General features: G+C 52.3%; 1 protein-coding gene across 1 annotated transcript; it reads right to left on the reverse strand.

Moving 5' to 3' along the window:
• Positions 1 to 10,046: 10,046 nt before the first annotated feature.
• Positions 10,047 to 55,113, reverse strand: LOC116951388 (disintegrin and metalloproteinase domain-containing protein 17). The gene is given in 20 exon segments (XM_076073838.1): positions 10,047 to 11,247; positions 16,988 to 17,047; positions 18,381 to 18,469; positions 18,901 to 18,979; positions 19,229 to 19,359; positions 21,662 to 21,793; positions 26,898 to 27,001; positions 28,817 to 29,016; positions 29,740 to 29,889; positions 31,512 to 31,600; positions 32,393 to 32,537; positions 33,058 to 33,168; positions 34,599 to 34,688; positions 35,479 to 35,611; positions 36,168 to 36,319; positions 36,322 to 36,396; positions 36,889 to 36,977; positions 37,309 to 37,442; positions 45,969 to 46,101; positions 54,267 to 55,113. Coding segments are annotated over 20 exon segments (2,622 nt in total). The 5' UTR covers positions 54,379 to 55,113; the 3' UTR covers positions 10,047 to 10,833.
• Between the last annotated feature and the right edge of the window lie 1,629 nt (positions 55,114 to 56,742).

Below are 56,742 nucleotides of genomic sequence, written 5' to 3' on the forward strand. Positions count from 1 at the left end.
TGAGGGGGGTCTGACTTTTTGTGACGCCGTGTGACAAGGGGGGGGGGTCATAAATCGTCCAAAATCGCGTGACGTCATTTATGGACGGCCCCTTAAGCTATCATTTGTGGCCAAATCGCTTCTGAAAAAAAGCTAATAGCTCAGAATACGAATCGGAATACTTATTTACGAGGTAAAATTTAAAGTTAGTTTTACTGGTAGGAAACGTAGTGGACTGGAAGCCCAACCGGGATTAATTCTCACAGGGGGCAGGGGATTAATTGTGTATGTCTGTGGATGTCTGTCCACGTGGGAGGGGTGGGGCTGGGTGGAGAGGGGAGGGTAGGGAGGGCCTGGGTGGGGAGGGTGGGGAGGGTGGGGAGGGGAGGGTGGGGAGAGGTTGAGTGGGGAGGGGGTGGGGCTGGGTGGGGAGGGGCTGGTCACCCCGTGGTGCCCTTATATGGACTGGAAGCCCAACCGGGATTAATTCTCACAGGAGGCAGGGGATTAATTGTGTATGTCTGTGGATGTCTGTCCACGTGTATCCGGACACCCGGATAAAATGGGAGGGGTGGGGCTGGGTGGAGAGGGGCTGGGTGGGGAAGGGAGGGTGGGGAGGGGCTGGGGAGGGGAGGGGAGGGTGGGGAGGGGGTGAGTGGGGAGGGTGAGGCTGGGTGGGGAGGGTGGGGCTGGGTGGGGAGTGGGAGGGGTGGGGCTAGGTGGGGAGGGGCTGGTCACCCCGTGGTGCCCTTATAAAACTCAACGTTTAACCTACTCACGCCGGCTTGTGCGGAATACACCACGCGGTGCCGCCGTTGACCCTGGCCATTGACCGAGCAACCCAACGTTCCTACCAGCTCCCTCCGCAGGAGAATGTGTTTATTTATATTAATTTGTGATTTGCTTAACTTCCCCTAAACTTTGCACTGCTATCGTTTTTTTGCGCTGTTTGTTGTAACATCGTGACCCCGTGTCCCTACAGGACATCCGTGCAAAAGAGCTTTACAGATCATCGGATTCCTCCTCCAGTATAAGTAAATATTCAGGTTCTGTCGAAGGCAGGGAGTGAGGGGGGCATAGTGGTGCAGTACAACGGTTGATTTTGCTGCACGACCTCCGCAGAACCAATGCATAGCAGAGCCCATAAGGGGCCGTCCATAAATGACGTCACGCCATTTTTGGACGATTTTTGACCCCCCCCCCCCCTCGTCACACGGCGTCACAGAAAGTCAGACCCCCCCTCTCAAATATGACGTCACAAAGCTCTGCCCCCCCCCCCAAATGAATATAAAACACGCTTCAAATCGCTTTAACTATTGTCATTGTAGTGCGTATTTAATGTGGCGCTGCACTCTGATGTTGTAGGAGAAAACATTTATTAAAAAGTCTATTTAATGAAGTAGAACGTGTTGTCTATATTCATTTAAAGTTGCGCGTTTTGATGTGACGTCACATTTCTCACCCCCCCCCCCGCCGCCTCGTCACACATCGTCACAAATGTCTGACCCCTCCCCCCGCCCCCAGGTGCGTGACGTCATTTATGGACGGCCCCTTAAGCAGCAGCAAACCAGCAGCACCCTGTGCTCACCTTCCTGGGCTGTTCACAACTGCTCGCGTTAAGTGGCCAGCAACGAGCAGCACGACTGCCAAAGTCTTAACATGTGAATCGGTGTGACGCGTGTTGTGAATTTGAGCAGCGAGGTTGTTGTTGTTTGTTGTTGTCGACGTCGATAGATTTGGGAGGGGATTCCAGAGTGGGACGGTGCGAGGGAAGAAGTGAGAGAGACGTGAGGTGACAGGCATTGTGGTGAGTGAGTGCTTAAGTGGGTGAGTGAGTAGTTGAGTGGGTGAGTGAGTAGTTGAGTGGGTGAGTAGTTGAGTGGGTGAGTGAGTAGTTGATTGGGTGAGTGAGTGATTAAGTGGGTGAGTGAGTAGTTGAATGGGTGAGTGAGTAGTTGAGTGGGTGAGTAGTTGAGTGGGTGAGTGAGTAGTTGAATGGGTGAGTAATTGAGTGGGTGAGTGAGTAGTTGAGTGGGTGAGTAGTTGAGTGGGTGAGTGAGTAGTTGAGTGGGTGAGTGAGTAGTTGATTGGGTGAGTGAGTGATTAAGTGGGTGAGTGAGTAGTTGAATGGGTGAGTGAGTAGTTAAGTGGGTGAGTAGTTGAGTGGGTGAGTGAGTAGTTAAGTGGGTGAGTAGTTGAGTGGGTGAGTGAGTAGTTGAGTGGGTGAGTGATTGAGTGGGTGAGTAGTTGAGTGGGTGAGTGAGTAGTTGAGTGGGTGAGTGAGTAGTTGATTGGGTGAGTGAGTGATTAAGTGGGTGAGTAAGTAGTTGAATGGGTGAGTGAGTAGTTAAGTGGGTGAGTAGTTGAGTGGGTGAGTGAGTAGTTGATTGGGTGAGTGATTGAGTGGGTGAGTAGTTGAGTAGTTGAGTGGGTAAGTGAGTAGTTGAGTGGGTGAGTGAGTGGAATGTGAATTAATGGACGGTCAGTGGATGAGTGAGCGGGGTGAGTGAATGCCCAGTGAGCGAGGTGTGAGTGGTTGAGTAGGTGAGTATTTGAGTGAGCGGGGTGTGAGTGGTTGAGTGGGTGAGTGGTTGAGTGAGCGGGGTGTGAGTGGTTGGGTGGTTGAGTGAGAGGTTGACTGGGTGAGTGGTTGAGTAGGTGAGTGGTTGAGTGGGTGAGTGGCGTGTGAGTGAATGGGCGGTGAGTGGTTGAGTGGGTGAGTGATTGAGTGAGCGGGGTGTGAGTGGTTGAGTAGGTGAGTGGTTGAGTGAGCGGGGTGTGAGTGGGTGAGTGGGTGAGTGGCGTCTGAGTGAATGGGGGGTGAGTGGTTGAGTGGGTGAGTGATTGAGTGAGCGAGGTGTGAGTAAGTGGTTGAGTGGTTGAGTGAGCGGGGTGTGAGTGGGTGAGTGGTTGAGTGAGCGAGTTGTGAGTGGGTGAGTGAGTGGTTGAGTGAGCGAGGTTGTGAGTGGTTGAGTGGGTGAGTGGATGAGTGAGTAGGGTGTGAGTGGTTGAGTGGCTGAGTGGTTAAGTGAGCGAGGTGTGAGTGGTTAAGTGAGCGAGGTGTGAGTGGTTGAGTGAGCGAGGTGTGAGTGGTTGAGTGAGTGGGGTGTGAGTGGTTGAGTGGCTGAGTGGTTAAGTGAGCGAGGTGTGAGTGGGTGAGTGAGTAGGGTGTGAGTGGTTGAGTGGGTGAGTGGTTGAGTGAGCAAGGTTGTGAGTGGTTGAGTGGGTGAGTGAGTAGGGTGTGAGTGGTTGAGTGGCTGAGGGGTTAAGTGAGCGAGGTGAGTGGTTGAGTGAGCGAGGTGTGAGTGGGTGAGTGAGCGAGGTTGTGGGTGGTTGAGTGAGTGGGTGACGTTGTGAGTGGGTGAGTCGGTGAGTGAGCGAGGTTGTGAGTGGGTGAGTGAGCGAGGTTGTGAGTGGTTGAGTGAATGGGGTGTGAGTGGGTGAGTGGTTAAGTGAGGTTGTGAGTGAGTGGTTGAGTGAGATTGTGAGTGCGTGAGTGAGTAGGGTGAGTGGTTGAGTGATTGAGTGAGGTTGTGAGTGCGTGAGTGAGTGAGTAGGGCGAGTGGTTGAGTGGATGAGTGGTTGAGTGAGGTTGTGAGTATTTGAGTGGATGAGTGAGGTTGTGATTGAGTGAATGAGGTTGAGTGCGTGAGTGAGTGGGGTGTGAGCGAGTGGGCTGTGTTGTGACCAACAGTGTGGACGGAAAGCAGGAATGAATGAGTGAAGTTCACGCGAACCAGTAGCCATGGCAGCGGAAAGTCGTCGCAGCAATAGAAGAACGACTGTGCATGGTGGTCGACCCATACAATCACTGCCCAGGTGCCACCCTGCTTGGCCGCTGCACGCAACAGAGAAGCAGTTCCATATAAAGGACCCGGTTCGTGTCACGGTTGGGAATGTGGAAGTCTGCGAGTTGAACTTTAGTCTGGTGTCTTCTTATCGGCCGTTTTGCGTCCCGTGGTATGTTTGTGCAAAGCACCGCGTGTCGGGTCCACTGACCTTGGTTACCCCTTTTGTGTTGAACTTCGCTACAGTCGACGGCCATTGTCCACAGACGAACAATGGCCGTAGATCCACATTGCCAATAGATCCACATTGCCCATAGACCCACATTGCCCATAGACTCACATTGCCCATAGACTCACATTACCCATAGACCAATATTGCCCATAGACCCACATTGCCCATAGACCCACATTACCAACAGACTCACATTGCCCATAGACTCACATTGCCCATAGACTCACATTGCCCATAGACTCACATTGCCCATAGACCCACATTGCCCATAGACCCACATTACCAACAGACTCACATTGCCCATAGACTCACATTGCCCATAGACTCACATTGTTCATAGACCCACATTGCCCATAGACCCACATTGCCCATAGACTAACATTGCCCATAGACTCACATTGCCCATAGACTAACATTGCCCATAGACCAACATTGCCCATAGGCTAACATTGCCCATAGACTAACATTGGCCATAGACTAACATTGCCAAGAGACCCACATTGCCCATAGACTCACATTGCACATAGACTAACATTGCCCATAGACTAACATTGGCCATAAACTCACATTGCCCATAGACCCACATTGCCCATAGACCCACATTGCCCATAGACTCACATTGCCCATAGACTAACATTGCCCATAGACTAACATTGCCCATAGACCCACATTGCCCATAGACTCACATTGCCCATAGACCAACATTGCCCATAGACTCACATTGCCCATAGACTAACATTGCCCATAGACTAACATTGCCCATAGACTACAATTGCCCATAGACTAACACTGCCCATGGACTAACATTGCACACGGCCTAACATTGTACACGGACTAACATTGCACACGGACTAACATTGTACACGGACTAACATTGTACACGGACTAACATTGCACACGGACTAACATTGCACACGGACTAACATTGCACACGGACTAACATTGCACACGGACTAACATCGCACACGGACTAACATTGTACACGGACTAACATTGCACACGGACTAACATTGTACACGGACTAACATTGCACACGGACTAACATTGCACACGGACTAACATTGTACACGGACTAACATTGCACACGGACTAACATTGCACACGGACTAACATTGCACACGGACTAACATTGCACACGGACTAACATTGTACACGGACTAACATTGTACACGGACTAACATTGTACACGGACTAACATTGCACACGGACTAACATTGTACACGGACTAACATTGTACACGGACTAACATTGCACACGGTCTAACATTGTACACGGACTAACATTGTACACGGACTAACATTGTACACGGACTAACATTGTACACGGACTAACATTGTACACGGACTAACACTGTACACGGACTAACACTGTACACGGACTAACATTGTACACGGACTAACATTCTACACGGACTAACATTGTACACGGACTAACATTGTACACGGACTAACATTGTACACAGACTAACATTGTACACGGACTAACATTCTACACGGACTAACATTGCACACGGACTAACATTGTACACGGACTAACATTGTACACAGACTAACATTGTACACAGACTCGCATCGTCTCCAGACTCATTGCTCAGGCGCAGTCCTCCGGGACCGTCCATAAATGACGTCACGCGATTTTTAACCCCGCCCCCCACCCCGTCACATGGCGTCACAAAAAGTCAGACCCCCCCCCCTCAAATATGACGTCATAAAGCTCTGCCCCCCCCCCCAAACCATATTTACATTTTGAAAATAAAACGTGCTTCAAATCGCTTTAAACTTGTCATTGTAGTTGCGTATTTAATGTGGCGCTACACTCTGATGTTGTCGGAGAAAACATTTATCAAAAAGTCTATTTAATTAAGTAGAACGCGTTGTCTATATTCATTTAAAGTTGCGCATTTTGACGTGACGTCACATTTCTCAAACCCCTCCCCCCTCGTCACACATCGTCACAAATGTCTGCCCCCCACCCCCCTCCTCCTCCTCCCCAGGTGCGTGACGTCATTTATGGCCGGCCCCTCGTGTTGTTGTTTTGTTTGCGTGAGACCGTCAGCGGCCGACTCGTCCACGCGGGGGAGTGCCTGGGACACTCTGACCTCTGACACCCACCCGGCGACTGGAGCCCCACAGCATGGAGTAAAGAGTGGATGACTTTATTGTCAGGAATGAGGAGGAGAGGGGGGTGGTGGTACAGTAGTAGTAGCTTTTATAAAGAGGGAAACGGCAGAATGCACTTTTTGGTCCAAAGATAATGTAACATAGCATCATCATCATCATTCAGCATCGCCGAGAACTCAACACTTAAAAAAACAACTCTCTCTCTCTCTCCAGAACTCATCACTCAAACACTCTCTCTCTCTCTCCAGACTCATTCTCTCCAGAAATTATCACTCAAACACTCTCCAGAACTCCTAACTAAAACACTCTCTCCAGACTCACTCTCTCTAGACTTACTCTCTCCAGACTTACTCTCTCCAGACTCACTCTCTCCAGAAATCATCACTCAAACACTCTCCAGAACTCCTAACTCAAACACTCTCTCTCCAGACTCACTCTCTCCAGAAATCATCACTCAAATACTCTCCAGAACTCATCACTCAAACACTCTCTCTGTCCAGACTCACACACACCAGAACTCATCACTCAAACACTCTCCAGACTCACTCACACCAGAACTCATCACTCAAACACTCTGCAGAACTCATCACTCAAACACTCTCTCCAGACTCACTCGCACCAGAACTCATCACTCAAACACTCTCCAGAACTCATCACTCAAACACTCTCTCTCTCTGCAGAACTCCTCACTCAAACACTCTCTCCAGACTCACTCGCACCAGAACTCATCACTCAAACACTCTCCAGAACTCATCACTCAAACACTCTCTCTATGCAGAACTCACGACTCAAACACTCTCTCTCTCCAGACTCACACACACCAGAACTCATCACTCAAACACTCTCCAGAACTCATCACTCAAACACTCTCTCTCTGCAGAACTCATCACTCAAACACTCTTTCCAGACTCACTCGCACCAGAACTCATCACTCAAACACTCTCCAGAACTCATCACTCAAACACTCTCCAGAACTCATCACTCAAACACTCTCTCTCTGCAGAACTCATGACTCAAACACTCTCCAGAACTCATCACTCAAACACTCTCTCCAGACTCACTCGCACCAGAATTCATCACTCAAACACTCTCCAGAACTCATGACTCAAACACTCTCTCTCTGCAGAACTCATCACTCAAACACTCTCTCCAGACTCACTCGCACCAGAACTCATCACTCAAACACTCTCCAGAACTCATCACTCAAACACTCTCTCTCTCTCTGCAGAACTCATCACTCAAACACTCTGCAGAACTCATCACTCAAACACTCTCTCTCCAGACTCACTCACACCAGAACTCATCACTCAAACACTCTCAAGAACTCATCACTCAAACACTCTCTCTCTCTGCAGAACTCACGACTCAAACACTCTCTCTCTCCAGACTCACTCGCACCAGAACTCATCACTCAAACACTCTCCAGAACTCATCACTCAAACACTCTCTCTCTCTGCAGAACTCATCACTCAAACACTCTCCAGAACTCATCACTCAAACACTCTCCAGAACTCATCACTCAAACACTCTCTCTCTCTCTGCAGAACTCATCACTCAAACACTCTCCAGAGCTCATCACTCAAACACTCCTTTCAGTAGCTGAGCCCAGGACTCAAAGATCCACTGCAGGAACGCGACCCATGAACCTCACCACAGCGAGTGCTGCGGAGAATGTACTGTAGGTAGTGAGTACTGTAGGTAGTGAGTACTGTAGGTAGTGAGTACTGTAGGTAGTGAGTGAGTACTGTAGGTAGTGAGTACTGTAGGTAGTGAGTGAGTACTGTAGGTAGTTAGTACTGTAGGTAGTGAGTACTGTAGGTAGTTAGTACTGTAGGTAGTGAGTACTGTAGGTAGTGAGTACTGTAGGTAGTTAGTACTGTAGTGAGTGAGTACTGTAGGTAGTGAGTACTGTAGGTAGTGAGTACTGTAGTGAGTGAGTACTGTAGGTAGTGAGTACTGTAGGTAGTGAGTACTGTAGGTAGTGAGTACTGTAGGTAGTTAGCACTGTAGGTAGTGAGTACTGTAGTGAGTGAGTACTGTAGGTAGTGAGTACTGTAGGTAGTGAGTACTGTAGGTAGTGAGTAAGTACTGTAGGTAGTGAGTACTGTAGGTAGTGAGTACTGTAGGTAGTGAGTGAGTACTGTAGGTAGTGAGTACTGTAGGTAGTGAGTACTGTAGGTAGTGAGTGAGTACTGTAGGTAGTGAGTACTGTAGGTAATGAGTACTGTAGTGAGTGAGTACTGTAGGTAGTGAGTACTGTAGGTAGTGAGTGAGTACTGTAGGTAGTGAGTACTGTAGGTAGTGAGTACTGTAGGTAGTGAGTGAGTACTGTAGGTAGTGAGTACTGTAGGTAGTGAGTACTGTAGGTAGTGAGTGAGTACTGTAGGTAGTGAGTACTGTAGTGAGTGAGTACTGTAGGTAGTTAGCACTGTAGGTAGTGAGTACTGTAGGGAGTGAGTGAGTACTGTAGGTAGTGAGTACTGTAGGTAGTGAGTACTGTAGGTAGTGAGTACTGTAGAGAGTGAGTGAGTACTGTAGGTAGTGAGTACTGTAGGTAGTGAGTGAGTACTGTAGAGAGTGAGTGAGTACTGTAGAGAGTGAGTGAGTACTGTAGGTAGTGAGTACTGTAGAGAGTGAGTACTGTAGAGAGTGAGTACTGTAGAGAGTGAGTGAGTACTGTAGAGAGTGAGTGAGTACTGTAGGTAGTGAGTACTGTAGGTAGTGAGTGAGTACTGTAGAGAGTGAGTGAGTACTGTAGAGAGTGAGTGAGTACTGTAGGTAGTGAGTACTGTAGAGAGTGAGTGAGTACTGTAGAGAGTGAGTGAGTACTGTAGGAAGTGAGTACTGTAGGTAGTGAGTACTGTAGAGAGTGAGTACTGTAGGTAGTGAGTGAGTACTGTAGGTAGTGAGTGAGTACTGTAGGTAGTGAGTGAGTACTGTAGGTAGTGAGTACTGTAGGTAGTGAGTACTGTAGGTAGTGAGTACTGTAGGTAGTGAGTGAGTACTGTAGGTAGTGAGTGAGTACTGTAGTGAGTGAGTACTGTAGTGAGTGAGTACTGTAGGTAGTGAGTACTGTAGTGAGTGAGTACTGTAGTGAGTGAGTACTGTAGTGAGTGAGTACTGTAGGTAGTGAGTGAGTACTGTAGGTAGTGAGTACTGTAGGTAGTGAGTGAGTACTGTAGGTAGGTAGTGAGTACTGTAGGTAGTGAGTACTGTAGGTAGTGAGTGAGTACTGTAGTGAGTGAGTACTGTAGGTAGTGAGTACTGTAGGTAGTGAGTGAGTACTGTAGAGAGTGAGTACTGTAGTGAGTGAGTACTGTAGGTAGTGAGCACTGTAGGTAGTGAGTGAGTACTGTAGAGAGTGAGTATTGTAGAGAGTGAGTCAGTACTGTAGTGAGTGAGTACTGTAGCTAGTGAGTGAGTACTGTAGGTAGTGAGTACTGTAGGTAGTGAGTACTGTAGGTAGTGAGTGAGTACTGTAGGTAGTGAGTCAGTACTGTAGAAAGTGAGTACTGTAGAGAGTGAGTGAGTACTGTAGAGAGTGAGTACTGTAGGTAGTGAGTGAGTACTGTAGGTAGTGAGTACTGTAGTGAGTGAGTGAGTACTGTAGGTAGTGAGTACTGTAGAGAGTGAGTGAGTACTGTAGGTAGTGAGTGAGTACTGTAGTGAGTGAGTACTGTAGTGAGTGAGTACTGTAGCTAGTGAGTGAGTACTGTAGAGAGTGAGTGAGTACTGTAGGTAGTGAGTACTGTAGGTAGTGAGTACTGTAGGTAGTGAGTGAGTACTGTAGAGAGTGAGTACTGTAGGTAGTGAGTACTGTAGGTAGTGAGTGAGTACTGTAGAGAGTGAGTACTGTAGGTAGTGAGTACTGTAGGTAGTGAGTACTGTAGTGAGTGAGTACTGTAGTGAGTTAGTACTGTAGAGAGTGAGTCAGTACGGTAGGTAGTGAGTGAGTACTGTAGGTAGTGAGTGAGTACTGTAGAGAGTGAGTACTGTAGAGAGTGAGTGAGTACTGTAGGTAGTGAGTGAGTGAGTACTGTAGGTAGTGAGTGAGTGAGTACTGTAGGTAGTGAGTGAGTGAGTACTGTAGTGAGTGAGTACTGTAGGTAGTGAGTGAGTACTGTAGTGAGTACTGTAGAGAGTGAGTACTGTAGGTAGTGAGTGAGTACTGTAGAGAGTGAGTACTGTAGTGAGTGAGTACTGTAGAGAGTGAGTGAGTACTGTAGGTAGTGAGTACTGTAGAGAGTGAGTGAGTACTGTAGGTAGTGAGTACTGTAGGTAGTGAGTACTGTAGGTAGTGAGTACTGTAGAGAGTGAGTACTGTAGGTAGTGAGTGAGTACTGTAGTGAGTGAGTACTGTAGAGAGTGAGTACTGTAGTGAGTGAGTACTGTAGAGAGTGAGTACTGTAGTGAGTGAGTACTGTAGAGAGTGAGTACTGTAGGTAGTGAGTACTGTAGTGAGTGAGTACTGCTGGTAGTGAGTGAGTACTGTAGGTAGTGAGTACTGTAGGTAGAGAGTGAGTACTGTAGGTAGTGAGTACTGTAGGTAGAGAGTGAGTACTGTAGGTAGTGAGTACTGTAGTGAGTACTGTAGTGAGTACTGTAGGTAGTGAGTGAGTACTGTAGTGAGTGAGTCAGTACTGCTGGTAGTGAGTGAGTACTGCTGGTAGTGAGTCAGGGAGTTTACCAGCAGGGCGCTCGTCACCCCCCCCACTCAGCACTTAGTCTCCCGGTCGCTGCTATCACACCTGCCCACCATGGCCCCCCCGTGGGACCCCCGGTGGGCCCCCCCGTGGGACCCCCGGTGGGCCCCCCCGCGGGACCCCCCGCGGGGATCCCCACCGTCCGTGAGGTCCTCGTACGAGCGGGCGCGGGTCCCCTCCGTCTGAGACCCCTGAGACCCTTCCGCCCCGGGATCCTCGGGGATCGTCTGCATCTCCGCGGGCGACAGCTGCAGAGGGGGCCGTGCCTGCGGGGGCGGCCCCCCGTAGCCGTGGGGGTGGTGGGGGGCGCCGCCCCCCCCGTAGCCGTAGTAGGGGGCCCCCGGCGCGCGGCTCTGCGGGGTCTGGATGCAGTTTCGCCGGACGACGCGGAAAGGGGCCGAGTCGCTGCTGTTCAGCTCCGCGGTCTGGAGGTCGCCAAAGACAAAGGTCACGAAAGACAAAGGTCGCCAAAGACAAAGGTCGCGAAAGACAAAGGTCACGACAAAGGTCACGAAAGACAAAGGTCGCCAAAGACAAAGGTCACGAAAGACAAAGGTCACGAAAGACAAAGGTCACGAAAGACAAAGGTCGCGAAAGACAAAGGTCGCGAAAGACAAAGGTCACGACAAAGGTCACGAAAGACAAAGCTCGCCAAAGACAAAGGTCACGAAAGACAAAGGTCACGAAAGACAAAGGTCGCGAAAGACAAAGGTCGCGAAAGACAAAGGTCGCGAAAGACAAAGGTCGCGAAAGACAAAGGTCACGACAAAGGTCACGAAAGACAAAGGTCACAAAAGACAAAGGTCGCGAAAGACAAAGGTCGCCAAAGACAAAGGTCGCCAAAGACAAAGGTCGCCAAGGACAAAGGTCACGAAAGACAAAGGTCGCGAAAGACAAAGGTCGCCAAAGACAAAGGTCACAAAAAACAAAGGTCACGAAAGACAAAGGTCACGAAAGACAAAGGTCGCGAAAGACAAAGGTCGCCAAAGACAAAGGTCACGAAAGACAAAGGTCGCGAAAGACAAAGGTCGCCAAAGACAAAGGTCACGAAAGACAAAGGTCGCGAAAGACAAAGGTCGCCAAAGACAAAGGTCGCCAAAGACAAAGGTCGCGAAAGACAAAGGTCACGAAAGACAAAGGTCGCGAAAGACAAAGGTCACGAAAGACAAAGGTCACGAAAGACAAAGGTCGCCAAAGACAAAGGTCACGAAAGACAAAGGTCACGAAAGACAAAGGTCACGAAAGACAAAGGTCGCCAAAGACAAAGGTCACGAAAGACAAAGGTCGCCAAAGACAAAGGTCGCGAAAGACAAAGGTCACGAAAGACAAAGGTCACGAAAGACAAAGGTCGCCAAAGACAAAGGTCACGAAAGACAAAGGTCACGAAAGACAAAGGTCGCGAAAGACAAAGGTCACGAAAGACAAAGGTCGCGAAAGACAAAGGTCACGAAAGACAAAGGTCGCGAAAGACAAAGGTCACGAAAGACAAAGGTCGCGAAAGACAAAGGTCACGAAAGACAAAGGTCGCGAAAGACAAAGGTCACGAAAGACAAAGGTCGCGAAAGACAAAGGTCGCGAAAGACAAAGGTCACCACCGCCCTCACTCCGTGTACCCCGAACGAGTCTGTCGGGGCAAGTGCCGTTGACGAGCAGAGCTCTATGACGGCCAGAACGGCACACGAGAGGGGGTGGGTGGCCGGCAGCACGCCCGGCCGCCTTTGTCTCCCCACCCCCCCCCCCCCCCACGATGTTTTTACACACCGCACAGAGGTACTCATTTGAGGCTGAGTCGACCTAGGGGGAGGCTCAGGACCGGTTAAGATAATCGTCACCGGTGTTGGCCGTGAGCGGGAATCAAACTCGGGTGTCGGGGGCCGTATTAACCACTGCACTGCCGCCCCACCCCTTGATCACGGGGACACGCACGCACACACACACGCACCTATGCACACACACACGCGTACACGCACGCGCGCGCACGCTCGCACGCACGGGCACGTACGGTGGCGAGCTGTAAACTCCCGGCCGTCTGTCTTTATAACTGCTTAACATGTTTAGTTTCCTGTCCTTCCCCAGCACGTCCCGTTGGCATGGTTGCCGACGTACGGTGCGAAAGAAGTTCAACACGGGTGTGCAGGAGGTCGCGGGTTCGATACCGACCCTGATGCCTGTTGCATATTAGGAATTCGCATGTTCACCCTCCCTGTGATCATGAGGATTTTTCTCCAGGTCCTCCGGTATTTCCTCCCTTCACATTCAGAATCGACATCACGCGTTTAGAGAAAGTGGCTGCTGTAAACTTCCACGTGATCAGCCACTTCCTTGAGCTACCAGTTGAGGCCAGGTCACTTGTGCAATAGAGCTATGCAGCTCAGTGGGGCCCTTGCCCAGTAAAAATAAAAAAAAATAGTTCAAAAGTTTGTAGTTTAGAACGTATCGATGTTATAATAATTTCATAACACACGCAGACTATCGGGAACCAATATTACGATTCCCTAATAATAATAATAATAATTCTAAAAAGTGGGTCGTTACTCCCTCCTCCACCCAACGCGGGCCCACAGCCTGACGATGCCTGTATGTGACGACCGGCAAAAACGTCGGACTAACCCGACAACAACATCAACGTCACACCGGTGGTGCTGGTGCCGATGATGCTCAAGCGGTGATTGCACTGGCAACGCAGTCAGCCAAAGGGCCCATTGCCCGCAACGTGTGACCTCTTGCATAAACATAGCGCGTCAACCCACAACGCTTTCGCCTGCACTCCTGCACAGGGAGATGTAACGCTCAGGCCCATACGGCGTACGGCCGTTGCATATGCGGACATTCTTTATGCGTCCCTTGCATTGTGTTTATCCCTAGCGATGGAAGCTGTAGGGTGGACGTTGAGATTTACGTGACAAATAAGGTCCGAATTGGTCTGTAATCGAGTAGGCACTGAAAAGGGGTTAGGGGCCGTCCATAAATGACGTCACGTGATATTTAACCCCCCCCCCCCTCGTCACACGACGTCACAAAAAGTCAGACCTCCCCCCCGTCAAATATGACGTCACAAAACTCTGCCACGCCCCCCCCCCCCCCCACAAAACCATATTTCCATTATGAAAATAAAACACGCTTCAAATCGCTTTCAACTATTGTCATTTGTAGTGCGTATTTAATGTGGCACTGCACTCTGACGTTGTAGGAGTGTTGTTATAACACAATTGTTATAACAATTCTATATTTATTTCAAGTAGCGCATTTTGATGTGACGTCACATTTCTCAAACCCCCCCACCTCGTCACACATCGTCACAAGTGTCTGACCCCACCCCCCCCCTCCCCCCGAGGTACGTGACGTCATTTATGGACGGCCCCTTAACAGGTATCCATACGTTGCTTTCGCCGCAACACACCGGCGTCTCGAGTAATTTGTTTGATCCACGGATCACGAAGAGGGGGGGGAGGGGGGTAGCAGTCCACTCGGAATGTCGACCGCCAACCGAAGTGAGAGCAAAATCTGCCGCAGGAGATTTGCGCATCAAGACGGGGGGAGGGGGGGTGGAACGCGTCTGCGGAGTGACAGCCCGTAGCGGTCTTCCTCGAACTGGGCTCTCCATCGCTAGGAGAGCTGTCGCAGATGCCACGGTGACACCTCTGATTAAGTCGGACCATCATCGGATGCCCCGTGCTTTAAACGCAGCTTCGCATTGCATTTGTGCCATCCGCCAGCGTTTGTGTGTATGTTGAACTTCTTTCGCGCTGTACGTGGCCAAGAAGTGCTAATCAGCGGTGCAGTGTTGAGTCTATGGGCAGAGTGTGTGTATGGTGAACTTCTTTTGCGCCGTACGTAGCCAACCGTGCTAATCGGAGGTGCGGGGGAAGGACAACCACACTAAACGCAGAAAGAAGTTTTAAAGAAATGAGCTTTCAATCTATACTTAAAAGTGCATAGCTCTAGTGGCTTTCTAATATCGGAAGGAAGAGCATTCCAGACGGCATCTGAAAGCGCGCGATGTGATGTTCGATGGCTAGCCAAAAGCCGAATTTTTAACTTGTTTCGCATTGTACGTAGCCAACCGTGCTAATCAGAAGAGAAGTGTTGATGGCTCTCTGCTGGCAGAAGAGGTCAAGGGACAGGCCCGGCAGGTGCCATGGGTTGACTGACTGAGATGACTGGCAGACGCACCACCTGTGCTCCCCACTGGGCCACCTTGCTGAATGTCATCCTGTCATCCGCCAGCGGCTACACTCATTGTTGCGAGCATCGCTCCCGCTCAATTGTGAGCCCACTGAGAGAGACATGGACATTGTGAACCCACTGATGAGAGACATGGACATTGTGAACCCACTGATGAGAGACATGGACATTGTGAACCTACTGATGAGAGAGACATGGACACTGTGAACCTACTGATGAGAGACATGGACATTGTGAACCTACTGAGAGAGACATGGACATTGTGAACCTACTGATGAGAGACATGGACATTGTGAACCCACTGATGAGAGACATGGACATTGTGAACCTACTGAGAGAGACATGGACATTGTGAACCCACTGAGAGAGACATGGACATTGTGAACCTACTGATGAGAGACATGGACATTGTGAACCCACTGATGAGAGACATGGACATTGTGAACCTACTGAGAGAGACATGGACATTGTGAACCCACTGAGAGAGACATGGACATTGTGAACCTACTGAGAGAGACATGGACATTGTGAACCTACTGAGAGAGACATGGACATTGTGAACCCACTGAGAGAGACATGGACATTGTGAACCCACTGATGAGAGACATGGACATTGTGAACCTACTGAGAGAGACATGGACATTGTGAACCTACTGATGAGAGACATGGACATTGTGAACCTACTGAGAGAGACATGGACATTGTGAACCCACTGAGAGAGACATGGACATTGTGAACCCACTGATGAGAGACATGGACATTGTGAACCCACTGATGAGAGACATGGACATTGTGAACCTACTGAGAGAGACATGGACATTGTGAACCCACTGATGAGAGACATGGACATTGTGAACCCACTGATGAGAGACATGGACATTGTGAACCCACTGATGAGAGACATGGACATTGTGAACCCACTGAGAGAGACATGGACATTGTAAACCTACTGATGAGAGACATGGACATTGTGAACCCACTGATGAGAGACATGGACATTGTGAACCCACTGATGAGAGACATGGACATTGTGAACCCACTGATGAGAGACATGGACATTGTGAACCCACTGAGAGAGCCATGGACATTGTGAACCTACTGATGAGAGACATGGACATTGTGAACCTACTGAGAGAGACATGGACATTGTGAACCTACTGAGAGAGACATGGACATTGTGAACCCACTGATGAGAGACATGTACATTGTGAACCCACTGATGAGAAACATGGACATTGTGAACCTACTGATGAGAGACATGGACATTGTGAACCCACTGAGAGAGACATGGACATTGTGAACCCACTGATGAGAGGACATGGACATTGTGAACCCACTGATGAGAGACATGGACATTGTGAACCCACTGAGAGAGACATGGACATTGTAAACCTACTGATGAGAGACATGGACATTGTGAACCCACTGATGAGAGACATGGACATTGTGAACCCACTGATGAGAGACATGGACATTGTGAACCCACTGATGAGAGACATGGACATTGTGAACCCACTGAGAGAGCCATGGACATTGTGAACCTACTGATGAGAGACATGGACATTGTGAACCTACTGAGAGAGACATGGACATTGTGAACCTACTGAGAGAGACATGGACATTGTGAACCCACTGATGAGAGACATGTACATTGTGAACCCACTGATGAGAAACATGGACATTGTGAACCTACTGATGAGAGACATGGACATTGTGAACCCACTGAGAGAGACATGGACATTGTGAACCCACTGATGAGAGGACATGGACATTGTGAACCTACTGATGAGAGACATGGACATTGTGAACCCACTGAGAGAGACATGGACATTGTGAACCCACTGATGAGAGGACATGGACATTGTGAACCCACTGAGAGAGACATGGACATTGTGAACCCACTGATGAGAGGACATGGACATTGTCTGGGCATTTCCATGCTTCTGGCCGACACACGCGGTGATGCTGCGGGTGACTCACGCTCGCCGGCAGGAAGTGCATGACCTTGCTTTCCTCAAACTGGCGGTCGAGTTTCTTGTCCTGGATGGGTGCACACACGCACACACGCACACACGCACGCACACACGCACACAAGCAAGCACAAAAAGATCCCCCGTGTAGCGTTAATAAACTCATAGGCCAAGTGCTGTTACCGAGTAGCGACGATGAAAATGGGCACGGCGCGCGAGGGGGCGGGATGGCCAGCATCACGCCCCACCGCCTTCGTCTCCCCAGTGGCAATGTTTACGCATCGCACCAGGTACCCATTTGAGGCTGAGTCGACCCCGGAGGAGGCCCCAGGACCGGTTTAGATAATCGCAATAATCACTGCAGGAGGAATATGATGAGCTGGACAGTTATTATATTCTTGGTTCTTTCGGTAAAGTCACGTAGATGGAAAACAAAACATCTAAAATTAAAAGCAAAAAACACACGACGTTTCGATCGCAACACAAGCGGTCTTCTCCGGGTGGAGAGAAAAGAAGAAGACCCGCTTGCGTTGCGATCGTAATATAGATTTTACCGAAAGAACCAGGGAGACGAATTCCTGCAGTCACGAAAATTTTACGTGTCAAGTTATTTTTTTTTTACAGATGTCCCCAGTAGGGGCACGGGGTCAGAAAAAATATATAAATGAAACTAAACTATTTTTGATCTTACTACGTAAAGCCCCACTGAGCGATTGGCTTAATTTTTCACATGCGACCTGGCCACAAATGAAAGCTTATTGTGTGTAGATTTATAGCGGCAAAATTAATCGAAATAATCAAAATAACAGACAAAGATCCTCCGTGTAGCCTTAACAGACTGTAAGGGGGCAAGTGCTGTTAGCGAGCAGCACCTGTGAAGGCCGAAACGGCACACCGAGGGGGTGAAGTGGCCAGCGCCACGCCCGGCCGTCTTTGTCTCCCCAGTGGCGGTCTTTACGCATTGCACTAGGTACTCGTTTGAGGCTGAGTCAACCTATGAAAGGTTCAGGACCGGTTCAGACAATCGTCACTGGTGCTGGTCGTGAGCAGGAATCGAACTCGGGTGGCCGGGTTCGGAGCACAACGTGCTAACCTTTGTACTACCCCCTGCCAAAGCAAAGACAAAGGTCCCTCGTATAGCCTTAACAGGCTATTGGGGCAAGTGTTCTTAGCTCCCCAAGCACACGTGCACACGCGCGCACCCACACACACACATTCACATTACCACACATACACATCTGTGAGCATGGGAACACATGCTTGCGTATGAGCGAGTGTGTAAGAGCGAGTGACTGAGGGCGAGCGTGAGAGTCAGGGTGAACGTGAGAGTAAGGGTGAGCGAGGGCGAGCGAGCGAGCGAGCGTGAGCGAGCGTGAGCGAGTGAAAGTGAGTGAGCATCGTACCACGCAGTGCACGAGGATGCTGAGTGGAACCCAGCAGATGAGGGAGAACACGAGCACGGAGCCCACGATGTTGTCCGCCAGGAACTTGCCTACACAACGACAAAGATCCCCCGTGCAGCCTTAACGGACTCTCGGGGGCGAGTGCTTTTAACCGAGGCCCCCTGTGAAAGCCGGCACGGCACACGAGGGGGAGGTGGGTGGCCACACGCGGGCGCAGAAATGAAGACAAAGATTCCCCGTGTAGCCTTAACGGACTACTGGGGCAAGTGCTGTTAGTGAGCAGCGCCTGTGAAGACCGGCACGGCACACGACAAGGCGTGGTACTCATCTGGCGCCGAGTCGACCTAGCGGAGGCCCAGGACTGGTTCAGATAACCGTCACCGGCGTTGGCCTCTAGCGCGAAACGAACTCGGGTCACCGGGGTCGTAGCGCAGTGCGCTAACCGCTGCACCACCGCTCCCCAAACGCGCGCACGCACACAAGCAAGCACGCACGCACTGCCGCACACTGCCGCACTCACGGAAGCTGTTGATGTCGAGTTTGTCGATGAAGACCCAGAACCTCTCGATGGGATCCTGCACGGTCTTCTCACACTTTCCCTGCACCGCAACACCCACAACCAGCACCACCACCACCACCACCGCCACCGCCACGGCCACAGTCTTAGCCACACCACCACAATGTTAACAACACCACCACCGCAGCCGAAGTGTTCTCGACATCGCCAAAAAACGTGTGTCAGCAAAGCCATACACAGTGAGTGTCCGGAGCGGTGTAAACATCCCCCCGGGGGGAGACGGAGGTAGCCGGATATGCGTGCGTGCGTGCGTGTGTGTGTGTGTACGCACGTTGCCATCGCAGAATCCCACGGAGCAGGTCTTGCCCTTGCGTAGACGCTTGCGGCCTCCGTCCTGCTCGTAGAGCACGCACGGCCCGTCCGGAGTGACGCGGCAGCACACGGAGCACGCCAGGTCCACCTCTACGGGAGGCGGGCGCGGGGGGGGGGGGGGGAGAGGACGGGGGTCATGGGACGTGGGGGTAGGAGGGGTCGCGGGGGTAGGAGGGGGTAGAAGGGGTCGCGGGGGTAGGAGGGGGTAGGAGGGGTCACGGGGGTAGGAGGGGTCAAGGGGGTAGGAGGGGGTAGAGGGGACGCAGGCTCATGGGGACCCAGGGGCTGAGTGGACACACCGTGTGACAATTGAGTGGACACACCGTGTGACAATTGAGTGGACACACCGTGTGACAATTGAGTGGACACACCGTGTGACAATTGAGTGGACACACCGTGTGACAATTGAGTGGACACACCGTGTGACAATTGAGTGGACACACCGTGTGACAATTGAGTGGACACACCGTGTGACAATTGAGTGGACACACCGTGTGACAATTGAGTGGACACACCGTGTGACAATTGAGTGGACACACCGTGTGACAATTGAGTGGACACACCGTGTGACAATTGAGTGGACACACCGTGTGACAATTGAGTGGACACACCGTGTGACAATTGAGTGGACACACCGTGTGACAATTGAGTGGACACACCGTGTGACAATTGAGTGGACACACCGTGTGACAATTGAGTGGACACACCGTGTGACAATTGAGTGGACACACCGTGTGACAATTGAGTGGACACACCGTGTGACAATTGAGTGGACACACCGTGTGACAATTGAGTGGACACACCGTGTGACAATTGAGTGGACACACCGTGTGACAATTGAGTGGACACACCGTGTGACAATTGAGTGGACACACCGTGTGACAATTGAGTGGACACACCGTGTGACAATTGAGTGGACACACCGTGTGACAATTGAGTGGACACACCGTGTGACAATTGAGTGGACACACCGTGTGACAATTGAGTGGACACACCGTGTGACAATTGAGTGGACACACCGTGTGACAATTGAGTGGACACACCGTGTGACAATTGAGTGGACACACCGTGTGACAATTGAGTGGACACACCGTGTGACAATTGAGTGGACACACCGTGTGACAATTGAGTGGACACACCGTGTGACAATTGAGTGGACACACCGTGTGACAATTGAGTGGACACACCGTGTGACAATTGAGTGGACACACCGTGTGACAATTGAGTGGACACACCGTGTGACAATTGAGTGGACACACCGTGTGACAATTGAGTGGACACACCGTGTGACAATTGAGTGGACACACCGTGTGACAATTGAGTGGACACACCGTGTGACAATTGTGACACAGATGATACCGACTGCAGGATGTCAGGATTTGCCTTCATCTCACATCAACCTTCCCATTGCCGTCGTCATCGTCATCGTCATCATCATCGTCATCATCATCGTGGCCCCACACTGACAGGCTCGTGCTCTGCTGGAGTGGCAATTGACTGCCAGTAGGGGGCCGATGATGACGCCGACACTGATGATGATGATGTCAATTACATTGTCGACGACGATCGTGATGACGTCATTATTTAGTGACGTCGTCACTAAATGTTGCCATAAAAGATAATTCTCGTGACGTCATCGATGATAATGACAATAACACTGATGATCACAAAGACGGCGATGATGACAATGACCAATGACGGTGATGATGATAGCACTGCTGATGATGCTGATGATAAAACTTTAAAAAACGACATCGCCATCAATGATGATGATAATGGCAGTCATCGATGATGATGGCCAATGATGACGATAGTGAAATTTTCATCGATGATGATGGCCAATGATGACGATAGTGAAATTGTCATCGATGATGATGGCCAATGATGACGATAGTGAAATTGTCATCGATGATGATGGCCAATGATGACGATAGTGAAATTGTCATCGATGATGATGGCCAATGATGACGATAGTGAAATTGTCATCGATGATGATGGCCAATGATGACGATAGTGAAATTGTCATCGATGATGATGGCCAATGATGACGATAGTGAAATTGTCATCGATGATGATGATGGCCAATGATGACGATAGTGAAATCGCCATCGATGATGATGATGGCCAATGATGACGATAGTGAAATCGCCATCGATGATGATGGCCAATGATGACGATAGTGAAATTCTCATCGATGATGATGATGATGACGCTACTGACATTGTAATCTATGATGATAACGACCAATGATGACGCTGCTGACATTGTCATCTATCACGCTGATAATGACAAAATGATGATACCGTCATCGACGATGACTGATTATTACGACGATGACGACGACGACGACGACGATGACACCGCCACCGACGACGCCAGGAGCCTCCCTCACCCTTGCAGGCGCAGGACTGCAGGCCCACGGTCTCGCAGAACGGCTTGCATTGGCCCCCGTCGCACTTGCCCGAGTCCACGCACGTCGAGTTGTCGTCGGCGGGACCCGCCGGGGGGCACTCGCTGCTCACGCCTGCGTACGACACAGAGACGGGGGGGCCATCCGCCCCCTCTCCCGCGTCAGCCACAGCACGCGCTGCGGGGGACTCAAAATATTAGGAGGGGGGGGGGGTTTTGTTGTTGTTGTTGTTGTTGTTTGTTTTTGAGCCACGGCATAATTGGCGAGCCATGGGTCGCCGTGGCTGGTCCCGGTGAGCTATCAGAATCAACGTCTTTGTTTAGACTGGAGTTGGAGCGATCCCAATAACCTACGAAGCTCTTTAATTCTTAGTTCTTTCTTTTATTGTTTTATATATATTTTTTATTATTTTGTTGTTTCCCTTCAACGTGACTTTACCGAAAGAACTAAGAACATGAATTACTGCAGTCACGAAAGCTTTAAATCAAAATTTTACGAAGCTCTTTGTCACAGATGTCGAGTGTCTCCCTGGCCTGGTGTGCCAGGAGGTCGTGGGTTCGACTTTTGGGGAACCGCGGTGGCTAGGAGATGTTATCTCCCTCGCCTGGTGTTGCCAGGAGGTCGTGGGTTCGATCTCGACCCCGACGCCTTCTGCCGTACATTTGGAGCTTGCCTCTCTCACCGTGGTTTGTGTTTTTCCCTCTACACATTTATGAATCTAAATGCGTTTAGATCAATTTGGCTGCCGGTACACTCCCACGTGATAAGCCACTTCATTGAGCTTCTCATTTGTGGGCAGGTCGCTTCTGGAAAAGTGCAGTACGTAGCTCAGAGGGCCTTAGGGGCCGTCCATAAATGACGTCACGCGATTTTGGACGATTTTTGACTCCCCCCCCTTCGTCACACGGCGTCACAAAAAGTCAGACCCCTCCCCCCCTCAAATATGACGTCACAAAGCTCTGCCCCCCCCACTCCAATTTTTTTTATACATGCATCAAATCGCTTTAAACTATTGTCATTGTAGTGCGTGTTTAATGTGGCGCTGCACTCTGATGTTGTAGGAGAAAACGTTTATTTAAAAAGTCTATTTAATTAAGTAGAACGTGTTTGTCTATATTTATTTAAAGTTGCGCGTTTTGATGTGACGTCACATTTCTCAAACATCCCCCCTCTCGTCACACATCGTCACAAATGTCTGACCCCCCCCCCCCACCCCCGAGGTATGTGACGTCATTTATGGACGGCCCCTTGCCTGGTAAAATAAGAAATAGTTGAGTTTACTTTTGGGGCAAGTGGTGTGAGCGATGAGCATCGATTATGTTAATTAGTTTTGTTGAGCCAGCCGGGCAGTGATTGGGCAAAACCTTCGTCCACTTATTCTTAGTTCTTTCGGTAAAGTCACGTTTTTGTTATTGTTTTTTTTATTGTTTTATATATATTTCATTATTTAGTTGCTTCCCTTCAACGTGACTTTACCGAAAGAACTAAAAATATGAATTACTGCAGTCACGAAAGCTTTGAATCAAAATTTTACTTCGTCCACTTGTCACGCAGGCGACTGGAGAGCACTTGCCTGCAGCGTGGTGGGTGTGGTGGGTGTGGTGTGGTGGGTGTGGTGTGGTGTGGTGGGTGTGGTGGGTGTGGTGGGTGTGGTGGGTGTGGTGGGTGTGGTGTGGTGGGTGTGGTGGGTGTGGTGGGTGTGGTGGGTGTGGTGGGTGTGGTGGGTGTGGTGGGTGTGGTGGGTGTGGTGTGGTGGGTGTGGTGGGTGTGGTGGGTGTGGTGTGGTGGGTGTGGTGGGTGTGGTGGGTGTGGTGGGTGTGGTGGGTGTGGTGTGGTGGGTGTGGTGGGTGTGGTGGGTGTGGTGTGGTGGGTGTGGTGGGTGTGGTGTGGTGGGTGTGGTGGGTGTGGTGTGGTGGGTGTGGTGGGTGTGGTGGGTGTGGTGTGGTGGGTGTGGTGGGTGTGGTGGGTGTGGTGGGTGTGGTGGGTGTGGTGGGTGTGGTGTGGTGGGTGTGGTGGGTGTGGTGGGTGTGGTGGGTGTGGTGTGGTGGGTGTGGTGGGTGTGGTGGGTGTGGTGTGGTGGGTGTGGTGGGTGTGGTGGGTGTGGTGGGTGTGGTGTGGTGTGGTGGGTGTGGTGGGTGTGGTGGGTGTGGTGGGTGTGGTGGGTGTGGTGTGGTGGGTGTGGTGGGTGTGGTGGGTGTGGTGTGGTGGGTGTGGTGGGTGTGGTGTGGTGGGTGTGGTGGGTGTGGTGGGTGTGGTGTGGTGGGTGTGGTGGGTGTGGTGGGTGTGGTGGGTGTGGTGGGTGTGGTGGGTGTGGTGTGGTGGGTGTGGTGGGTGTGGTGGGTGTGGTGGGTGTGGTGTGGTGGGTGTGGTGGGTGTGGTGGGTGTGGTGTGGTGGGTGTGGTGGGTGTGGTGGGTGTGGTGGGTGTGGTGGGTGTGGTGGGTGTGGTGTGGTGTGGTGGGTGTGGTGGGTGTGGTGGGTGTGGTGGGTGTGGTGGGTGTGGTGTGGTGGGTGTGGTGGGTGTGGTGTGGTGGGTGTGGTGGGTGTGGTGTGGTGGGTGTGGTGGGTGTGGTGGGTGGTGGTGTGGTGGGTGTGGTGGGTGTAGTGGGGGTGGTGGGTGTGGTGGGTGTGGTGGGTGTGGTGGGTGTGGTGGGTGTGGTGTGGTGGGTGTGGTGGGTGTGGTGGGTGTGGTGTGGTGGGTGTGGTGGGTGTGGTGGGTGTGGTGTGGTGGGTGTGGTGGGTGTGGTGGGTGTGGTGTGGTGGGTGTGGTGGGTGTGGTGTGGTGGGTGTGGTGGGTGTGGTGGGTGTGGTGTGGTGTGGTGGGTGTGGTGGGTGTGGTGGGTGTGGTGGGTGTGGTGTGGTGGGTGTGGTGGGTGTGGTGGGTGTGGTGTGGTGGGTGTGGTGGGTGTGGTGTGGTGGGTGTGGTGGGTGTGGTGTGGTGGGTGTGGTGGGTGTGGTGTGGTGGGTGTGGTGGGTGTGGTGGGTGTGGTGTGGTGGGTGTGGTGGGTGTGGTGGGTGTGGTGGGTGTGGTGGGTGTGGTGCGGTGTGGTGTGGTGGGTGTGGTGGGTGTGGTGTGGTGGGTGTGGTGGGTGTGGTGGGTGTGGTGTGGTGGGTGTGGTGGGTGTGGTGGGTGTGGTGGGTGTGGTGTGGTGGGTGTGGTGGGTGTGGTGGGTGTGGGTGTGGTGGGTGTGGTGGGTGTGGTGGGTGTGGTGGGTGTGGTGGGTGTGGTGTGGTGGGTGTGGTGGGTGTGGTGGGTGTGGTGGGTGTGGTGCGGTGTGGTGGGTGTGGTGGGTGTGGTGGGTGTGGTGGGTGTGGTGGGGTGGGTGTGGTGGGTGTGGTGGGTGTGGTGGGTGTGGTGTGGTGGGTGTGGTGGGTGTGGTGGGTGTGGTGGGTGTGATGGGTGTGGTGGGTGTGGTGGGTGTGGTGTGGTGTGGTGGGTGTGGTGGGTGTGGTGGGTGTGGTGGGTGTGGTGGGTGTGGTGGGTGTGGTGGGTGTGGTGTGGTGGGTGTGGTGGGTGTGGTGTGGTGGGTGTGGTGGGTGTGGTGGGTGTGGTGTGGTGGGTGTGGTGGGTGTGGTGGGTGTGGTGGGTGTGGTGGGTGTGGTGGGTGTGGTGCGGTGTGGTGTGGTGGGTGTGGTGGGTGTGGTGGGTGTGGTGTGGTGGGTGTGGTGGGTGTGGTGGGTGTGGTGGGTGTGGTGTGGTGGGTGTGGTGGGTGTGGTGGGTGTGGTGGGTGTGGTGTGGTGGGTGTGGTGGGTGTGGTGGGTGTGGGTGTGGTGGGTGTGGTGGGTGTGGTGGGTGTGGTGGGTGTGGTGGGTGTGGTGGGTGTGGTGTGGTGGGTGTGGTGGGTGTGGTGGGTGTGGTGCGGTGTGGTGGGTGTGGTGGGTGTGGTGGGTGTGGTGGGTGTGGTGGGTGTGGTGGGTGGGTGTGGTGGGTGTGGTGGGTGTGGTGTGGTGGGTGTGGTGGGTGTGGTGTGGTGGGTGTGGTGGGTGTAGTGGGTGTGGTGGGTGTGGTGGGTGTGGTGGGTGTGGTGGGTGTGGTGGGTGTGGTGCGGTGTGGTGTGGTGGGTGTGGTGGGTGTGGTGGGTGTGGTGTGGTGGGTGTGGGTGTGGTGGGTGTGGTGGGTGTGGTGGGTGTGGTGTGGTGGGTGTGGTGGGTGTGGTGGGTGTGGTGTGGTGGGTGTGGTGGGTGTGGTGGGTGTGGTGGGTGTGGTGGGTGTGATGGGTGTGGTGGGTGTGGTGGGTGTGGGTGTGGTGGGTGTGGTGGGTGTGGTGGGTGTGGTGCGGTGTGGTGTGGTGGGTGTGGTGGGTGTGGTGGGTGTGGTGTGGTGGGTGTGGTGGGTGTGGTGGGTGTGGTGGGTGTGGTGTGGTGGGTGTGGTGGGTGTGGTGGGTGTGGTGTGGTGTGGTGTGGTGGGTGTGGTGGGTGTGGTGTGGTGTGGTGGGTGTGGTGGGTGTGGTGGGTGTGGTGTGGTGGGTGTGGTGGGTGTGGTGGGTGTGGTGGGTGTGGTGGGTGTGGTGGGTGTGGTGTGGTGGGTGTGGTGGGTGTGGTGGGTGTGGTGGGTGTGGTGGGTGTGGTGGGTGTAGTGGGTGTGGTGGGTGTGGTGGGTGTGGTGGGTGTGGTGGGTGTGGTGGGTGTGGTGTGGTGGGTGCGGTGGGTGCGGTGGGTGTGGTGTGGTGGGTGTGGTGGGTGTGGTGGGTGTGGTGGGTGCGGTGGGTGCGGTGGGTGTGGTGGGTGTGGTGGGTGTGGTGGGTGTGGTGGGTGTGGTGGGTGTGGTGTGGTGGGTGTGGTGGGTGTGGTGTGGTGGGTGCGGTGGGTGCGGTGGGTGTGGTGTGGTGGGTGTGGTGGGTGTGGTGGGTGTGGTGGGTGTGGTGCGGTGGGTGGGTGTGGTGGGTGTGGTGGGTGCGGTGGGTGCGGTGGGTGCGGTGGGTGTGGTGTGGTGGGTGTGGTGGGTGTGGTGGGTGTGGTGGGTGTGGTGGGTGTGGTGTGGTGGGTGTGGTGGGTGTGGTGGGTGTGGTGCGGTGGGTGCGGTGGGTGCGGTGGGTGTGGTGGGTGTGGTGCGGTGGGTGTGGTGGATGTGGTGGGTGTGGTGGGTGTGGTGGATGTAGTGGATGCGGTGCAGTGCGGTGCTGTGCGCGTGTGCGGTCGGTACTGTGGCCTGTGGTGAGCGGTGCGGTGCTGTGCTGTGCGGTGCGGTGCTTGCGGTGCGGTGCGGTGCAGTGCGGACCTGTGCAGAAGGAGGCGCTGCGGCAGATGGAGGGGATGGGTTCCTGGCACAGCTTTCCCGCTTGCTCGTACGTGCAGTTCCGGCAGCACGGGGAGTTACGGTCACTGAGCACGGAGGGGGGGGCGTCACGGGTGGGGGTGGGGGGCACATGGAAAACAGCAGCGAATCGTGGGGAGGCATGCGAGGGGGTGGGAGGAAGGGGAGTTTCACACTGGGCACACCAATTACTTAATAGAGCCTCAAGATGTTGTGTTTTTAATATATATACACAACTACCATTAACAAGCGATTGAGAAAGACAGCATTTGTACCGTGGAACAAGCCATGAGCGTGCGAGCCTATGAACGTGCGAGCGAATGGTTGGGAGTGTGCGAGTGAACGAGTGATCATGTTTGCGGACGTACGAATGAGGGAGTGCACGAGTGACTGCGCGAGTGAGTGTGCGAGTGAGCGAGTGTGCGAGTGAGTGCGCGAGTGAGTGTGCGAGTGAGTGAGTGCGCGAGTGAGTGTGCGAGTGAGTGAGTGCGCGAGTGAGTGCGCGAGTGAGTGTGCGAGCGAGTGTGCGAGTGAGTGTGCGAGTGAGTGCGCGAGTGAGTGTGCGAGTGAGTGCGCGAGTGAGTGAGTGTGCGAGTGAGTGAGTTTGCGAGTGAGTGTGCGAGTGAGTGAGTGTGCGAGTGAGTGTGCGAGTGAGTGAGTGTGCGAGTGAGTGTGCGAGTGAGTGAGTGCGCGAGTGAGTGTGTGAGTGAGTGTGCGAGTGAGTGAGTGTGCGAGTGAGTGAGTGAGCGTGCGAGTGAGTGTGCGAGTGAGTGAGTGTGCGAGTGAGTGTGCGAGTGAGTGAGTGTGCGAGTGAGTGTGCGAGTGAGTGAGTGTGCGAGTGAGTGAGTGTGCGAGTGAGTGTGCGAGTGAGTGAGTGCGCGAGTGAGTAAGTGCACGAGTGAGTGTGCGAGTGAGTGAGTGCACGAGTGAGGTGAGTGTGCGAGCGTGTGGGTCAGCGCATGGGTGAGCGAGTTAGTGAGCGCGCCGAGTGTAGATGTGTTAACTACTCACTGTTCGGTAACCTGCATTGCCACTGGGTATCAAAGGGGCAGGGCAGCGTTACCTCTGTGTACATAACGGTTGGGGTCAGACGAGGTGAAGTGGATCGCAGCCACAGTTTGGTAAGAACCAATCAGACAGTTCCACGTGGGAATGTGTGATTGGTTACACCTGGCCACAAACGGGTATAAGAAGGGTGACCACGCAGAGCGTGGGGAGTTCTCTCCCTACACGAAGACCGAAGACCGGGCTAAGGCTCGGCGCATCCAGTGGTCAAGACCCATATTTTTCAGATTTTAAATTTCACACTAAACTTACAATTTAGCAATCTTTGAAATAACGTAATCAACCTGACCTTGCGTTAATTGTGTTTTGACCGACCGTCTGTGTTGCGTTATATGGTTTCCAAATCTTGCTAAAACGTGTTTGATTTTGTGTGCTCCCACGTTTCTCTCTCTCTCTGTGTCCCCTGTTGTATCTGTGTCTGTATATATATCCGCGGTCATGTGTCTCCTCTCTCTCGTCAATTTAGCTCTTCTGTACCCGATGATGATTGCTTGTGTTGCAATCGAAACGTCGTACACTATCATGTTAATTTATTATTTCTACGTGACTTTACCGAACAAAACAAAGAATAACTAAACGAGTACCAGAGTGAGCGAGTGAACGGGCGAGCGAGTGAACGAATGTAGGAGTGCGCGAGTGAGTGCGTGAGTGAGTGAGTGAGCGTGCAGGCGAGCGAGTGTGCGAGTGTGCGGGTTTGTGAACGTACGAGCGGGCGAGCGAGCGCGTGAGGGAGCGCGCGGGGAGAGCGAGCGAGCGAGCGAGCGACCGAGTGCGAGAGTGAGCGGGCGGGCGAGCGAGCGAGCGCGGCGACGCCCCACCTGCACAACTTCCCCGGGCGCAGCTTGCAGGTGTCGGTGCAGCAGGCGTCAATGTGCGCAAAGGCGGGGCCCGCGTCACACTGCTCGCCCTCCTCCACGCGAGAGTTCCCGCACAGCTTCACCGTGCGCGGGAAGAAGCAGCGCGACGCCTTCGCCTCCAGCGTCTTGTGGATGGCGCGCTTGCTGCAGTTGGAGAACATCTGCAGGCGCAGCAGCGGCGGCGGCATCGGCATCAGCAGCAGTAGTAGCAGCAGCAACAGCAGCAGCAGCAGCAGCAGCATCGGCATCAGCAGGAGCAGCAGTATTAGTAGCAGCAGCAACAGCAGCAGCAGCAGCATCATCATCAACAGCAGCAGTAGCAGCAGCAGCAGCATCATCATCACCAGCAGCAGCAGGAGCAATATCAGCAGCAGAAGCAGCATCAGCCGCAACATCATAATCATCATCAGCAGCAGGGCAGCGTTGGAGCAGCAGGCGTGTGTCTGCTGGGTCTGCAGCCCTGGTCAGGTCTGCAGGGCCGTTTCGTTCATCGCGGCTCAATCTAAGCACGCTCGGTTGCTTCGACCACGGCAAGAAGGGGCGGCCTACCGTCGCACGCCGGCAGACTGACCATGATAGAATGGTGGGGGCGGTGCAGGGGGGGGGGGGGGGGGGAGTTCAAGGTGGTGGGATGGGAGATGGGAAACATGGCAATGAAGGTGGTGGTTGTGGTGACAGTGATGATGGTGGCGGTGGCAGTGACGTCAATGGTGGTGACGATGGTGGCGATGGTTTAGCGATGGGCACCTCCGCGTACGGGCTCGTGGAGTTGGCCGATGACGATGGCGGTGATGATGATGACGATGACGGTGGTAACGATGGTGATGACGGTGGCGACGATGATGGGGGTCAAGGCCGGGGTGGGGGGTCAAGGCCAACACCACCTTGTTGTTCTCGTGGTCCCCGCTCACGGCGTAGGGATACATGACGAACTTCCCTCCGGCTTCGTCCGGGGCGGAGCACTCCGCGCTGTCGGGGTCGTGCTCCGCCCCAAAGTTGTGCCCGAACTCGTGGGTGGTCACCAAGTCTGCCTCCTGATAACGACAAACAACAACAAACATTTTTTGATTTAAAGCTTTTCGTGACTGCAGGGATTCGTATTCTTGGTTCTTTCGGTAAAGTCACCACCACGTAGAAGGGGACCAATAAAATAATAAAAATATAAAACAAAAAAATTATCGCGACGTTTTGACTGCAACACAAGCAATCGTCACCAGGTGTGAAAACCACAGCAAGAAAATTTTCTTCTTCATCATCAGGTGTGAAAACCACAGCAAGAAGGGAAGTTCGTTTCTTGCTGTGGTTTTCACACCTGATGATGATTTGCTTGTGTTGCAGTCGAAACGTCGAGAGAATTTTATCGTATAATATTTTTATAATTTTATTGTTTCCCTTCTACGTGGTGACTTTAACCGAAAGAACCAAGAATACAACAACAAATATCTCACACGCACACAGACACACAGCGGGCAGTGTGCTGGGGAGGCAAAGGTGGCCGGGCATGATGCTGGCCACACCACACCCCTTCGTATATCTTGCCAGCTTACGTAGGTGCTCGCCGACAGCATTTGCCCCAAAAGTTTGTTGAGGCTATACGGGGGGGGGGGGGGGGGGGGGGTCTCTGTCGTTGGGTATTAATCCTTTGATCAATGTGGCCACTTTTCAATAGCGTAGCTTACGTAAGACTTGGGCTTTTACAATTGTAAATGTTGTCGATTTACTCTCCAACACACCGGTGGGCTGAAGTAGTAAACTAATTGGCGCGTTGTTTACGTGACAAACCTTACTGCCTGTGTCGGGTGGTGGAGGGTTACGACACATTTATATTCTTGGTTCTTTCGGTAAAGTCACGTAGAAGGGAACCAATAAAATAATAAGAATATAAAACAATATTATTTTATTGTTTCCCTTCTACGTGACTTTACCGAAAGAACCAAGAATATGAATCCCTGCAGTCACGAAGGCTTTAAATCAAAAGACACATTTATACTTACGCGATCGAACCCAAAAACTTTTATTATGAATTTATACATAAGCCTGTTGGGGCAAGTGCTGGTAACGAGTAGCTCCTATGAAGGCCGGCACGGCACACGAGGGGAGCTGGGGGGTAGCCAGCACCCAAGCCCAGCTGCCTTTGTCTCCCGAGTGGCGATGTTTTACAATCCACCCAGTTTACTCATTTAAGGATGAGTCGGCCTAGCGGAGGGCTCAGGATCGGTGCAGGTATTGGTCATTGGGTGCTGGCCGTGAGCGGGAATCGAATATCGGGTCACCGGGTTCACCGCGCAGCGCACTAACCGCTGAGCCACGAGGCACCCCCACACAAAATCACAGACATAGATCCCCCGTACAGCCTTAACAGACTGAAGGTCGGAACGGCACACGAGGGGGTGGGGTGGCCAGGCACCACGCCCGACCGCCTTTATCGCCTCAGTGGCGATGTCTTTCCAGACCACACCAGCTGCTCATTTGAGGCTGATTCGACCTAGGGGAGGCCCAGGACCGGTTTAAATATTCGCCACTCCGAATTTGTCGTGAGCGGGAAATAGAGCTCTGGTCGCCGGTTTCGTAGCGCAGTGGCGCTACCCATTGTGCCATCCTCACACACACACACGCACACACACACACGCACGCCCGCACACGTGTGTGTGCACACCTTGGTGAGGATGGTCTTCCCATAGTTCATGGTGCTGGTGAGCCCGGTGTTCAGGAAGATGTATTTTTTGGCTTGTTCGTTAAAGTAGCCTACACAAACAAACGCACGCAACATACACGTCACAACACCACGCACATCGTCACAACACACGCATGCTGTTGGGGCAACTGCCGTGAGCGAGCAGCACCTATGAAGGCCGGCACGGCACACGAGGGGGTGGGTGGCCAGCACCGCGCCCGGCCGCCTTTGTCTCTCCACAGTGGCGATGTTTACTACACACCGCACCAGGTGCTCATTTGAGGCGGTGTCGACCTAGGGGAGCCCCATTACCGGTTCAGATAATCGTCACTGGTGTTGGCCGTGAACGGGAATCGAACCCGGGTCGCGGGGTTCGTAGCGCAGTGTAGCGCTAACCGCTGCACTACTGCTCACATACACACACAAGCACACACACACACTAGCTGCGTGCGTGTGTGCGTGCGTGTGCGTGCGTGCGTGTGTGTGAGTGTGTGTGAGTGTGTGCGTGTGCGTGGGGAGCGGTAGTGTAGCGGTTAGCGCGCTGCGCTATGAACCTGGCGACCCGGGTTCGATTCCCGCTCACGGCCAACACCAGTGACGATCATCTGAACCGGTCCCGGGCCTCCCCTAGGTCGACTCAGCCTCAAATGAGTACCTGGTGCGGTGTGTAAACATTGCCACTGGGGAGACAAAGGCGGTCGGGCGTGGTGCTGGCCACCCACCCCCTCGTGTACCGTTCCGGCCTTCATAGGTGCTCGCTAACAGCACTTGCCCCTACAGTCTGTTAAGGCTATATGGGGGATCTTTGTCTTTATCTTTGTGTGCGTGTGCGCCCACCCCCCTCCCCGTGCGTGCGCACTCACTGGGCGTGCAGATGCCTCCCACGGCGTTGGGCTTGGGCGAGCCCACGTAGGCGAGGCCCAGCGTGCCCTGGCTGAAGTCCTGGTACGTGAAGAGGTGCGCCAGGCACACGTTGCGCGCGCTCTCCGATACGTCGATGCTGAATTGCTGCTCTCACATGAAAGCGCACGCACACGCACACACACACACGCACAGGCACGTACACATACGCGCACACACACAGGCACGTACACATACGCGCACACACGCGCGTGCACGTACACACACGGGGCAGGTGCTGTTGGTGGAGCAGCACCTGTGAAGGGCAGCACAGCACACGAGGAGTCGGGGTGGCCAGCAGCACCACGCCCGACCGCCTTTGTCTCCCGCATTGGCGATGTTTACTACACACCGCGCCAGGTCCTCATTTGAGGCCGAGTCGACCTAGGGGAGGCTCAGGGACCGTTTCAGATAATCGTCACCGTTGTTGGCCGTGAGCGGGAATCGAACCCGGGCCCGCCAGCTTTGTAGCGCAGCGTAGCGCTAACCGCTACGCTACCGCTCCCCACCGACACGCACGTCTTCCCTGTTGGTGCCATGTCTCCCGCCACCTGCCCCCATGTGCCCCCCACCCTGCCACCCCCCACCACCAGGCCCCCCCCGAGTCGGTGAGCCCCGTCGGCAGTACCTCGAGCAGGGCCTTGACGTTCCACGCGGCGGCGCCCGGCGGACTCGTGCCGTTCATGTTGTAGTGGCGCTTGCTGGAGCTCACGGCCGTCGGCTTCTGGTGGACGATTATCTACGCACCACGCGGGGACGACGCGGGGAGACACGCGGGGAGACACGCGGAGACGCGTAAGGAGAGGCACGCAGAGATGTGGGGACTCGTGCAGGGACAAAGGGAGAAGTGGCGAGATGTGGAGAGACACGGGGGACGCGCGGAGACGTGGGGAGACACGGGGAGAAGTGTGGAGAGACACGGGGAGACGTGGGGAGACACGGGGAGACGTGGGGAGACACGGGGAGACGTGGGGAGACACGGGGAGACGTGGGGAGGCACGGGGAGACGTGGGGAGACACGGGGAGAAGTGTGGAGACACGGGGAGACGTGGGGAGACACGGGGAGAAGTGTGGAGACACGGGGAGACGTGGGGAGACACGGGGAGACGTGGGGAGACACGGGGAGACGTGGGGAGACACGGGGAGACGTGGGGAGACACGGGGAGAAGTGTGGAGACACGGGGAGACGTGGGGAGACACGGGGAGACGTGGGGAGACACGGGGAGAAGTGTGGAGACACGGGGAGACGTGGGGAGACACGCGGAAACGTGGGGAGACACGGGGAGACGTGGGGAGACACGGGGAGAAGTGTGGAGACACGGGGAGACGTGGGGAGACACGGGGAGACGTGGGGAGACACGGGGAGAAGTGTGGAGACACGGGGAGACGTGGGGAGACACGGGGAGATGTGGGGAGACACGGGGAGACGTGGGGAGACACGGGGAGACGTGGGGAGACACGGGGAGACGTGGGGAGACACGGGGAGACGTGGGGAGACACGGCCAGGCACGTGGAGACACGGGAAGGCACGCGAGGGGAAAGACACAGAGACGCGGGGAGACAAGGGCATGTATACTGTTGTGGTTGATGTGGGTGGTAATGTGGTAGTTGTTCTTGTGGTAGTTGTTGTGGTCGTGGTTGTTGTGGTGGATAGCTCACCTGATCGATCTGTAGTCCGTAGCCCCGGTAGTTGTTGTTGTGGGTGGTTGTTGTGGGTGGTTGTGGGTGGTTGTTGTGGTTGTTGTGGTGGTGGTGGTGGTGGATAGCCCACCTGATCGATCTGTAGTCCGTAGCCCTGGTAGTTGTTGTTGTGGGTGGTTGTGGGTGGTTGTTGTGGTTGTTGTGGTTGTTGTGGTGGTGGTGGATAGCCCACCTGATCGATCTGTAGTCCGTAGCCCTGGTAGTTGTTGTTGTGGGTGGTTGTTGTGGGTGGTTGTGGGTGGTTGTGGGTGGTTGTTGTGGTTGTTGTGGTGGTGGATAGCCCACCTGATCGATCTGTAGTCCGTAGCCACGGTAGTTGTTGTTGTGGGTGGTTGTTGTGGTTGTTGTGGTGGTGGATAGCCCACCTGATCGACCTGTAGTACGTAGCCCTGGTAGTTGTTGTTGTGGGTGGTTGTTGTGGGTGGTTGTGGGTGGTTGTTGTGGTTGTTGTGGTGGTGGATAGCCCACCTGATCGATCTGTAGTCCGTAGCCACGGTAGTTGTTGTTGTCCCACGTGGTGATGCGATAAATGTCATCCACTCGGTCAATCAGCTCAATCTGCACGCACACACACACACCCGGACACAAACACAAAGATCCCCCGTGTAGCTTTAACAGACTTTTGGGACAAGAGCTATTAGTGAGCGGCACCTATGAAAGCCGCACAGAGACACGAGGGGGTGGGTGGCCAGCACCACGCCCGGCCGCCTTTGTCTCCCCAGTGTGATGTTTACGCACCGCACCGGGTACTCAATTGAGGCCGCGTCGAACTAGGGGAGGCCCGGGACCGGTTCAGATAATCGTCACTGGTGTTGGCCGCGAGCGGGAACTGAACGCGGGTCACCGCGTTCGTAGCGCTAACCGCCGCACTACCGCTCACCAACACGCACACAGACGCACACAGATGCACTCGCACGCACACACACAGATGCACTCGCACACAGACACACACAGATGCACACACACACACACAGATGCGCACCCACACTAAAAACTAAACTATTTTGTATTTTACCAGGTACGGCCCACCGAGTTGTGTAGCTCTTTTTCAGAAGCGACCCGGGCCACAAACGATGGCCCAACGGTAGTGGCTCATCGTCACCATCACGTGGACAGCAGCCGGCGGAGGTAGTGAACGTGTGGCCACCGTGGTGCCACACAACCCCAGCCCCCCTGCCGCACGTCTCACGCGGTAGCTGGCGGTGCTGCGGTCCTCCCCCTCGTGTCCCGTGTCCCACACGTCCCCCCCCGTGCCCCCCCCCCCTTCCCTCGATGTCCCCCCCTCCCCCCCCCGTAACCCCCCCCCCTGACCCCCCCCTGACCCCCGACCCCCCCCGGCGCGTCTCACGAGATAGTTGACGGTGCTGCTCTCCTGGCTGCGCCCCATGTGAGTGAAGAAGCGGAAGTCGGCCACCAGCAGCAGCTTGCACGTGTCCCTGGGGCCGCGGGGTCGGGGGAGCGGCGTGCCCTCGGGGGGCCCTCTACACGGGAGGGGGGGGGGGGCGGGGGGGGGGCGGGGGGCGGGGGGGGAGATCAAACGCACCCCGCGATGGGAACGCAGGCCACGCACGGTGGTATGTGTGGCGGGAAAGCGAACTCGGGTGGACGGGTCTATGGCGCAGCGCGCTAATTGCTGCGCCACCACTCCCCCTGTTTTAGTCCGTGCCCTGGGGGCAACAGCGGGAGTTCCAGTTGGCCCCCGGCCCCTCCGGCCAGCGGGGCCCTGGCACGGGAGCACGGCCCACGTGCGCGCGCGACGGCCACCCCACCGACGCGCACACACACCGGTACGCACACACAGACAAAGATCGCCCCGCCCCCCGTACAGCCTTAGCAGGCCGTCGACGGCAAGTGCCGTCAGGCCGAGCAACCCAGGCGAGGCCCCGGACCGATTCAGGAAAAAACGGGTCAAATACTCACTGCCACTCGGCTATTTGGCGGCCGCGAGCGGGATTGGAACTCGAGTCGCCGGGGTTTGTTGAGCAGCGCGCCAAAGCGCTGCTCCACCGCTCCCCGCACGCCCGCACGCGGCTGTACCTGTGCGCTGCGGCGCCTCGGGCTCCCCCGCGGCCCCCCCCCCCGCGGCCCCCCCCCCCGCGGCCCCCCCCCCCGCGGCCGGCACCCCCGGGCTGGTGATGCCGCAGAAGCGGTGCGGCGGTGGGGCCGCCCCGGCCGACAGGGGCCCGGCTGGGGGCCGCACGTCCACGCTTCGGTAGACCACCAGGCGGCCATCGGCCGCCGTGCCGTTCGTCAGCCTCCACAGGGGCTACCGGGGGGAGGGGGGTGATGGGATGGGAGACGGGAAGCATTGTGATGAAGGTGGTGGAGTGTTGGTGTTGGTGATGGTGGTGGTGGTGGTGATAGTGACGTCAACGGTGGTGACGATGGTGGCGACGGTTGAGCCATGGGGATCTCCATGCGGTACTTGAGGAGTTGGCCGATGGTGGTGACGATGGTGGTGACGATGGTAATGATGGTGACGATGGTGGTGACGATGGTAATGATGGTGACGATGGTGGTCACGATGGTAATGATGGTGACGATGGTGGTCACGATGGTAATGATGGTGACGATGGTGGTGACGATGGTAATGATGGTGACGATGGTGGTGACGATGGTAATGATGGTGGCGCTGGTGAATGATGAGCACCTCCATGTCGCACTCGTGGAATTGACTGATGATCGTGACGGTGGTGATGGTGGTGACGATGGTGATGATGATGATGGTGGTGACGATGGTGATGATGATGATGATCACCTCCACGTGGTATTCTTGGCCTTGGCTGATGATCCGCGCTGTGAAATCATCGTGGTCCAAGTGGGCCTGTACTCGCGAACCCTGCTCACCTGTACATCACCACATCATCATCATCACATCACAAACATCAATACATCGCATCGTCTCATCAAAACCACACATCACCCCGTCACGCGTTACATGAACACCAACTACATTAACACATTCCAAATATATCAACAGATTTAGAAGCGTTGCAGGTTGACTTGACGTGCCAGGTTAGGTGCAGGGGTTACGGGACAAACCCGGGTGTTGTTGACCCAGGTTAACCGACCGAGACGACTGGCGGACGCTCCACTTGTGCCGCTCGCCAGCGGCGTTAGGGGGCGGGGGCGGGGGATGGGGGGAGGGGGGGAGCGGGCGGCCCCCCACCACTCTCACCGAGCACGGATCCGCTGTAGAAGGAGTGCGTGTCGACGGGGATGCTCCTCACCCGACCGCCCACCCCCCACAACTCGGCACGGAACGTCGGCGTGAAGAGCACGCCGTTGGGAATGAGCAGAAGACGGAAATCCCTGCGGGACACACAAAGACAAAGATCCCCCGTATAGCCTTTCACAGACTCTTGGGGCAAGTGCTGTTAGCGAGCAGCACCTGTGAAGGCCGGCACGACACACAAGGGGGTGGGTGGCCAGCGCCACGCCCGGCCGCCTTTGTCTCCCCAGTGGCGATGTTTACTACACACCGCACCAGGTACTCATTTGAAGCCGAGTCGACCTAGGGGAGGCCCAGTATCCGGTTCAGATAATCGTCACTGGGTGTAGACCGCGAGCGGGAATCGAACCCGTGTCGCCAGGTTCATAACGCAGCGTGGCGCTGACCGCTGCACTGCCACTCCCCACTGTGACACGCACGCACACACACAAACGCACGCACACACACACGCACGCACACACACACAAACGCACGCACACACACACGCACGCACGCACACACACACGCACGCACGCACGGGCACAAAGACAAAGACCCCCCCCCCCCTGTAAAGCCTCAATGTACCGTTTGGGACAAGTGCTGTATCCGTTCAGGCCCAAAGTCAGTCATTCTAGATTTAATACATCTATTTTTATAATTTATTAAACGGCTTATCAGCAAGCCAGCGAGCCACATGCGCAGCAGGAAACCCGTGTTCCTCTTTACACGTGCCCAAAGAAGCTGCAGCATAACCGCCCGGCGTTGAACCATTCCCAAGTTTGACTTCAACTTTCCGACAGACGGCTGTAGGGCCCAGCCCTTGCGCGCGTTCACGCTTCGTCCTTGTTCACGCTTCGTCCTTGTTCACGCTTCGTCCTTGTTCACGCTTCGTCCTTGTTCACGCTTCGTCCTTGTTCACGCTTCGTCCTTGTTCACGCTTCGTCCTTGTTCACGCTTCGTCCTTGTTCACGCTTCGTCCTTGTTCACGCTTTGTCCTTGTTCACGCTTCGTCCTTGTTCACGCTTTGTCCTTGTTCACGCTTCGTCCTTGTTCACGCGTCGTCCTTGTTCACGCTTTGTCCTTGTTCACGCTTCGTCCTTGTTCACGCTTTGTCCTTGTTCACGCTTCGTCCTTGTTCACGCGTCGTCCTTGTTCACGCTTTGTCATTGTTCACGCTTCGTCCTTGTTCACGCTTCGTCCTTGTTCACGCTTTGTCCTTGTTCACGCTTCGTCCTTGTTCACGCTTTGTCTTTGTTCACGCTTCGTCCTTGTTCACGCTTTGTCCTTGTTCACGCTTCGTCCTTGTTCACGCTTCGTCCTTGTTCACGCTTCGTCCTTGTTCACGCTTTGTCCTTGTTCACGCTTCGTCCTTGTTCACGCTTTGTCCTTGTTCACGCTTCGTCCTTGTTCACGCTTCGTCCTTGTTCACCCTTTGTCATTGTTCACGCTTCGTCATTGTTCACGCTTTGTCATTGTTCACGCTTCGTCCTTGTTCACGCTTCGTCCTTGTTCACGCTTCGTCCTTGTTCACGCTTCGTCGTTGTTCACGCTTTGTTGTTGTTCACGCTTAGTCGTTGTTCACGCTTAGTCCTTGTTCACGCTTCGTCCTTGTTCACGCTTCGTCCTTGTTCACGCTTCGTCCTTGTTCACGCTTCGTCGTTGTTCACGCTTTGTTGTTCACGCTTCGTCCTTGTTCACGCTTCGTCCTTGTTCACACTTCGTCCTTGTTCACGCTTCGTCCTTGTTCACGCTTCGTCCTTGTTCACGCTTTGTTGTTGTTCATGCTTTGTCATTGTTCACGCTTTGTCATTGTTCACGCTTTGTCATTGTTCACGCTTCGTCCTTGTTCACGCTTCGTCGTTGTTCACGCTTTGTTGTTCACGCTTCGTCCTTGTTCACGCTTCGTCCTTGTTCACACTTCGTCCTTGTTCACGCTTCGTCCTTGTTCACGCTTCGTCCTTGTTCACGCTTTGTTGTTGTTCACGCTTCGTCCTTGTTCACGCTTTGTCATTGTTCACGCTTCGTCCTTGTTCACGCTTCGTCCTTGTTCACGCTTCGTCCTTGTTCACGCTTTGTTGTTGTTCATGCTTTGTCATTGTTCACGCTTTGTCATTGTTCACGCTTTGTCATTGTTCACGCTTCGTCCTTGTTCACGCTTCGTCGTTGTTCACGCTTTGTTGTTCACGCTTCGTCCTTGTTCACGCTTCGTCCTTGTTCACACTTCGTCCTTGTTCACGCTTCGTCCTTGTTCACGCTTCGTCCTTGTTCACGCTTTGTTGTTGTTCACGCTTCGTCCTTGTTCACGCTTTGTCATTGTTCACGCTTCGTCCTTGTTCACGCTTCGTCCTTGTTCACGCTTCGTCGTTGTTCACGCTTTGTCCTTGTTCATGCTTTGTCCTTGTTCACGCTTTGTCATTGTTCACGCTTCGTCGTTGTTCACGCTTTGTCCTTGTTCACGCTTTGTTGTTGTTCACGCTTCGTCATTGTTCACGCTTTGTCCTTGTTCACGCTTTGTCATTGTTCACACTTTGTCATTGTTCACGCTTTGTCCTTGTTCACGCTTTGTTGTTGTTCACGCTTCGTCATTGTTCACGCTGTGTTGTTGTTCACGCTTCGTCATTGTTCACGCTTTGTCATTGTTCACGCTTCGTCCTTGTTCACGCTTTGTCATTGTTCACGCTTTGTCATTGTTCACGCTTTGTCATTGTTCACGCTTTGTCCTTGTTCACGCTTTGTCATTGTTCACGCTTCGTCCTTGTTCACGCTTCGTCCTTGTTCACGCTTTGTCATTGTTCACGCTTCGTCGTTGTTCACGCTTTGTTGTTGTTCACGCTTTGTCCTTGTTCACACTTTGTCATTGTTCACGCTTCGTCCTTGTTTGTTGTTGTTCACGCTTTGTCATTGTTCACGCTTCGTCCTTGTTCACGCTTCGTCCTTGTTCACGCTTTGTCATTGTTCACGCTTTGTTGTTGTTCACGCTTTGTCATTGTTCACGCTTCGTCCTTGTTCACGCTTTGTTGTTGTTCATGCTTTGTCCTTGTTCACGCTTTGTCATTGTTCACGCTTTGTCATTGTTCACGCTTTGTCATTGTTCACGCTTTGTTGTTGTTCACGCTTCGTCATTGTTCACACTGTCATTGTTCACGCTTTGTTCTTGTTCACGCTTTGTCATTGTTCACGCTTCGTCCTTGTTCACGCTTCGTCCTTGTTCACGCTTTGTCATTGTTCACGCTTCGTCGTTGTTCACGCTTCGTCATTGTTCACACTGTCATTGTTCACGCTTTGTTCTTGTTCACGCTTTGTCATTGTTCACGCTTCGTCCTTGTTCACGCTTTGTCATTGTTCACGCTTTGTCATTGTTCACGCTTTGTCCTTGTTCACGCTTTGTCATTGTTCACGCTTCGTCCTTGTTCACGCTTCGTCCTTGTTCACGCTTTGTCATTGTTCACGCTTCGTCGTTGTTCACGCTTTGTTGTTGTTCACGCTTTGTCCTTGTTCACACTTTGTCATTGTTCACGCTTCGTCCTTGTTTGTTGTTGTTCACGCTTTGTCATTGTTCACGCTTCGTCCTTGTTCACGCTTCGTCCTTGTTCACGCTTTGTCATTGTTCACGCTTTGTTGTTGTTCACGCTTTGTCATTGTTCACGCTTCGTCCTTGTTCACGCTTTGTTGTTGTTCATGCTTTGTCCTTGTTCACGCTTTGTCATTGTTCACGCTTTGTCATTGTTCACGCTTTGTCATTGTTCACGCTTTGTTGTTGTTCACGCTTCGTCATTGTTCACACTGTCATTGTTCACGCTTTGTTCTTGTTCACGCTTTGTCATTGTTCACGCTTCGTCCTTGTTCACGCTTCGTCCTTGTTCACGCTTTGTCATTGTTCACGCTTCGTCGTTGTTCACACTTCGTCATTGTTCACACTGTCATTGTTCACGCTTTGTTCTTGTTCACGCTTTGTCATTGTTCACGCTTCGTCCTTGTTCACGCTTTGTCATTGTTCACGCTTTGTCCTTGTTCACGCTTCGTCCTTGTTCACGCTTTGTTGTTGTTCACGCTTTGTCATTGTTCACGCTTTGTCATTGTTCACGCTTTGTTGTTGTTCACACTTTGTCCTTGTTCACGCTTCGTCATTGTTCACGCTTCGTCCTTGTTCACGCTTTGTCATTGTTCACGCTTTGTCCTTGTTCACGCTTTGTTGTTGTTCACGCTTCGTCCTTGTTCACGCTTTGTCCTTGTTCACGCTTTGTCCTTGTTCACGCTTTGTCATTGTTCACGCTTCGTCGTTGTTCACGCTTCGTCATTGTTCACACTGTCATTGTTCACGCTTTGTTCTTGTTCACGCTTTGTCATTGTTCACGCTTCGTCCTTGTTCACGCTTTGTCATTGTTCACGCTTTGTCCTTGTTCACGCTTCGTCATTGTTCACGCTTCGTCCTTGTTCACGCTTTGTCATTGTTCACGCTTTGTCCTTGTTCACGCTTTGTTGTTGTTCACGCTTCGTCCTTGTTCACGCTTTGTCCTTGTTCACGCTTTGTCCTTGTTCATGCTTTGTCATTGTTCACGCTTAGTCGTTGTTCACGCTTTGTCCTTGTTCACACTTCGTCGTTGTTCACGCTTTGTCATTGTTCACGCTTTATCATTGTTCACACTTTGTCATTGTTCACGCTTCGTCCTTGTTCACGCTTCGTCGTTGTTCACGCTTTGTCCTTGTTCATGCTTTGTCCTTGTTCACGCTTTGTCATTGTTCACGCTTCGTCGTTGTTCACGCTTTGTCCTTGTTCACGCTTTGTTGTTGTTCACACTTCGTCATTGTTCACGCTTTGTCCTTGTTCACGCTTTGTCATTGTTCACACTTTGTCATTGTTCACGCTTTGTCCTTGTTCACGCTTTGTTGTTGTTCACGCTTCGTCATTGTTCACGCTGTGTTGTTGTTCACGCTTCGTCATTGTTCACGCTTTGTCATTGTTCACGCTTCGTCCTTGTTCACGCTTTGTCATTGTTCACGCTTTGTCATTGTTCACGCTTTGTCATTGTTCACGCTTTGTCATTGTTCACGCTTTGTCCTTGTTCACGCTTTGTCATTGTTCACGCTTCGTCCTTGTTCACGCTTCGTCCTTGTTCACGCTTTGTCCTTGTTCACGCTTTGTCATTGTTCACGCTTTGTCATTGTTCACGCTTTGTCCTTGTTCACGCTTTGTCATTGTTCACGCTTCGTCCTTGTTCACGCTTCGTCCTTGTTCACGCTTTGTCATTGTTCACGCTTCGTCGTTGTTCATGCTTTGTTGTTGTTCACGCTTTGTCCTTGTTCACACTTTGTCATTGTTCCCGCTTCGTCCTTGTTTGTTGTTGTTCACGCTTTGTCATTGTTCACGCTTCGTCCTTGTTCACGCTTCGTCCTTGTTCACGCTTTGTCATTGTTCACGCTTTGTTGTTGTTCACGCTTTGTCATTGTTCACGCTTCGTCCTTGTTCACGCTTTGTTGTTGTTCATGCTTTGTCCTTGTTCACGCTTTGTCATTGTTCACGCTTTGTCATTGTTCACGCTTTGTCATTGTTCACGCTTTGTTGTTGTTCACGCTTCGTCATTGTTCACACTGTCATTGTTCACGCTTTGTTCTTGTTCACGCTTTGTCATTGTTCACGCTTCGTCCTTGTTCACGCTTCGTCCTTGTTCACGCTTTGTCATTGTTCACGCTTCGTCGTTGTTCACGCTTCGTCATTGTTCACACTGTCATTGTTCACGCTTTGTTCTTGTTCACGCTTTGTCATTGTTCACGCTTCGTCCTTGTTCACGCTTTGTCATTGTTCACGCTTTGTCCTTGTTCACGCTTCGTCCTTGTTCACGCTTTGTTGTTGTTCACGCTTTGTCATTGTTCACGCTTTGTCATTGTTCACGCTTTGTTGTTGTTCACACTTTGTCCTTGTTCACGCTTCGTCATTGTTCACGCTTCGTCCTTGTTCACGCTTTGTCATTGTTCACGCTTTGTCCTTGTTCACGCTTTGTTGTTGTTCACGCTTCGTCCTTGTTCACGCTTTGTCATTGTTCACGCTTCGTCGTTGTTCACGCTTCGTCATTGTTCACACTGTCATTGTTCACGCTTTGTTCTTGTTCACGCTTTGTCATTGTTCACGCTTTGTTCTTGTTCACGCTTTGTCATTGTTCACGCTTCGTCCTTGTTCACGCTTTGTCATTGTTCACGCTTTGTCCTTGTTCACGCTTCGTCATTGTTCACGCTTCGTCCTTGTTCACGCTTTGTCATTGTTCACGCTTTGTCCTTGTTCACGCTTTGTTGTTGTTCACGCTTCGTCCTTGTTCACGCTTTGTCCTTGTTCACGCTTTGTCCTTGTTCATGCTTTGTCATTGTTCACGCTTAGTCGTTGTTCACGCTTTGTCCTTGTTCACACTTCGTCGTTGTTCACGCTTTGTCATTGTTCACGCTTTATCATTGTTCACACTTTGTCATTGTTCACGCTTCGTCGTTGTTCACGCGTACAGCAGCAGCCCCTTTGGTCGATAGACTGCTGGAACAGGGCCCCGCCACACCAAGTGGGCCATAGAGGTGATCTGACCGTATATCGCTGCGCTGGTCAGCAGCCGTGGGGGGGGGGGGGGGGGGGGGAGTGACGGTGGGAAGCGTGAGGAAGGAGTGGGCACAGCTGCGGCCCTAAGCTGACCTCGCGTCGTGCGCTCACCCGCCGTTCCGCCGTGTTTCATCGTGCCGGTCGCCGTGCGGTGTCCGATGGCCGCGTAGGATGAGCACAAACAACACATGCGTGTGTGTGCGCGGTGGTGTAGCGGCAGGCAAGGCTGCGTGGGCTGGGTCATGTCGCCCGCATGCCCAGCCATCAGATACCTAAACACCTTTTTTTCGGCCAGACAGAGGGGGCCAAATGGGCACAGTGCAGGCTAGAGAAGAGATGGAGTGATGTGGTACAGGAGGGCGTGGAGCTGAGTGGACTTGCCGATGACTGATACCAGCGGTGTCAAGATCGGCCTCTGTGGAGGAGGCTCGTGAAGGACGCTGCTACTGGGCAGTTGGAGGCGGTCGCCCTCCAACAACAACGGAGGGCGGAGGAGCGACGCTCACAACAACGAGCGGAGCGCCGGGTGGCTAAAACACAGCAGGTTGGCACAGTAGGGGGCACAGGTGGTGCATCAGCCAGTCATCTCAGTCATCTCAGTCAGTCGACCCGTGGCACTTGGGTCTGCCCCGTGACCTCCTGCCAGCGGGCGTTCGGCACTTCACGTGGCCTCAGGGTGCACATGGCCTGGCACAAGCGTCGTGGTGACGTCACCGCCACTTACTGGCGAATGGCGGTTGTTGTTGTTTTAACAAATAGCCGTCGTCGCTACGAACCCGGCGACCCGGGTTCGATTTCCATTCACGAACACCGGTGACGGTAGTCTTGACGGTCCTGGGCCTCGCCTAGGTCGACTCAGCCTCGATTGAGTACCTGGTGCGGTGTGTAAACATCGCCACTGGGGAGACAAAGGTGGCCAGGCGTGGTGCTGGCCACCCATCCCCTCGTGTGCCCCGCCGGCCTTCATCAGTGCTACTCGCCAACAGCACTTGCCCCAAAAGTCTATTAAAGGCTACACGGGGGATCTTTGTTTGTGTGGTGTTTGTGGGGAACGGTAGTGCAGTGGTTAAGAATGCTGTGCTACAAACCGGTAACCCAAGTTCGATTCCTGCTCACCGGTTCAGATAAGAGTAACCGATGTTGCTTGTGAGTGGAAATCGACCTCGGGTCGCTGGGCTCGTCGCACAGAACGCTCAATCGCTGCACCAACAGTCTCAACCACTCGCACAAACTCACACGCACTACACACACACACTCTACACACACACACTCTGCACACACACACTCACTCTCTGTGCCCAACACCCTCACTCACTCTCTGTGCCAAACACACTCACTCACTCTCTGCACACACACTCACTCACTCTCTGTGTCCAACACACTCACTCATTCTCTGCACACACTCACTCACTCTCTGTACACACTCACTCTCTGTCCACACTCACTCTCTGCACACACTCACTCACTCTCTGCACACACACACACACTCTCTGCACACAACACACTCACTCACTCTCTGCACACAACACACTCACTCTCTGTGCCAAACACACTCACTCTCTGTCCACAACACACTCACTCTCTGTACACACTCACTCACTCTCTGTGTCCAACACACTCACTCTCTGCACACAACACACACACTCACTCTCTGCACACACTCACTCACTCTCTGCACACACACACTCACTCACTCTGTGTGCCCAACACACTCAATCACTCTCGTGTCCACAACACACTCACTCTCTGCACACACACACTCTCTGTACACAACACACTCATTCACTCTCTGCACACACTCACTCACTCACTCTCTGCACACACACACTCACTCTCTGTACACAACACACTCACTCACTCTCTGTGCACACAACACACTCACTCTCTGTCCACAACACACACTCACTCTCTGCACACAACACACACACTCACTCTCTGCACACACTCACTCTCTGCACACAAGACACTCACTCACTCTCTGCACACACATTCACTCACTCACTCTCTGCACACACGCTGGCGAAGTTCGCCAGCGAGGCCCTGGGCTTACCTGTCGAGGGCCGAAAAGGTGAGGTATCTCTCCAGGGAAGCCGGAGCCCCCAGGGCTCGGCGGGACACGGAGTGTGTGAGCTCCCCCAGCGAGAGCAGGCTGTAGTGGTGCAGCATGCGCGACAGGTCCTTCTCTACGGACGCCACGGCAGCACCAACAGCGACATCATTAGCATCGTCGTCGTCATCGTCATTAATACAAGTACCGCCATCGTCAACAATGCCGTCACCATTATCGTTAACGACAGAGACGCACACAGAGAGAGACACACACACACACAGGCACACAGAGAAAACAATGCCTACGCCTTTGTGTTTGCCTGTGCGTGCACGGTTCTGTGTTTTATCCCTCTCTTAAATTTAGCATTCTTTGGAAGAACGTTAATCAACCAGGTGGGGTGTTGACTGCTGTTGTGTTGGCCGACTCTCTGTGTTGTATCGCATTTTATTTCTAAGTTCACTAGGTTTGTTTTCTCTTTTCATTTGTACCTGATGATGATTGCTAGTGTTGCAAATCCAAACGTCGTCCGCTATTATTTGATTTATTATCTTCTCTTTCTCCGTGACTTTACCGGAGGTACCAAAGAGTACTTCCTGCAGTCACGAAAGCGACGAATCAAGTAACAACATCATCAGTTTCACCGTTATGATCGTCGTCATTGATATCACTACCGCTATCTTCACCATCATCATCATCACTTTCACCGTTATGATCGTCGTCATTGATACCACTACCGCTATCTTCACCATCATCATCATCACTTTCACCGTTATGATCGTCGTCATTGATACCACTACCGCTATCTTCACCATCATCATCATCATCACGATCCTCATCAACAACATCACCACTGACATCATCATCGTCGCCATTAACACCAGCACCGCTATCTTCACCATCATCATCATCATCACGATCCTCATCAACAACATCACCACCACCATCATCATCGTCGCCATTAACACCAGCACGGCTATCTTCATCATCATCACGATCCTCATCAACAACATCACCACTGACATCATCATCGTCGCCATTAACACCAGCACCGCTATCTTCACCATCATCATCATCACGATCCTCATCAACAACATCACCACCATCATCATCGTCGCCATTACCACCAGCACCGCTATCTTCACCATCACCATCATCATCACGATCCTCATTAACAACATCACCACCATCATCATCGTCGCCATTAACACCAGCACCGCTATTTTCACCATCATCACGATCCTCATCAACAACATCACCACTGACATCATCATCGTCGCCATTAACACCAGCACCGCTATCTTCACCATCATCATCACGATCCTCATCAACAACATCACCACTGACATCATCATCGTCGCCATTAACACCAGCACCGCTATCTTCACCATCATCATCATCACGATCCTCATCAACAACATCACCACCATCATCATCGTCATTAACACCAGCACCGCTATTCTTCACCATCATCATCACGATCCTCATCAACAACATCACCACTGACATCATCATCGTCGCCATTAACACCAGCACCGCTATCTTCACCATCATCATCATCATCATCACGATCCTCATCAACAACATCACCACTGACATCATCATCGTCGCTATTAACACCAGCACCTCTATCTTCACCATCACCATCATCATCACGATCCTCATCAACAACATCACCACTGACATCATCACAATTACCACCTACAACACCAAAGTCAAACATACCCTATATAACCTATTGGGGAAAGTGCTGTTAGCGAGCATCAATGAAGGCCGGAATGGCACAGAAGGAGGTGGGTGGCCACTGTTATTGTTCGTGAGCAGCAATTGACCTCAGGTCGCCGGGTTCCTAGCACAGTGCACTAACCACTGCGCCAACCACTGCGCCACCACTCCCCAAAGACAAAGATCCGCCCCTATAGCCTTAACTGACTGTCGGGGTAAGTGCTGTTAGCGAGCATCAATGAAGGCCGGCACAACACACGAAGGAGGTGGGTGGCCAGCACTACGCCCGACCACCTTTGTCTCCCCAGTGGAGTTGTTTACACATGACACCAGGTACTCATTTGAGGCTGAGTCGACCTACAATGGCCATCACCACCAACACCAACATACACATAACGACATCGCCATCGCCGACCTACAGATGACGATATCGTCATCACCGACATCACCACAAATGAAATCGGTTGACAGAAGTGTGAACAACAACAACGATCTGAACTTGCCTACATTCTAGATGAGACTGCACCTCCACCACCACCACCATCGAGTTTCATTCCCGCTCACGGCCACCACCGGTGACGATTATTTGAACCGGTCCTGGGCCTCCCCTAGGTCGACTCAGCCTCAAACGAGTAAGTGATGTGTCAACATCGCCACTGGGGAGACAAAGGCGGCCGGCCGTGGTGAATCCAAGTCCCGGGCGAAGCCGGGTAGTAAAGCTAGTGTGAGTATATAGGACTACATGCGAGTCTGTGGGTCTCTCCGTGAGTCCATGAGTCACTCAGTGAGACGACACACGAGTTGAACCACTGTGAAATCTCTGTGACTCTATGAATCCCAATGTGAGGATGTAGGACTCCATTGCGAGTCTGTGGGTCTCTCCGTGTGTCCATGAGTCACTATGCGAGACCACTACGGGGTAATGAACCCATTGCCAACTCCAAAAACTTGACGTAACATCAACAGAGCCATTTCCTGGCAAGACTCATCTCTGGACGTTACAGCCTTATGAGTCACTCACTTCCGATTAGCACGGTTTGCTACGTGCGGTGCGTAAGAAGTTAAATCAGCCATGAACCAGAGACACTAACAGCGAAATTGGCCATACACCCCAATGCTGAAATATGACCTGCAAATTAAATAAAGAAGCGACCTGGCTATCAGAAAAGATAGCTCAAACGGAAGTGGCTTATCACGTGGAAATCTATAGCAGCCAAATACTTCGAAGCACGTGATGTTGATTTTAAATGTGGAGGGGAAAACCGGAGGATCCAGAGACAAATCCACGCCCCCACGGGGAGCGAGAGAGAGAGACACCGCAAACTCCAAATATACAACATTCATCAGGGGCCGGGGTTGAACCCATGACCTCGTGTATACCCAGCGAGGTAGTTAACATCTCCAAACCACCGTGGCGTCCCAGATTCCTTAACTGGATTCACACACAGCAGCAGTGGCAATTGTCCCCTACTGCGTCTCGAGACTCAGACTTTCCCGGGTAAACAAATAACCCAGCACCACCACCATCATTATTATTATTACCATCATCACGATGATGTTAATAAGATCCCCCAACGCCATCACCACCAACACCACGCCTAAACACCACCGTTACGACAACTTGAATATCACCATCATCATCATCAATAGTGGCATCATCACCACCCGTCATAACATAGTGGTATCATCATTGTTAGTACTGTATCACATCACAACAATCATCATCACATCGTTAGGACTACACCAACATCATCAACAGCACCTTCGATGAGCACAGTTGGTTGGCTACATGCGGCGCGGGAAGAAGTTCAAACATACGTTACATCAAACCATAACACCAACACCATCATCTTCATTGACACGAAAACGCCACCATCACTGCGTCGTCATCACAATTATCAATACCACGCCACCATCACCACATCATCATTACATCATTCATACCACAGCACCATCCTTACCATAATTACAATAATCGCCAATGTAACCACAACAATACCATGCTGTCATTACACTATCAAAAACGGCAACATATACACACCATTACCACAGCGCAGCCAACACCATCATTAACACCTACATCATAACTTGCAGAACATCACAATTAGCACAATTACACCATTAACATCACCATCAACACAAAACTGTCATCCCAATCATCACCATCACAACCGTCACCATCCCTGACAGCAGAACACCATCACCAATGACATAAAGAAAAACACAATCACATCAAATGCCATAATTCTATCACTTTCACTACAACACCATCATCACGAACAATACATCAACCTCCACCACCATCGATCACCATCACATCACCACGGCAGCAACACCACACCATCACAACACCACCACATCACCATCACAACACCACACCAAGATGAGCACACCACCATCTCCACAACACCACCACCATACCATCATGACCACAACACTACCACCATACCACAACACCACCACCATACCATCACCACCACAACACTACCACCACGACAACACCACTACCATCACACCACCACCATCACACCATCACCACCATACCACCACAACACCACCACACCACAACAGCACCATCACTACCACCACCACACCACCACTACCACCACCACCACACCACCACCATCACCACCACTACCACAACAACACCACCACCACTACCACCACCATCACCACTACCACCACAACACCACCATAACACCACCACACCACAACACCACCATCACTACCACCACACCACCACCACCACCACAACAACACCACCACCACCATCACCACCACTACCACAACAACACCACCACCACTACCACCATCACCACTACCACCACCACCATAACACCACCACACCACAACACCACCACCACCATCACCACCACTACCACAACAACACCACCACCACTACCACCACCATCACCACTACCACCACCACCATCAACACTACCACCACCACCATACCACCACACCACCACCATCAACACTACCACCACCACCATACCACCACACCACAACACCACCACTACCACCACCACCACCACCACCACACCACCACCACCACAACAACACCATCACAACAACACCACCATCACTACCACCACCATACCACCACCACTACATCACCACCACCATACCACCACAACACCACAATCACTACCACCACCACAACAACAACAACAACACCACAACAACACCACCACAACAACACAACAACACCACAACAACACCACAACACCACAACAACACCACCACAACAACACCACAACAACAACACAACAACAACACCACAACAACAACACCACAACAACACAACAACACAACAACAACACAACAACAACACAACAACACAACAACACCACAACAACACCACAACACAACAACACCACAACAACACCACACCAACAACACCACAACAACACCACAACAACAACACCACAACAACACCACAACAACACAACAACACCACAACAACAACACCACAACAACAACAACACCACAACACCACCACCACAACAACACCACCACAACAACACCACCACAACAACAACACCACAACAACACCACCACACCACCATCACCACCACTACCACAACAACACCACCACCACCACCACCACACCACCACCACTACCACCACCACCACACCACCACCACAACCACACCATCACAACAACACCACCATCACTACCACCACCATACCACCACCACTACATCACCACCACCATACCACCACAACACCACAATCACTACCACCACCACAACAACACCACAACAACACAACAACACCACAACAACACCACCACAACAACACAACAACAACACCACAACAACAACACCACAACAACAACACCACAACAACACCACAACAACACCACCACAACAACAACACAACAACACAACAACAACACAACACCACAACAACAACACCACAACAACACAACAACAACACAACAACACCACAACACCACAACAACACCACAACAACACCACAACAACAACACCACAACAACACCACAACAACAACACCACAACAACAACACCACAACAACAACACCACAACAACAACACCACAACAACACAACAACACCAACAACAACAACACCACAACAACAACAACAACACCACAACACCACCACCACAACAACACCACCACAACAACACCACAACAACAACACCACAACAACACCACCACCACTACCACAACAACACCACCACCAACACCATCACCACTACCACCACCACCACCATAACACCACCACACCACAACACCACCATCACTACCACCACCACACCACCACCACCACACCACCACCACCACCACACCACCACCACACCACCACCACAAGAACACCATCACAACAACACCACCATCACTACCACCACCATACCACCACCACTACATCACCACCACCATACCACCACAACACCACAATCATTACCACCACCACACCACCACAACAACAACACAACAACAACAACAACACCACCACAGCACCACAACAACACCACAACAACACCACAACAACACCACAACAACACCACAACAACAACACAACAACACCACCACAACAACAACACCACCACAACAACACCACAACAACACCACAACAACACCACAACAACACCACAACAACAACACCACAACAACACCACCACAGCAACACCACAACAACACCACAACAACAACACCACAACAACACCACAACAACAACACCGCAACAACACCACAACACCACCACAACACCACCACAACAACACCACAACAACACCACAACACCACTACTACAACAACACCACAACAACAACACCACAACAACACCACCACAACAACAACACCACAACAACACCACCACAACAACAACACCACAACAACACCACAACAACAACACCACAACAACACCACAACAACACCACCACAACAACAACACCACAACAACACAACAACACCGCCTCTCTCACCTGCTCGGGACCCCAGCGAGTGTGGGATCACGACCAGCAGCAGCAGCAGCACCACAACAACACCACAACACCACAACAACAACACCACAACAACACCACAACAACAACACCAGAACAACAACACCACAACAACAACACAACAACACCACCACAACAACACAACCACAACCACAACAACACAACAACAACAACACCACAACAACTACACAACAACACCACAACAACAACACCACAACAACACAACACCACAACAACACCAGCACAACACCACAACAACACAACAACACCACAACAACAACACCACAACAACACCACAACACCACAACAACACCACAACAACACCACAACAACAACACCACCACAACAACACCACAACAACACCACCACAGCAACACCACAACAACACCACAACAACAACACCACAACACCACAACAACACCACAATACCACCACTACAACAACACCACAACAACACCACCACAACAACAACACCACAACAACAACACAACACCACCACAACAACACCACAACAACACCACAACACCACCACTACAACAACACCACAACAACACCACCACAACAACAACACCACAACAACACCGCCTCTCTCACCTGCTCGGGACCCCAGCGAGTGTGGGATCACGACCAGCAGCAGCAGCACAACAACAACACCACAACACCACAACAACAACACCACAACAACACCACAACAACAACACCACAACAACAACACCACAACAACAACACCACCACCACAACAACACAACACCACAACAACACCACAACAACACCACCACAACAACACCACCACAACAACAACACCACAACAACACAACACCACAACAACACCACAACAACACCACAACAACACCACCACAACAACACAACACCACAACAACAACACCACCACAACAACAACACCACAACACCACAACAACACCACAACAACACAACACCACAACAACAACACCACCACAACACCACAACAACACCACCACAACAACACAACCACAACAACACAACACCACAACAACACCACAACAACACCACAACAACAACACCACAACAACAACACCACAACAACAACACCACAACAACACCACAACACCACCACAACAACACCACAACAACACAACAACACCACCACAACAACACCACAACAACACCACCACAACAACACAACACCACAACAACACCACAACAACATCACAACAACACCACAACAACACCACCACCACAACAACAACACCACAACAACACCACAACAACACAACACCACAACAACAACACCACCACAACAACACCACAACACCACAACAACAACACCACCACAACAACACAACACCACAACACCAGCACAACACCACAACAACACCACAACAACAACACAACAACAACACCACAACAACACAACACCACAACAACAACACCAAAACAACAACACCACAACAACACCACAACAACACAACACCACAACAACACCACCACAACAACACAACACCACAACAACACCACCACAACAACACCACCACCACAACACCACAACAACGACACCACAACAACGACACCACAACAACACCACCACAACACCACAACAACACCACAACACCACCGCCTCTCTCACCTGCTAGGGACCCCAGCGAGTGTGGGATCACGACCAGCAGCAGCAGCAGAGGGACCCAGCGAGCCCGCGGGACCCCGCAGGCCCACAGGGGTCCGTCGGGGATCCGCCTCATGGCTCCCTAGAGGGGGGGGGGGCCTCAGGTCCTAGGGGACCCCGGCTAACCGAAGGGGGTCTCTGTGAGTAGCACCCGGGGGTCAAGAAGCGGTCCCCCGATCTTCAAGCGATCCCCTAAGCCGGGGGGAGGGGGGTAGGAGGGAGCGAACCGGGGTCCCTAGTTTTGGGGGGTCTCTAGGATGAAAAAAGGTCACCCCCCCCCCCTAAGCGGGGGACCATGAAGAGTCGCCGGGGCGGGGACCCCCAGAAAGGGGGAGTGGAGTCCCTCTGTAAGGGGGGAGCTGGGGGGGGGGGCACTCTCGCAGGGGTCCCCGAGGGGGCGAGGGGGCCCTGGGGGTCCCTCCGAGGGAGCGAGGGGGCGAGTGCTGTGAGCAGCAGGGGGGGGGGGTAGACGAGGTTGGAGTTGGAGTCGACGAGGAAGGCTGCGGACGAGGTCGGAGGTCGGACTTAGCTGCAACGAGGTGGAGGTGGAGTTGACGTGGACGCGCTAGGGGGTGACGCTGGACGATGATGATGATGGTGGTGGTGGTGGTCAACTAATGAGGAGAACGAGGTGGACGTAGACGAGGCGGCGGCGGCGGCGGCGGTGGAGGCTGAAGAAGTGCAGGAGGAGGTTGGACGAGGAGCCGAGACCAGGAAACTCGGCCTGGGGATGGTCGCGGAGAGCCGGGGCCCTGTGGCCTCGGCGGGAGGCGGAGTCAGGGACAGCCCCTCCCCCCCCTGACTCCGCCTCCCCCCCCTGACTCCGCCTCCCCCCCCTGACTCCGCCTCCCCCCCCTGACTCCGCCTCCCCCCCCTGACTCCGCCTCCCCCCCCTGACTCCGCCTCCCCCCCCTGACTCCGCCTCCCCCCCCTGACTCCGCCTCCCCCCCCTGACTCCGCCTCCCCCCCCTGACTCCGCCTCCCCCCCCTGACTCCGCCTCCCCCCCCTGACTCCGCCTCCCCCCCCTGACTCCGCCTCCCCCCCCTGACTCCGCCTCCCCCCTCACCCCTCCCCCCCCTCCCCCCTGACTCTTTGGTTGTTTGGGTAAAGTGGCGTCGTCGGTATAAAAAGATCAAACAAATACCGCCGTGACTTTACACGAGCGAACCAAAGAATACATCGGGGCAGCTCAGGGTTATTTAACGCACTTTAGCAATGGCATGAAAACATTCTTAATTGTTAATCATTTAAAGTACAGTATGTATAGTTATTTATTTTGTCCTCTTCCTACGGCGTCGCCTCAAATCCACCGTTTACGAAACTCGGAAAGAATTTACCCCAAACCATAATTGGCGAACGTTAAAACTAATACATCTGTACGGTACACAACAACAAAAAAATCCCTGAAAAATTGTCTTTAAAAAAAAGGAGAATTAATTGCAGCGTGCGCTCGCGTTAATTGTGAACGTTTTGGTAAAGTAAAAAGTACATTAAATAACCCTGCGCTATGTTAGTATAAATACAATAACACTGTGTGATGTTAGTATAAATACAATAACACTGTGTGATGTTAGTATAAATACAATAACACTGTGTGATGTTAGTATAAATACAATAACACTGTGTGATGTTAGTATAAATACAATAACGTTGTGTGATGTTAGTATAAATACAATAACACTGTGTGATGTTAGTATAAATACAATAACGTTGTGTGATGTTAGTATAAATACAATAACACTCTGTGATGTTAGTATAAATACAATAACCTTGTGTGATGTTAGTATAAATACAATAACACTGTGTGATGTTAGTATAAATACAATAACACTGTGTGATGTTAGTATAAATACAATAACGTTGTGTGATGTTAGTATAAATACAAGAACACTGTGTGATGTTAGTATAAATACAATACCACTGTGTGATGTTAGTATAAATACAATAACACTGTGTGATGTTAGTCTAAATACAATAACCCTGTGTGATGTTAGTATAAATACAATACCACTGTGTGATGTTAGTATAAATACAATACCACTGTGTGATGTTAGTATAAATACAATAACCCTGTGTGATGTTAGTCTAAATACAATAACACTGTGTGATGTTAGTATAAATACAATAACACTGTGTGATGTTAGTATAAATACAATAACACTGTGTGATGTTAGTATAAATACAATAACACTCTGTGATGTTAGTATAAATACAATACCACTGTGTGATGTTAGTATAAATACAATAACACTGCGCTATGTTAGTATAAATACAATAACACTGTGTGATGTTAGTATAAATACAATAACACTGAGTGATGTTAGTATAAATACATTAACACTGTGTGATGTTAGTATAAATACAATAACCCTGTGTGATGTTAGTATAAATACAATAACACTGTGTGATGTTAGTATAAATACAATAACCTTGTGTGAT

Source organism: Petromyzon marinus, chromosome 43, assembly GCF_048934315.1.
Source record: "Petromyzon marinus isolate PM22_M1 ecotype Great Lakes invasive population chromosome 43, UKy_Petmar_22M1.pri1.0, whole genome shotgun sequence".
NCBI classification, from domain to species: Eukaryota; Metazoa; Chordata; class Hyperoartia; order Petromyzontiformes; family Petromyzontidae; genus Petromyzon; species Petromyzon marinus.